The sequence below is a fragment of the Loxodonta africana genome, chromosome 9, assembly GCF_030014295.1.
Source record: "Loxodonta africana isolate mLoxAfr1 chromosome 9, mLoxAfr1.hap2, whole genome shotgun sequence".
Lineage (NCBI taxonomy): Eukaryota > Metazoa > Chordata > Mammalia > Proboscidea > Elephantidae > Loxodonta > Loxodonta africana.
The window spans coordinates 6,198,513-6,259,460 of NC_087350.1; the positions used below are offsets into that span (position 1 = coordinate 6,198,513).

General features: G+C 41.5%; 1 protein-coding gene across 5 annotated transcripts; it reads right to left on the reverse strand.

Annotated features, from left to right (window-relative positions):
• Nucleotides 1-16,922: 16,922 nt before the first annotated feature.
• Nucleotides 16,923-59,143, reverse strand: LOC111747786 (zinc finger protein 699-like). 5 transcript variants are annotated; one of them, XM_064291017.1, is made up of 7 exons: nt 59,085-59,143; nt 43,138-43,387; nt 38,311-38,432; nt 35,855-35,973; nt 28,158-28,284; nt 26,997-27,147; nt 16,923-25,236 (listed from the first exon to the last, which is right to left on the reverse strand). In XM_064291017.1, the coding sequence occupies exons 4-7, from the start codon at nt 35,855-35,857 to the stop codon at nt 24,174-24,176; spliced, it is 1,344 nt and encodes a 447-aa protein (XP_064147087.1). In that variant the 5' UTR covers nt 35,858-35,973; nt 38,311-38,432; nt 43,138-43,387; nt 59,085-59,143; the 3' UTR covers nt 16,923-24,173. The 5 variants fall into 5 exon arrangements, with proteins under 5 accessions (XP_064147087.1, XP_064147088.1, XP_064147090.1 ...); XM_064291018.1 differs by lacking the exon at nt 59,085-59,143 and adding an exon at nt 44,699-47,146; XM_064291020.1 differs by lacking the exon at nt 35,855-35,973.
• Nucleotides 59,144-60,948: the final 1,805 nt, after the last annotated feature.

Genomic DNA, 60,948 nt, shown 5'->3' on the forward strand with positions numbered 1-60,948 from the left:
GTCTATGTGCCTGTTGTTGTACCAATACCAGGCTGTTTTGACTACTGTGGCTGTAAAATAGGTTCTGAAATCAGGTGGAGTGAGGCCTCCCACTTTCTTCTTCTTTTTCAGTAATGCTTTGCTTATCCGAGGCTTCTTTCCCTTCCATATGAAGTTGGTGATTTGTTTCTCTATCACCTTAAAAAATGACATTGGAATTTGGATCGGAAGTACATCGTATGTATAGATGGCTTTTGGTAGAATAGGCATTTTTAGTATGTTAAGTCTTCCTATCCATGAGCAAGGTATGTTTTTCCACTTAAGTATGTCCTTGGTAATTTCTTGTAGTAGAGCTTTGTAGTTTTCTTTGTATAGGTCTTTTACATCCTTGGTAAGATTTATTCCTAAGTATTTTATCTTCTTGGGGGCTACTGTGAATGGAATTGATTTGGTTATTTCCTCTTCGATGTTCTTTTTGTTGATGTAGAGGAATCCAAGTGATTTTTGTATGTTTATCTTATAACCTGAGACTCTGCCAAACTCTTCTATTAGTTTCAGTAGTTTTCTGGAGGATTCCTTAGGGTTTTCTGTGTATAAGATCATGTCATCTGCAAATAGAGATAATTTTACTTCTTCCTTGCCAATCCGGATGCCCTTTATTTCTTTGTCTAGCCTAATTGCCCTGGCTAGGACTTCTAAGCACGATGTTGAATAAGAGCGGTGATAAAGAGCATCCTTGTCTGGTTCCCGTTCTCAAAGGAAATGCTTTCAGGTTCTCTCCATTTAGAGTGATATTGGCTGTTGGCTTTGCATAGATGCCCTTTATTATGTTGAGGAATTTTCCTTCAATTCCTATTTTGGTGAGAGTTTTTATCATAAAAGGGTGTTGGACTTTGTCAAATGCCTTTTCTGCATCAATTGATAAGATCATGTGGTTTTTGTCTTTTGTTTTATTTATGTGGTGGATTACATTCATGGTTTTTCTGATATTAAACCAGCCTTGCATGCGTGGTATAAATCCCACTTGGTCGTGGTGGATTATATTTTTGATATGTTGTTGAATTCTATTGGCTAGAATTTTGTGGAGGATTTTTGAGTCTATGTTCATGAGGGATATAGGTCTGTAATTTTCTTTTTTTGTAATGTCTTTACCTGGTTTTGGTATCAGGGAGATGGTGGCTTCATAGAATGAGTTGGGTAGTATTCTGTCATTTTCTATGCTTTGAAATACCTTTAGTAGTAGTGGTGTTAACTCTTCTCTGAAAGTTTGGTAGAACTCTGCAGTGAAGCCGTTTGGGCCAGGGCTTTTTTTTGTTGGGAGTTTTTTTATTACCGTTTCAATCTCTTTTTTTGTTATGGGTCTATTTAGTTGTTCTACTTCTGAATGTGTTAGTTTAGGTAGGTAGTGTTTTTCGAGCTATTCATCCATTTCTTCTAGGTTTGCAAATTTGTTAGAGTACAATTTTTTGTAATAATCTGATATGATTCTTTTAATTTCAGTTGGGTCTGTTGTGATGTGGCCCATCTCGTTTCTTATTCGGGTTATCTTTTTCCTTTCCTGTATTTTTTTTAGTCAGTCTGGCCAATGGTTTATCAATTTTGTTAATTTTTTCAAAGAACCAGCTTTTGGCTTTGTTAATTCTTTCAATTGTTTTTCTGTTCTCTAATTCATTTAGTTCAGCTCTAATTTTTATTATTTGTTTTCTTCTGGTGCCTGATGGATTCTTTTGTTGCTCACTTTCTATTTGTTCAAGTTGTAGGGACAGTTGTCTGATTTTGGCTCTTTCTTCTTTTTGTATGTGTGAATTTATCGATATAAATTGGCCTCTGAGCACTGCTTTTGCTGTGTCCCAGAGGTTTTGATAGGAAGTATTTTCATTCTCGTTGCATTCTATGAATTTCCTTATTCCCTCCTTGATGTCTTCTATAACCCAGTCTTTTTTCAGGAGGGTATTGTTCATTTTCCAAGTATTTGATTTCTTTTCCCTAGTTTTTCTGTTATTGATTTCTAGTTTTATTGTCTTGTGGTCTGAGAAGATGCTTTGTAATATTTCGATGTTTTGGACTCTGCAAAGGTTTGTTTTATGACCTAATATGTGGTCTATTCTAGAGAATGTTCCATGTGCGCTAGAAAAAAAAGTATACTTTGCAGCAGTTGGGTTGAGAGTTCTGTATAAGTCTATGAGGTCAAGTTGGTTGATTGTTGTAATTAGGTCTTCCGTGTCTCTATTGAGCTTCTTACTGGATGTCCTGTCCTTCTCCGAAAGTGGTGTGTTGAAGTCTCCTACTATAATTGTGGAGGTGTCTATCTCACTTTTCAGTTCTGTTAAAATGTGATTTATGTATCTTGCAGCCCTGTCTTTGGGTGCATAAATATTTAATATGGTTATGTCTTCCTGATCAATTGTCCCTTTTATCATTATGCAGTGTCCTTCTTTATCCTTTGTGGTGGATTTAAGTCTAAAGTCTATTTTGTCAGAAATTAATATTGCTATTCCTTTTTTGCTTATTGTTTGCTTGATATATTTTTTTCCATCCTTTGAGTTTTAGTTTGTTTGTGTCTCTAAGTCTACGGTGTGTCTCTTGTAGGCAGCATATAGACAGATCGTGCTTCTTTATCCAGTCCAAGACTCTCTGTCTCTTTATTGGTGCATTTAGTCCATTTATATTCAGCGTAATTATAGATAAATAAGTGTTTAGTGTTGTCATTTTGACGCCTTTTTATGTGTGTTGTTGGCCATTTCATTTTTCCACATACTTTTTTGTGCTGAGACGTTTTTCTTAGTAAATTGTGAGATCCTCTTTTTCGTAGTGTTTGACTTTATGTTCGTTGAGTCGTTACATTTTTCTTGGCTTTTATCTTGAGTTATGGAGTTGTTATACCTCTTTGTGGTTACCTTAATATTAACCCCTATTTTTCTAAGTAAAAACCTAACTTGTATTGTTCTATATCGCCTTGTATCACTCTCCATATGGCAGTTCTATGCCACCTGTATTTAGTCCCTCTTTTTGATTGTTGTGATCTTTTACATATTGACTTCAGTGATTCCGTTATGAGCATTTTTTTTTAATTAATCTTAATTTGTTTTTGTGATTTCCCTATTTGAGGTGATATCAGGATGTTCTGTTTTGTGACCTTGTGTTGTGCTGGCATCTGATATTATTGGTTTTCTGACCAAAGAATATCCTTTAGTATTTCTTGTAGCTTTGGTTTGGTTTTTGCAAATTCTCTTAACTTGTGTTTATCTGTAAATACCTTAATTTCGCCTTCATATTTCAGAGAGAGTTTTGCTGGATATATGATCCTTGGCTGGCAGTTTTTCTCCTTCAGTGCTCTGTATATGTCGTCCCATTCCCTTCTTGCTTGCATGGTTTTTGCTGAGTGGTCTGAACTTATTCTTATTGATTCTCCCTTGAAGGAAACCTTTCTTTTCTCCCTGGCTGCTTTTAAAATTTTCTTTTTATCTTTGGTTTTGGTGAGTTTGATGATAATATGTCTCAGTGTTTTTCTTTTTGGATCAATCTTAAATGGGGTTCGATGAGCATCTTGGATAGATATCCTTTCGTCTTTCATGATGTCAGGGAAGTTTTCTGTCAGGAGTTCTTCAACTATTTTCTCTGTGTTTTCTGTCCTCCCTCCCTGTTCTGGGACTCCAATCACACGCAAGTTATCCTTCTTGATAAAGTCCCACATGATTCTTAGGGTTTCTTCATTTTTTTTAATTCTTTTATCTGATTTTTTTTCAGCTATGTTGGTGTTGATTCCCTGGTCCTCCAGATGTCCCAGTCTGCATTCTAATTGCTTGAGTCTGCTCCTCTGACTTCCTATTGCGTTGTCTAATTCTGTAATTTTATTGTTAATCTTTTGGATTTCTACATGCTGTCTCTCTATGGATTCTTGCAACTTATTAATTTTTCCACTATGTTTCTGAATAATCTTTTTGAGTTCTTCAACTGTTTTATCAGTGTGTTCCTTGGCTTTTTCTGCAGTTTGCCTTATTTCGTTTCTGATGTCTTTAAGCATTCTGTAAATTAGTTTTTTATATTCTGTATCTGATAATTCCAGGATTGTATCTTCATTTGGGAAAGATTTTGATTCTTTTGTTTGGGGGGTTGGAGAAGCTGTCATGGTCTGCTTCTTTATGTGGTTTGATATCAACTGCTGTCTCCGAGCCATCACTGGGAAACTTGTTTTTCCACAAAATCCGCTAAAAAAAAAAATGCAGTCAGATCCCTATCAGAACTGCCTTTGGATTATAACCGCCTCCCTGTTCCCTATAAGGATTAAAGTCTGAGATTTGGATCATATATGCTTGGGTGTAGCTGGTTCTGTGTTTTTAGTCCAATTAGGGATGGATTTATGGTCCCTGGGTTTTTTGTGGTTCCTTCTCTCAGGCCGGAAGAGTGGGTTAGGAAAAGACCAAAAGAAAAAAAAAGGGGGGGGGGAAGCAAAGCTGTCGCGGAGCCGGAGCCGTTCTCCCTCTGGCTCAGGAAATTTCAATGTTAATGAAGCCGCCTGGGGAGGGTGGGGGAGGGATCAGAGAGATAGGAGAGTAGCACCTCGGAATATAGCCAGAGTTGCTTGTCTTGCTTGGAATGACTATTTTATCTGAGATTCCCGAGGGGCGTGTCACCTATGTGTGCTGGCTGTGTGGAGATTGCCCCCGGGGATCTGGCCCACTGAAGCCGTGGTCAGATCCTCCACTGTCAGTCCAAAGCCCAGCATCAAGATTCCCCTGCTGGGACGCTGCACTCCCGGCTCCAAAATCAGTCGCTGCCTCCCGGGGACTTCTCGTCCCACCAGCCGCGTTGCTGCACCACCATCGCGGACCAGCTGGGCCCCCTCCCGGAGTTAGTTCAGGGTAGTAGAGCTGCGCCCCGTCCTTGCGCCATGACAGTGCCCAGTCAAAAGCCCGGCGCCAAGGTTCCCCAGCTGGGACGCTGCACTCCCGGCTCCAAAACCAGTCACTGCCTCCCGGGGACTTCTCCCACCAGCCCCGTCGCCACACTGCCCGGGCAGACTGGCTGGGCCCCCTCCTGGGTTCAGTTCAGGGGGGTAGGGCTGCGCCCCTTGTTTGTGCCGTCACAAGATTTATGAGTTCAGCTCCCCTGGGCCCAGAAGCCTGGCGCCAAGGTTACCTGACTGGGACGCTGGCTCCAGGCTCCGAAAACAGTCTCTGCTTCCCCGTATTTGTTCGTTTTCTGTCTCTAAATCTGTGTTTGTTGTTCAGGGTTCGTAGATTGTTATGTATGTGATCGATTCACTTGTTTTTCCGAGTCTTTGTTGCAAGAGGGATCCGAGGTAGCATCTACCTAGTCCGCCATCTTGGCCCCGCCTCCCTCAAGCGTTTTTAAAATAGTGGTCTCATACAGTATTTTTGTGATTGACTTATTTCACTCAGCATAATGTCCTCCAGATTCATTCATGTTGTGAGATGTTTTGCAGATTCATCATCGTTCTTTTTCTTTGCATAGCATTCATTTGCGTGTATGTATCATAGTTCATTTATCCATTAATCTGCTGATGGGCACTTAGGTAGTTCCCATCTTTTTGCTATTGTGAATAATGAAGCAATGAATATGGGTATGCATATGTCTATTCGTGTGATGACTCATTTCTCTTGGATATATTCATACAGTATTTTAAGGCAGTGCCATGTTGTTTTCCAAAACAGTTGAATGATTTTGCATTCCCACTAACAGTGCATGAATTCCAATATCACTGCAACCTCTCCAACGTTCATTATTTTCTGTGTTTATGATTCATGTCAGTAATGCTGGGGTAAGATGGTGTCTCGTTGTAGTTTTGTTTGCATCGCTCTAATGGTTAGTGATCATGAACATTCCCTCATGTGTCTGTTAGCTGCCTGAATGTCTTTGGTGAAGTGTCAGTTCATATCCTTTGCCCATCTTTTAAACCGGATTGTGTTTTTATTGTAGAGGTGTTGGTGGTGTATATTTCAAAGACAAGAACTTTGTCCAATATGTCACAGCCAAAAAATGTTTCCCAGTCCGTAGGTTCTCTTTTACTCTTTTGGTGGTTTTCGATGAGCCTAAGTATTTAGTTTTTAGGAGATCCCATTTATCGATCTTATCTTCTGGTGTTTGTGTATTGTTAATTATGGTTTGTATGCTGTTTATGCCGTATATTAGGGTCCCTAGTGTTGGCCTGGAACGCTAGGGTCAACACTAGGGTTGCATAGTGGTTAAGTGCTATGGCTGCTAACCAAGAGGTTGGCAGTTCAAATCCACCAGGTGCTCCTTGGAAACTCTATGGGGCAGTTCTACTCTGTCCTATAGGGTCACTATGAGTCAGATTCGACTTGACGGCAGTGGGTTTGGTTAGTGTTGACCCTATTGTTTCTTCCATGATCTTTATAGTTTTGGGCTTTATATTTGGGTCTCTGATCCATTTTGAATTAGTTTTTGTGTATGATGTGAGATATGGGTCCTGTTTCATTTTTTTTACAGATGAACATCCAATTTTGCCAAGCATTTGTTAAAAAGAGTCTTTTCCCCATTTATTGGACTTTGGGCCTTTGTCAAAGATAAGGTGGCCACAGGTAGATAGATTTACATCTGAGTTCTCAATTCTGTTCCATTGGTCAATGTGTCTTTTGTTGTACCAGTACTAGGCTCTTTTGACTACCGAAACTGTATAGCGGGTTCTGCAGTCGGGTAGTGTGAGGTCTCTTACTTTGTTCTTTTTCTTCGATAATATTTTATTTATTTAAGACCTCTTTCCTTTCCATATAAGGATTAGTTTTTCCATCTCTTTAAAGAATGCTGTTTGTAGATTGCTTTGGGTAGAAATGACATTATTTGCAATGTTGTGTCTTCCCATCTGTGAGCATAGTATACTTTTCCATTTATGTAGGTCTCTTTTGGTTTTTTGCAGTAGTGTTTTGTAGTTTTCTTTGAATAGGTCTTTTACATCCCTGGTTAGATTTATCCCTAAGTATTTTATTGCTTTAGGGGCTATTATAAATTGTATTGCTTTCCTGATTTCTTTTTCATTGTTCTCTTTATTGGTGTATAGGAATCCAACTGATTTTTGAATTTTGGTCATGTGTCCTGCTGCTCTGCTGAATCTTTCTATTAGTTCCAGTAGTTTCCTTGTGGAGTCTTTAGGGCTCTCTACATATAGTATCATATCATTCGTGAATAGGGATAATTTTACTACTTCCTTACCAATTTGGATGCCCTTTATTTCTTTTACTTGCCTTATTGCTCTAGCTAGGACTTCCAGCATTATGTTAAATAGGAGTGGTGATAAACGGCATCCTTGTTCCCGTTCTCAAGGGGAATGTTTTTAGCCTCTCTCCATTGAGAATGATGTTGGCTGTTGGTTTTGTAGAGATGCCCTTTATTTATGTTGAGGAATTTCCCTTCTATTCTGATCTTATTGAAAATTTTTTATCAGGAATGAGTGTTGGACTTTATCAAATGCCTTTTCTGCACCGAGATGATCATGTGATTCTTTTATTTTACTTCTGTGGATTACATTGATTGATTTTCTAATGTTGAACCACCCTTGCATACCTGGTATGAATTCCACTTGGTCATGGTGTATTTTTTTTTATATATATATATGGTGCTGAATTCTATTTGCTAGAATTTTGTTGAGAATTTTTGCATCTATACCAATATCATGAGATATTGGTCTGTAATTTTTCTTGGTGTCTCTGCCTGGTTTTGGTATGTGTTATTCTGGCTTCATAGAATGAATTCAGAAGTATTGTTTCTTTTTCTGTGTTCTGAAATATTTTGAGTAGCACTGGTGCAAGCTCTTTTCTGAATGTTTGGCAGAATTCTCTAGTGAAGCCACCTGGGTCTCATTTTTTTCCTGGGAGTTTTGTTTTTTTTTTTAATTACCTTTCCAATCTCTTGTTATGGGTTTGCTCAGATTTTCTACCTCAGTTTGTGTTAGTTTCTAGTGTGTTTCTAGAAATTTGTCCATTTCCTCTAGGCTCTCAAATCTGTTGGAGTACAATTATTCATAGTGCTCTGTTATGCTCCTTTTTATTTCATGTGGGTCTTTTTTAATGTTCCCCACGTCATTTCTTATGTGGGTTATTCGCTTCCTCTCCTGCTTTTCTTTTGTCAAGTTGGCCACTAGTTTCTCAATTTTCAAAGAACCAACTTTTGGTTTCATTAATTCTATTGCTCTTCTAGTCTCTATTTCATTTATTTCTGCTCTAGTCTTTATTATTCCCTTTCTTCTGGTGGCTCTAGTCTTCTTTTGCTCTTCTCTATTTGAATTGTAGGGCTAACGTTTTGATTTTGTCTTTTACTTATTTTTTGATGTGTGTGCCTACTGCTATAAATTGACCTCTGAACACTGCTTTAGCTGTGTTCCATAGGTTTTGGTATGATGTATTTTCATTTTCATTTGTTTCTAGAAATTTTTTTTATTCCATCTTTGATTTCTTCTATTACCCAGTGGTTTTTAAGCAAGGTGTTATTCAGTTGCCAAGTATTTGATTTTTCTTCCTGGCTCTTCCTGTTGTTAATTTCTACTTTAATGGTGTTGAGATCAGAAAAGATGCTTTGTCTTATCTTAATGTTTTAGATTTTGTTGAGGATTGCTTTGTGGTCTAAGATGTGTTTTTTTCTGGAGAATGTTTCACGTGCACTGGAAAGAATGTATACTTTGCTGCTGTTGGGTGGAGTGCTCTATATATGTCTATGAGGTCAAGATGGTAGATTGTGGCCTTAAGATCTTCTGTATCTTTGCTGAATTTCTTTCTAGATGTTCTGTCCTTTACCGAGAGTGGTCTATTGAAGACTCCTACTATTATTGTGGAACTGTCAATTTCTTTTTTCAATATTGTTAGTTTATGTATTTTGGAGCCTTTTCATTGGGCACATAGGTATTTATTATGGTTATGTCATCATGGTGGGCTATCCCTTTAATCATAATGTCCTTTCTTGTCTTCTATGGTGGCTTTTTCCTTAAAGTTTATTTTATCTGAGATTAGTATTGCCACTCCTGCTCTTTTTAGGTTGCTATTTGCTTGATATTTTTCCATCCTTTGATTTTTAATATAGCTATGTCTTTGTGTACAAGTTGTCTAACCCTACACCCTAAACCCTAACTCCAATCCTTAGTCACTAACCCTGAAACTCAACCCAAAACCACCACAGCCTAACACCAACTGTAATTCTAAACCTAATCCTAACCCTAAAGCTAAAATTAACCCTAACCCTAACTCAACCAAAAACACTAATTCTAAGACTAACCCAAACCTCTTACCCTAAATTAATACTACATATAATCTTTTCACTAGCCCCTATAACTTGAACCAAACCCTAAACCTAACCCTAACCATAACTCTAAAACTATCACTGAGCCTGACACTAAAGCTAACCTCAAAACCTAATCCTAAAATTAACCCTAACACTAACATTATCCCTAACTTCTAAACTTAACCCTAAAACTAAGCCTTACCCTAACCTCACATAATTGTAAACTTGAACCTACAGATCATAAACCTTACCCTAACCACAACCCTAAACTTAAACCTACACCTAACCCTAAATCTACCTGTAAATCTAAACTTACACCTAAACTTAACCATAACCCTACATCTAACCCTAAACTCTAAACCTAAATTTAATCCTAACTGTAATCCTATCCCTAGAGTAACACCATGAACTTAAACTTAAAAACCAACCCTAACCACTGACCTTAAGCCTAATGTTAGCCTTAAAACCAAGCCCTAACCCTAATATAACGCTAACACTAAACCCAGTTCTAACTCAAAACACTTAACGCTTATCTAGCCTTAACCCTACCCCTAGCACTAATAACCCAAACCCTAACCCTAACATAAAACCCTGTATTGTAAATCCTAACCCTAAAATTAAACACAACCCCAACTCCTAACCCCTAATTCCAACCCAAAACCAAACCATAAAATCTAAACCTTAACCAGAAACCCTAAACCCTAACTCTAACCCAAGCCCGAACCTAACACTTAACCTAAACCTTACACTAAACACAAACTTTACCTTAACCACTAAACCTAAACCCAAATGCCAAATCTAACCCTAACTTTAAGCCTAAAACTAGGCCTAATCCTATTCCTAAAACTAAACCCTAACCCTAAACCTAGGAACCCTGATAGCACTATGGTTGTGTTCCACTGCTAACCAAAAGTTCGGCAGTTCAAATCCACTAGCTGCTCTTCAGAAACACTATGGGCAGTTCTACTCTATCCTATAGGGCCACTATGAGTCATAATTGATTTGATGGCAATGGGGAGTGGGAACTCTAAACCTAAAACTAAAAATATCTAAACCATACTCTAACCTTAAATCTAAACCTAAGCCTAAGCCTAAATCTAAACCATAACCTAAATCTAACCATGACCCTATCCCTAAGCCTAAATCTAACAAAACCATAAATCTAAAACTAACACTAAGCCTAATCCTACCCTAACCCTCTTAATTCTAACCATAAACTTGACACTAACCTAAAACTAATATTAACACTAAACCTAACTTGAATATCCAGTTTTAAACCTAAACATAAACCTAATCTTAAACCATAACTGAACCCTAAATGGAAACTTAAGCACAATCCTAAACCTAACTGAAACTCTAAACCTAACCCTAAATGTAACCAAAATCTAACCTAATAACACAAGATGTCCTTTAAAAAACCTGGAAAGCTTTTACAACTTACCGTACTTGAATGAGAAAAAAGTATATAGTGTATTTTAATTAAAAATGTGTTGACAACTTTCTCCTCCGTGTTATACACAATATAGATTGAAACTAGGATAACTCTCTTGACTATGTCCTTGCATGAAAGAACCTTTGTACTGTTCCTTCATTCAAAGTTTGTACTGGGAACCTTCCCAACCTTGTAATAGAAGTATACTTTGAAAACCTGGAAAAATTATTTAGACACATGTACTTGAGTGTGAGACTCCATATTGTATTTTCATTCAAACGATATGTATGGAAATATTCTCTTGTTATACACGATGTTCCCTGAAAACCTGGAACACCCTCTTGACTTCAGGGACTTAAATGAGAGAATAAGTGTAGTGTTTCTACAAAGAATGTATTAGGAAGTTTGCTGTCCTTATAATACATGACATAGTTTGGAAACCAGGATAACTCCCTTGACTTCATGAACTTGGATGGGAGAATCTGTGTAGTGTTTTATCAGTCAAATAATGTATTGGGAACTTTTCCATTCTTGTAACACAAGCTGCACTTTGAAAACCTAAGAGATCATTATGTCTTTGTACTGCCTTGTCTTCCTCTCAATATAAAAGATCTATGACTACATTTCTTAGTCCCTCTTTGTTGTTTTAACGTTATCTTTTACATAATAACATCACTGTTTCCCTTTTTTGAGTGTTCTTTTTATCTTTATTTATTTTTGTGATTTCCCCGTCTGGGTTGACTTCTGATTGCTCTACCCAGTGTTCTAGTCTTGGGTTGATACCTTATATTACTGATTTTCTAACCAAAGAACTCCCTTTAGTATTTCTTGTAGTTTTGGTTTTTACAAAGTCCCTAAACTTCTGTTTATCTGGAGATGTCCAATTTTCATCGTCATATTTGAGAGACAGTTTTGCTGGATATATGGTTCTTGGCGGGCATTTTTTTCCTTCATTGCTTTATATAAGTCATCCCACTGCCTTCTTGCCTGCATGGTTTCTGCCGAGTAGTCCGAGCTTATTCTTATCAACTCTCCTCTTAAAATTCACTCTTTATCTTTGGTTTTGGCAAGTTTGATTATGATATGTCTTGGTGACTTTCTTTTAAAATCTACCTTATGCAGAGTTCGATCGGCATCTTGGATAGATATCTTCTCATCTTTCACGATATCTGGGAAGTTTTCTGCCAACAAATCTTCAACAACTCTCTCTGTATTTTCAGGTATCCCTCCCTGTTCTGGTATTCCAATCACTCGTAGGTTATTTCTCTTGATAGAGTGCCACATGATTCTTAAGGTTTCTTCATTTTTTTTTAATTCTTTTATCTGATTTTTCTTCAAATATATTGGTGCCAAGTGCTTTATCTTCAAGTTCACCAATTCTGCCTTCCAGTTACTCAAGTCTGCTCTTCTATTGAGTTGTCCAGTCCTGTAATTTTATTGTTAATTTTCTGAATTTCTGATTGCTGTGTATGGATTTTTCCAGCTTATTAAATTTTTTGCTTCAACTGCTTTATCTGTGTGTTCCTTGGCTTGTTCTGCGTATTGCCTGATTTACTTCCTGATGTCTTGAAGGGTTCTGTATATTAATCTTTTGTATTCTGCCTCCAGTAATTCCAGGAAGGCACTTTCATTTAGAAGATCCCTTGAGTCTTTGTTCTGAGAGCCTGTTGAGGTGACCATGGTCTGTTTATGTGACTTGATATTGACTGTTGTCTCCAAGCCATATATTGTATTTGTTTGCTCACTGTGTCGTAGCTTCTTGCTTTGTTTCTTGATATGCCCAAATGGGTTGCTTGAGTGAGCTAGCTTATTTTCACCTTTGGAGCTCTGACATCCTGTCCCTAGATGGCTAGAGCTCTTATCAGGTATATCAGTCTAGGAGTTCATTCACTTTTCTTGTGTGGATTCAGCTCAGGTGTCCAGGTGGCTGATCATCAAATGTGTGGTGCAGGCTCTGTCCTACAGTCTTAGAGAAGCAGGGGTGATTGGTGTAGGTACCAGTATCTGGTTGCAGCAGGGTGTCACGCTCTAAACAAGGCAGGGGGCTGAGAATCATCCCCCAAGTGTCTCTGAGGAAAGCGTGTCCCTGTTTCCTAAAGCATACAGGTGGGTGGGTTCTGCAGATGGACCATGGGCACCCAATGTTTTTGGTTGTAAGGACTGGGAAGTACCAGTTATCCTTGGTCCCCATTGCAGGTGGCTGGGTGACCTGAGTGGAGCCACCAGTCCTCAGGCCCCTGATGTGGATAGGTGAGGACCCTGTTTAATAAGTAAAGCAATGTCAAACATGAAACACCCACCTCTCTACCGCACAGCTGAAACGGTTGGAGTCTCCCAACAAGGGCCTATTCTCTTCAAATAGGCCCACACAGGTGCATGCACAGAGGAAAGGTACTCAAAGTCCACAGACCATTTATGCCTGGACAGCAGCTGCTTCTGTCCTGAGCTCCCCCAGTTAGTGGAGCTGGCAAATTCTTTTCCCCCAACTGCAAATTTATACCTTCTCCAGGGCCTGGAGGATGGCTCTAGGCACTCAACAGTCCGTATCTAAGGCCCAGGGAATTCAGCCGCTGAAGCCGACTTGGGAGCGGGGGAGGGTGTGAGGTCAAATATACAGAAGTACTTAGCTTTTGCCAAGAGCACCGTTCTCCTCTGGTTCCAGAGGTGTGAGTAGGCTGTGTGGCTGGCTGCTTCTCCCTGAGGAAATTGCAGCTGAACGCTAGTACCGGCCTGCCACAGCTGCTCCCGGGAATGGTTCCGAGGGTTCCGGGCGATTCAGGTGCGGTAACTCCTCTCTGCTTCTGAACTGTCTCTCCCTCCCCCTGCCCCTCAGTTCGTTCATTTTCTAACCTTGCCTTTCATGTTCAGGGCTCCTAGCTTGTCATAAAATACTCATTTCACTTGTTTTTTTCAGGTCTTTGTTGTAAGAGGGCTTGCCAGAAACTTCTATTCCACCATCTTGGCCCCACCTCCAGATCATTGTCTTAATGTATCCGAATGAGATAAACTCTATATGGTATTTTCTTTCAAAGAATGTGTTGGCAATGTTCTGGTCCTTGTTATAGACAGTGCAGGTTGAAAACCAGGGTAACTCTCTTGATTTCTTATACTTGCATTGGAGAATCTGTGTAGTGCTTTCTCAGTCTAAGAATTTATTAGGAACTTTCCCATTCTGGTAAAACAAGACGTACTTTGAAAACCCAGAAAACTAGTTTGACTTCATTTACTTGAACAGGAGAATCCGTGTAGTGTTTTCTCAAAGAACATTTGGTGGAATGTCATGTCCTTGATACAGACGGCATACTTTGAAAACCAGGATGATTTCTTGACTTCACATACATGAATGGAAAAATCTTTGCAAAGAGTTCTTACAGTCAAAGAATGGGTTGAGAACTTTCCTGTTCCTGTTAGACATGATTATTTATAAAATTAGAATTAACCTTTGATTTCATATAATTGAAAGGAGAAACCTGTTTATCAAGTTCTGAAGAATGTACTGAAAACTTCCTCATCCTTGAAATATATGATGAATTATGAAAATCCGGAAAATTATTGAGTTAAAGTTCAATAGGAGAAACTATATTTTCAAAGAACCAACTCGAGATGTTGTTTTTGTTATACAAAATGTACACTGAAAACCAGAATAACCTTCATGTACTTGAATGGGAAAATCTGTGCAAACAGTATTCTCAATGTTGTGAACTTCCCATCCTTGAAATACAAGATGTATTTTTTTATACCTGGAAAACTATTACAACTTCATGTTCCTCAATGGGAGAAACTCTAAATTGTATTTTCATTCAAATAAATGTGTTGGAAATGTTCTTGTCCCTGTTATGCACGATGTACATTAAAACCATGATCTCTCCCTTGATATCATGTACTTGAATTGGAAAATCTGTGCAGAGTTTTCTCAAAGAATAGGTTGGGAACTTTCTGGTTTCTGTTGCCCACAATGTATATTACTCTCGAGGTCATGTACTTGAAAGGGAGAAATTGTGTTTTCTGTCAAAAAATGTTACTAGACTCTTTCCATTTTTTGTTACACCCATATACTTTGAAAACCTAAAAAAAAAAAAAAAAAAAACTGACCTCATGTGCTCAAATGAAAAAAATTTTGTGTAGAGTTTCCTTAGTTAAAAAACATATTGGGAACTTCCCTGTCCTTGTAACACGCAATGTATTTTGAAAACCAAGATAACACTCTTGACTTCATGTACTTGCATAGGAGAATCTGTAGTGTCATCTCAAAGAATGCATTGGTAACTTTACTGTCTTTGTAATACCTGGAAATCTGTTCCGACTTAATACGTTTGAATGAGAGAATGTATTGTTTTTTTCAAAGAATGTATGGGATAATTTCAAGTCCTTGTTAACATGATGTACTTTGAAAACCTGGAAAACTCTGTTGAATTCATTGTTTCAGTTGAAGAAAACTTGCAGTGTTTTCTCATTCAAAGGATACATTACTTTCACATTTTTGTTATAATATACTCTGAAAATCAGGATAACTCTCTTGATTTTATGTATTTCAATGGGAAAATCTGTGCAGTGTTTCCTAAAAGAATGTGTTGTGAACTTTCCAGTCCTTGTAACACATGATGTATTTTGAAAACCTGGAAAACTATTATGACTGAATGTTCCTCAGTGGGACAAACTCCATAATGTCTTTTCATTCACAGAATTTGATGTGGATGGTATGTCCTTGCCGCACACATTATACAATGAAAACTAGGATAACACTCTTGACTTCATGTACTTGAATGGGAGAATACGTGCAGTGTTTCTCTGTCAAAGAATGTATGAGGGACATTTACGAGTGGTGCCACTCATCTCCACTTGATTCCTGGAACCATGAATCTTGGCTATGGGAGAAAGAGCACCACATATTGGATGCTGGTTTAGAGCATATACAGCCTCCTGGAGAACATTGCCCAACCCTGGAAAGTGTTGTCACCTAGCTGGCACATTCATTGTATCTTTATAAGGCCATGCCATGGTTCTATCGAGCCAGCTGCTTCAGGATGATGGGGGACATGGTAAGACCAGTGAATTCCATGAGCATGGGCCCACTACCATACTTCATTTGCTGTCAAGTGAGTCACTTATCTGAGGCAATGCTGTGTGGGATGCCATGACAGTAGATAAGGCATTCTGTGAGTACATGGATGGTACTTTTGGCAGAAACACTGGATGCCAGGAAGGCAAATCCTTATCCGGAATGTCTATCCCTGTAAGAATGAAACGCTACCCTTTCCATGATGCAAGCTATCCAATGTAGTCAACTTGCCACCAGGAATGGTGCCATATTGGGGACTCACTGTTGGTCTCTGCTGCTGGCAGGCTGGGCACTCAGCAGTGGCTGTAGCCAAACTGGCCTTGGTGAGTGAAAGTCCATGCTGCTGAGCCCATGCATAAGCTCCATCCCTGCTACCATGGCCTCTTTGTTCATGAGCTCACTGGGCAAAACGACAGGAGTGACAAAGGAAAGAAAATGACTGGTTTCAACAGAACACATCATCCTACTCATTGGATTGTTAAAATCCTCTTCTGCAGAGGTCACCCTTTATTGAGCAGTCACATGGGACACAAATATCTTCACTTCTTTGGCCCATTCAGAGGTATCCACATACCTCTCCTCATACCTCCTTGTGATCAATTTTCCAGTCATGTTCCTTCCAAGTCCCTGACCATCCAGCCACACGATTGAGCGTAGTCCATGGATCGGTATACAATCACACATCTGGCCTTTTCTCCTTCCAAGAAAAATGAACAAGTAGGTGCACTGCTCAAAGTTCTGCCCACTGGGAAGACTTTCCTTCACCACTGTCATTCACGGAGGTATTAGAAAGAGGCTGAAGTTCTGCCATTGTCCCCTAACTAGTGGTGTCTACATACCATGCAGAACCACGTGTAAAGGCACAGTGACTTTTCCTCAGTTAGTTGATCATAAGGAACTCCTCATGAGGCCATAGATGCACATTAGGACAGGGCACTTATGTGACAAAAGTGGAGACCATGTACATTTGGGCCACTTCCTCATGGAATTTACTTGTGCCTTCAGGTCCTGCTCTATATTGCATATACCACTTACATTTAATGATGGAGTGATGCTGTGCACGTCTGAATTCACAACTCTGTGAGTCAGACAACACCCAGTTCATAACAGGTAGCTCAGCCCATATAGTGACTTTGTGGCCCATGGTTAAACACGGTGTCTCTACTAAAGCCCTGTAAAAAGCCAAAAGCTGTTTCTCAAAGGGAGAGTAGTTATCTGCAGAGGGTGGCAGGACTTTACTCCAAAATTCTAAGGGTTTTCACTGTGTTTCAACAATAGGGACTTGCCAAAGACTCCAAACAGCATCTTTGACACTTCAAACACCACTGATCAGCCAGATCATATGGCCAAAGTGGCAGAGAAGCTTCCAAGGCTGCAGAGCCTTCTGTTGTTTGGGGCCCCATTCAAAGCTAGGAGCTTTTGGGTCACCTGATAAATAGGCTGGAGTAGTACACCCAAACGAGTGATATGTTGCTTCCAAAATCCAAAAAGGCCCACCAGGTGTTGTGCCTTTTTAGTTGTAGGAAGAGACAGATGTAACAATTTATCTTTCACTTTAGAAGGATTATCTCAAAATGCCCCACATCAATGGACCGCTAGAAATTTCACTGAAGTGGAAGGCACCTGTATTTTTGTGGGATTAATTTCTCACCCTCTAGGAGCCCTGGTAGTGCAATGGTGAAGAACTCAGCTGCTAACCAAAAGGTCGACAGTTCGAATCCACCAGCTGGTCTTGGAAACCCTATGGGACAGTTCTACTTTGACCTATAGGGTCACCATGAGTTGGAACTGGCTCAACAGCAACAGGTTTGATTTTTATTTTTGGTAGCATACAAATGTTTTACCAGGAAGTCCAGAGTCACTGAAACTTCTTCCTTACTAGGTCCAATCAGCATAATATCATCAATGCAATGCACCAGCATGACATCCTGTGGAAGGGAAAGGCAATCAAGGTCTCAGGACTAAATTATGACTCAGAGCTGACGAGCTGACGTAGCCCCAAGGAAGGCAACTGAAGGTGTATTTCTTGCCTTTTCACCTGAAGGCAAACTGCTTCTGATGGTCTTTTGAAATGGGTATTGGAGAAAAGGGCATTAGCCAGATAAATGGCTGCATACCAGGTACCAGGAGATCTATTAATGTACTCAAGCAATGAAACTACATCTGGAACAGCAGCTGCAATTGGAGTCACTGTCTGGTTAAATTTTCGATAATCCACTGTCATTCTCCACATCTGTTTTTTGCACAGGCCAGACAGGCAAGGTGAATGGGGATGTGGTGGGAATCACCATCCCTGCATCCTTCAGATACTTGATGGTGGCACTAAACTCTGCAATTCCTCCAAGGATGCCGTATTGCTCTGGTTTACTATTTTCCTAGGTAGGAGCCATTCTAATGGCTTCCACTTGCGTTTCCTACCGTAATAGCCCCTATTCCATTTGTCAGGGATCCAATGTGGGGGTTCTGCCAGTTGCTGAGTATGTCTATTCCAATTATGCATTCTGAAACTGGGAAAATCACTATAGGATGGGTTCAAGGACCCACTGGACCAGTAGTACAGATGTGGGCTAAGACTCCATTGATAACCTGACCTCCATATGCCCCCACTCTGACTGGTGGGACACAGTGACATTTCGGGTCTCCTGGACTTAATGTCAGTTCAGAGACAGTATCCAGTAATCCCTGAAAAGTCTCATTTCCTTTTCCCCAATGAACACTCACTCTTAGAAAGGGCCATAGATCCCTTTGGGCAAAGCCAGGAAAAAGATTAACAGTACAAGTTTTTGGCGCTGTATAGGAGTCCTTCCTCAAGGTGACCTGGCCTCCCCTTCAATCCAGGGTTGTGGGTCTTTAAACTTGCTCAAGTCTGGGAATTTATTGAGGGACCATGACTCTCTGTTCCGGTGATTCAAGTTAGGCTGCTGTTCACTTGACCTAGAATTCACCCGCTTATACAGATCAAGTAAATGTTTAGTAGATTTTCTATCTCTTTCACTCCTAGGAACACCATAACTAAGTAGTCAATGCAATAAGTTCATACAAGTCAGACTATTACAATTACTGCTTTGACTCCACTGTCTGTTACAGTAAACAGGCTGTCTTAGTCATCCAGTGTTGCTATAACATAAATACCACAAGTGGACGGCTTTAACAAAGGAAAGTTTATTCTCTCACACAGTCCACTAGGCTAGGAGTCCAAATTCAGGGCGCTGGCTCCAGGTGAGGGCTTTCTCTGTCAGCTCTGGAGGATGTTCCTTGTCATCAGCCTTCCCTTGGTCTGGGAGCATCTCAGCACAGGAACCTCAGGTTCAAAGGACACATTCTGCTCCCGGCACTGCTTTCTTGGTGGCATGAGGTCCCCAGGTCACTCTGCTCACCTCTTTCTTTTGTATCTCAAAAGAGATTGGCTTAAGACACTAATCTTTTAGACCTCATCAGTATAACAGCCATTAATCCATCTTATTACATCACAGTGATAGGATTTACAACATTTAGGGAAATCACATCAGAAGACAAAATGGTAGACAATCATACAATGGAATCATGACCTAGCCAAGTGGACAGATACTTTTAGGGGACGCAATTCAATCCATGACACATGCCCACCTTATCTTTGTCAATTGGGTGCCACCACTTGGCCCCTACCACCACAGGGTCCAATCAGCCCCACTGTAGTTAGTGTCTTAATCCAGTTAGGGCAGTTCCCACTGTCAAATCTGATTTACAAAAACAGCAATCACAGCAGTCTTCAAGGATGCTGGGGCTCCTTGTTCCTCACTGTTGTGGTAAAAGGTGTGTCCTCTGGGAACTTTATGTACAGGTCTGTGGGTCTAACCTGATAAATCCACTCTAGCATGCCAATTTCCCTAAGCCTTTGGATGCCCTCTTCTACAGTACACCAAGGCAGGTCTGGTACTTGATTTAGTGTAGGTCGCTGCATAATCCATGCTTCAGCAACCCAACCAAGTAAACTATTAGATCCTTCCCTAACTTCTCAAGCTGAAACACTGAATAAAAATCTGTGCTTAGTTGGCCTATATCAATCAATTCAGACTGATCCATCTTTATGCTCCTTGCACCATTATCCCACACCGTTCATAGCGATTCCCACACATATTCCCCAGGTTTCTGTTTGTACATACTAGAAAAGTAGTTCTTTTGGAGTGTAGCATACCTCCTTGGGTCGCACGTTGTACTTCACCCTTTGGAGCTCGCTGGGACTTAAATCTAGTTATAAGTCTAGAAGCCAAAATCAGTAGTGGGCAAGTGTTTTGAGAGCATTCAACAATGTCCTTAAAGCACCTGCCTCAGTGGATGCCCCAGACAATGACTCAGACGAGGGATCTTTAGAAGCAGCTGGGCTAATCTCATTAGATGGGAATGGAGGGGCTGTTTTACTGGGCAGGGCGGTTTAACAGACAAACATGGAGTACTCTTCAGATGGGACTGACAGGGCTGGTTCTGTTAGCGGGAGTGATTCAATGGAATGCAGGGGCTCAATGTCTCCAGCTTCCTGATTATCTGCCCGTATATCCCTATCCCATGTTTCAGGATTCCATTCCTTTCCAATCAATGCCCTTACTTTAACTTCAGACACTTCTCAAGGTTGACAGTTGAGCTGGGGTTCTAATTCTGACACACTTACAATAAGACTCTGGGTTTGGTCTTCAGCAATATCAGCTCTGTTACTACAAGAAATAAGGCTTTCTTTCAAAGCACAAGTGGAAACTTTGAGGTTGCTTTGGCTTTGACTCTGAAGCCCTGAGCACGTCTCTTTCTTTCACCAGTCTGTCTAGAGAAAGTAGGGCCAAACAACCAGCTTCCTTATATTTCTCATTATGACAAAACTGTAGAAAGGTATCACACATACAATCACCCAGAGCCTTACCTTCCGCCAATACCTGATCTATTGGTGGTGATATTTTGCATATTTGTATTGCCATCTCACACCATGGATTAGCAGTGCCCTCTTTACTGCTGCAAGCAGAGTCATCAACATCTTTAAAAGTAACCAGACTTCAGAACCAATTTAGAAAACTCATCCTAACAATTTTGTTTCCCTAGAACCACTCCTGGTTCCAAAGTCTTAGGTTGGGTTCTCCAGAGAAGAAAAACCAGTAAAGCATATAAACATACATATATTTATATCATGACAGAGGCTTCTCTGGATTCACGTAGCCACAGGGACTGGTGAACCCAAGATTGGTAGGTCAGAAAGCAGAGTTCTTGCTCACAGTCTGTGAAGATGGAAGAATCTCAAGGTTGGCAAGCTAGGGTGCAGGTACGCTGCTAGCTCAGTCCCAAGAACTGGAGGTCAGACGAACAGAAGCCAGCTGCAGGATCCAAAATAGGCAAAAGCCAGAATGTCCACTTATATTTGGGTGCAGGCCACACACCCAAGGAAAATCCCTTTCAACTGATTGGCTACTCACAGCAGATCCCATCACGGGGGTGATCACATATCAAATCTCAACAGGAAAGTGATCGCAACACTATACAACTGCCAAAACACAGAGTGTCATGGCCTAGCCAAGTTCACACACAATCTTAACCATCACAGCATATACAAATATATACATAGATTCATCTCAAAGTGTTAATATCAATTGGTAGTAATCTTAACAGAGCACAGGCGGTATAGGAGGAAGTTGGCCTTCTGAACACACCTTTTCATACAGCTTTTAGTTTTGAACCAGGTGAAAGTTTTACATGTTAAAGGAATAATTCAAGATTAAAGCAAACTTTAAAATTAGATGTAAACAGAAACAAGTGAACATAATAACATATCAAACTGTCACCACCTGTCTGTGTTTGCTGTGCTGTGGTGGCTGGCATGCTGCTGATGCCGGAAGCTATGCCACCAGTATTTCAAATACCAGCAGAGTCACCCATGATGGACAGGTTATCAGAGGAGCTTACAGACTACAGCAGCCTAGGAAGAAAGGCCTGGCAATCTACTTTAGAAAATCAGTCAATGAAAACCTTATGCATCAACAGAACAGTGTCTGATATAGTGCTGAAAGATGAGCCCTCTGGGTTGGATGGCACTACTCAGACATACCAATGATCATGAAGATGGTGCATGACTGGAAAACATTTTGTTCTGTTATGCAGAAGGCCCCGCTGGCACAATGGTTGAGCAATTGGCTACTAACTGAAAGGTTGATAGTTCAAAGCCACTCAGCAGTTCCACAGCAGAAAGTCCTGGCAATCTGCTTCTGTAAAGATTATAGCCAAGAAAACCCTATGGGGCAATTCTACTGTCACATGGGGTCGCTATGAACTGGAATCGACTCCACAGCACACAACAACATAAATAATGTCACCATGAGCTGAAGCCAACTCAACAGCAGCAAACAATAACAAACTAATCACATAACCATACAGAAAAGAGCTGTGCTCAGTAATTTTGTGTTAATATCCTTAACATAAAGTACAAAAAGAAAGGTGAAAAACACTCAGTACTTTATGGAGTAAGTTTTTAGTTAGTAGTACTATTAGTATTATGATATTGGAACTATTTGAATGTTACTAGGAACCAATGAATCAAGGTTTTTATTAAAACAGATAAGAGATATAAACACAAAATAACAGAAAGTGACAAGATTTACCCATTTAGAACATTTACCCATGAATGTTCCTTGCATCAGCCTAATAAACCTGCCTTGAGCAAATACTTCTGAAAACCATTAGAATTCTTGTCTAAAACTCATCCTCCTGCCCTATTTTTGCTTGCCAACTTCCTCTTAGTAAGTTTTAAGTATCTCACGTCAACCAAGCTCATAAAAAACCCCTCGCATCGACTCACTCTTTGGAGTTGAACTCTGACTTATGTTAAGGTCTCTCTCCTAATGCAATAGCCTGAATAAAGTCTAGTTTGCCTATTTAACATTGTCTGCATCATTTCCGTTACATTAAAAAAAAAAAAAAAAACTTATAATTTTAAATTTGTATTGGGAATATGAGTATGAATTTATGATGTAAGAAATTACATATTTTACATGCTCACTGAAAGACCAAGACAAAATTGACTCACTGGTAAAAGGTTTTGGTTTATCACTGAGCCCATGTATTTCACAGACCTTGATTTTCAAAAGGAACCTGAAGTTTGTGGAGAAACGGTTGATTCCAGATCTAGAACAGGAAAGTACAAAGTGATCCAGGGATTTCTTTTGCATTCAAACACTAATAGGGTTCTGTCAACAACCTATGTGGCTAGTGCAACTCAGAAACTAATTAACTCTAATATTAATTAATTTATATACAACAATAAATGATTCAATTATTGGGAAAGCATATTGGGAGTAGCCTAGGATTGGGAATCTACTTTTTCAACAGTAAAATTTATGAGATGCACTGCTTCTGGATTCTGGAAGACTGAGTACAAAAGAAGTAAATGTAAAAAAATGTCCCATAAATAAGTGTACACTGATTAGTTGTTAATTTCATTTACAATTTTTGACAATTGACAATAACGATATATTGGGTTAAAAAAAGATTTTTCATTAAAAATTTCACATTACCTTTTTAATTTTCTAACATGGCTACTAAAATATTTTAAATTACACCTTTGACTTGCATTACAGTTGTATTAGACAGAACTGTGTTGTACTCAACATCTACCTTACAAAAAATACAGAAGACAAACTATCAAAATCATGATAAAGCAAATACAGTGAAACCTGGAAGAGACGGAATTTGATGGGATTGCCTTATTTTACCAGGTCTTGCATGTTTTCCACCTTTGATGGGGTACTTACCACTTTTCTCTTGCTTTCTATTAAGAATCCTACTTCATAAACATCCACTGAGTTTTCTTTCTCTGATAGGTTTATGACTTTCACAGGTTCCAGCTGTCACAGGTTTGACTGTATCAGAATGCTGAACATTTTAACATTTTACTAGACAAGCAGGAGAATGTTCTGTGTAAGATAAACTAAACAGATCTAAAAATAAAAAGGCAATGTACAAATCTCATTTGGATCCTGGCTTCAAAAAACCCAACAACTATAATAGATATTTTATGGACAACCGGATAAAATTTCATTTGTTGTGTGAGACAATGAAGACCTGGGTTTTCTGGGTAGGAAATTGGCCTTTTTTGTAGGAGATGCATGCTTAGATAAAAGGGTGAAGTGAGTGCCTGCAATTAACTATTGGTTGTTTCATCGTAATAACTTATATAATAGGGACAAATTCCTTGCATTTATAAAGCCTTTTTCCACTGTGGGTTTTTATGCAATGAGTGAGGTTTGAGAATTCACAAAAGAATGTCACATGCTTCATATATTCAAAATGTTTCTCTCCAGGGTGGCTTCTTATGTATTCAGTGAGGGATGAAGAAAAACCAAATGCTTTCCCACATTCCTTACATTCATAAAGTCTCTGCTAGTGTGAGGTTATTTATGTTCAGTAAGCAATGGAGACTGACTAAAAGGTTTCCCACTTCCTTACTTAAGGCCTTGCTCCACTGTGAGTTCTTATATGTTCACTGAGGTTTGAGGAGTGACTAAAGGTTTTGCCACATTCCTTACATTCATAAGGCCTCTCACCACTGTGAGTTCTTATATGTGTAGTGAGGTGTGAAGACCGACTAAAGGCTTTCCCACATTCCTTACATTCATAAGGCCTCTCTCCACTGTGAATTCTCATATGTGTAGTGAGGTCTGAGGAGTGGCTAAAGGCTTTCCCACACTCCTTACATTCATAAGGCCGCTCTCCACTGTGAGTTCTCATATGTTCAGTGAGGTGGGAGGATTGACTAAAGGCTTTCCCACATTCCTTACATTCATAAGGCCTCTCTCCACTGTGAGTTCTCATATGTTCAGTGAGGTTTGATGAGTGACTAAAGGCTTTCCCACATTGCTTACACTCATAAGGCCTCTCACCGCTGTGAGTTCTTATATGTGTAGTGAGGTGTGAGGACCGACTAAAGGCTTTCCCACATTCCTTACATTCATAAGGCCTCTCTCCACTGTGAATTCTCATATGTATAGTGAGGTTTGAGGACCAACGAAAGGCTTTTCCACATTCCTTACATTCGTAAAGCCTCTCTCCACTGTGAATTCTTATATGTGCAGTAAGGTCTGAGGATTGACTAAAGGCTTTCCCACATTCCTTACATTCATAAGACCTCACGCCACAGTGAGTTCTCACAGGTCTAGTAAGGTCTGAGGAATGACAAAAGGCCTTGCCACATTTCTTACACTCAAAGGGTTTGTCTCCAGTAAGAGTTCTTACAGGAGTGCTGAGGTAAGAGGGACAATTGCAGGCTTCTCCACATTCACTACACTGAGAGGCACTGCATCCAGAGTGAGATCCGATATGATGCTTAAGTGATGAATGATCCATCAAGGATTTTCCACACTCAAGGCATTCAGAAGGATATGTTTCCACAGAAGTTCTTTTGAGCACAGAAAGATTTGGAATCCGGTTGAAGGTCTGTTCATACTGATTGTCTTCATTACTTTCACAGAGGTTCTCTACCATATGCCTTCTGTTAAAAATGGGCAGCACGCTGTTGGAGACAATTTTTTTTTTTTTTTACTATTTCACCATTACCATACACAGTAAACATGTATTTTTTTGCCCTGAATTGTCTCATGTTTCATAAATTAAATCATTTAGCAGAGATGCTACCACTATTTTCACTGTGTTTCTAAAATACAGGACTTTGTGATAACTGTATTTAAGTGAATATGTTCCAAATACTCACCGAGTCATTTATGAAAATATTATACTATGAAAACACAACATTAGAGCTGGTTTTATATGCATATGTAAGATACCTCGATGACATAAAAGGTTTGCACTCGACTAGAATCTAAAGGTTGGTGATCTGAACCCACCCAGTGGAACCACGAGTCGGAATAGATTCAACAGAAATGCATCTGAAATACAAATATACACACATGTATATATGTATGTATGTATACACACTATTCCTCACTTATCAACTATCTTGTTATCTGACAGTTCACATTTCAGACAATAGTAAAAACTCTACTAATCAACTATTCTGCACATTAACGAGGTGGGTCTTCAGGCACTCTCCTCTGTTGCCACAGCCTCTTAGCAGACGCACAAACATCACTGAGCCAGGAGGCAACACTTCTGGGCTCCTGTCTCCTATGTGACCTGACCCTATGACGCAAAATTGCAGTGGAGTAAAAAGGATGAAAGAAAGAGGCATCAAAGGGGGTGTCTGGAAGAAATGTGTGCAAGTTTTAATGACATCTCAAAGTGAACTGAACTGGGCTTGAAGCCTCTGCCTTGGTGGTGCTGGGTGCATGGCCAAGCTCTCAGCACCACTGCAGGAAGCCCTGAACCTGTGACTTGCCAGGACCAGAAGGCAGAGAAGACTCCAGGATCACTCCAGAATCACGAACATAGGGCTTGCAAGGGTGGGAGTGGAGCTCTGGAGGTGGCTCCCTAAAGGAAGCTCTGATCCAACACAAGAGGAAGGTGAAGCGCTTAAGCTGTGGGCCCTCCAGTCACAAAGCCTGGCTTTATCCAGCTTTGCATCCTCCAAGCCTCCTTCTCCACTGAGAAACACTCAACATTAACCTTAGCTGTTGTTTCTGTGATTATATTTAATAAACATAGAGAAACGAACAAATGGATAGTCTGAAAAACAGGAAAAGAGAAACCCTCCGTTTTCGCGTAACGACTTAGTCTTTGGAATCTAATCATGTTGATGAGTGAGGAGTGGGCGTATACACATATATATGGTGTAGTGGTTAAGCAGTCAGCTATTAACCAAAAGGTTGGCAGTTTGAATCCACCAGCGGCTCCACAGGAAAAAGATGTGGCAGTCTGCTTCCATAAAGATATAGCCTTGGAAAACCTATGGGGCAGCTCTACTCTGTCCTATTGGGTTGCTATGAGTAGGAATAGACTTGATGGCAATAAGTTTATGTATGTGTGTGTGTAAATATATATATAAATACATATATATGTGCGTGTATATGTGTATACATACAGTTGTTGCTGTTGCTGTCAGATGATGTCAAATCGATTCCAGCTCATAGTGACCTCATGACCTCAGAACTGCCCCATAGGGTTTTCTTGGCTGTAAATATTATGGAAGCAGATTACCAGGTATTTCTCCTGCAGAGCCACCGGGTAGGTTTGAATTGCCAATCTTTTGGTTAGCAGTCAAGTGCTTAACCACTGTACTACCTCGGCTCCTTGGATATATAAATATTTTAATGTCATTATACCTTCTTAAAGACTCTCTTCTGAAGCACTGCTTTCTCTCCCGTAAATGAAACTCACCTCACACGTGTTTTCTGGTTGTTATTCTGATCTTCAATGCCATGAAATTCATGGATTTCTCCTACCACCAAGGACCAGGTGTCATTTTTCATGAATCGTACTATTATATTTTCACTGGACAGCTTTTCTCCATCATTAAGGTTTCGAGAAACTGGCCCAATGATTTAAGGTGAGGTTCACAATATGAAACAAAAAGGAGAGAAATTACTCAGAGAAAAGGTAGCTGTGAACAACAAACGAATTTGACACATTTTGCTGTTTCGGTACTTTGACAATGGTCAAAAAGCCATATACTAGGAAATACTTCCATGAAGATTGAGGGTGATGGTGACATAAACAGCATGTAATTAGAAGAACAAAGTAGAATGCACATGGAACACTGAAAGAGGAAAAGGGGAAAGTCTTTCTCCATGAACACAGGTATGTTAGGATTGATGAAAGTCAGAAAAGCAAGCTCAGGTACCTGGGAAGCACATACTTCTCAACCCAAAAGAGACTTTTTTCCAACTGAGTTTTTCAAATTTCATTGCCTCCGTATACCCTGGTCCTTTCAAAGAACTTTTTTCTCCCAGTGTCCCCCTGTCCACCCGCCACACACGCACACACTGGTCCTGGATGACTGCTATCTGCACCCTCCTCAGGTCTTCCTTTTGCTACTCTGGGAGAACAAATGGGTATAGATGACATGGCGCCCATGGAGAAAGGTATATCATGAGGGAAGACAGGGATAAGCAATGAGCACTTCCCTGACACTGAGCCAATACTTTGCTCTTCAGGGTCTTTGGAAATTGGCAGGTGTGAATTTATTCATAACAAAATAATCATGTCAAACTAGCAGTAAAGACAGTAAAATTCTTTACAAGGACCCAAACCACAAATATTCTCTCTGCGCACCAAAGAAACCCCTGAAGTCAATGCTCACATTTATAACATTTAAAGAGCCTTAGGGCTTTTAACCACAATTGAAACGAGAAGTCATTTTAATACATAGGGCTTTGTATTCATGAGAAAACCAGGGCATGCATGTTCCAGAGAGCAAATGCCCATAATTGTCTTATTTAACCATATATTCCCACTCCTTGGCACGCATACTCGAGTAACATCAATGAGTACGACTAAACTCACTAAAAAATAAATTTAAGAATATGAAGCCATTCATACCCACTGAGGCCAGGTTTCTGAAGGTTTCCATCATCACGTCTCTGTAGAGCTTCCTCTGAGAAAGATCCAGTAATGCCCACTCTTCCTGAGTAAAGTCCACAGCCACATCCTCAACAGCCACTGAGTCCTAAAACATCCCACATACTCTGGTTCAGGAAGGTACCACGTACTCCAGTGTGTGAAAGGAAGGGTGAGGCTGACTGTCCTGGGGAACTGAGATTTCACAGGAATTTGACACAGGGTTCTGTGTTCTACTAAGGCCTACTCTGGGGTTTAGCCATCAGCCTCATCCCCTCACTGTCTGCATCCACTTCCTCACGGATTGCATCCTGTCTTATAGACTTAACGATACTTCTAACATAATGAACTTATCTTTCCACAGTCTGACTGTGACCAATTCCAGTCTCATTCCTCTCTCTATTTATGGTCTAGAACAGTCAGTACACATAGCATCAATAGGAGAAATTCTCTACAGTAAAAGCCCTATTTCCACATTGAGATCATCTCTTCCTTGTGACGAAAAATTAAAATATTTTTTAAAATTTCATCTCCTTGCACAGGACCCACCAGAATATTTAACAAAACATGAAGCAGAGGGTGAAAGCAGGATGTGATATTAACAACTGGCAAACACTGCAGGATTGGCAGTTTTTCCTTTTGCCCCTCACCAGCCATGGGAGGCCCAGTGGTCTGCATAAAGTGACAACCCAAGGCCCTGAGCTTCTTGTATTTTCTTAAGGACCTCCAGCTGGTTAAGAGCTGACAGCATCACCTGCTGGAAAGAGAATTATTATTTTGGAGAATTACGAATTTTTCATGTCTGTCACCTACTTTTCAATAATGCTACAGTTGCACTGTCAGGCAAGAGTATTGAAAAGGTAAATGCAGGTTAGCTGAGAATCAGGAAACAAGAATCCAGACATCATTATAATCTTCAAACTCTGAGACCCAAAGCTACCATACAGCAATTATTAGTGACTGCTACCCTCAAAAACACACACCCAGACAACCACACAAACACGTGCTAATGTTACAAGACGACAAAGAGGTCAATCTCCAGAGTCAGAATAGCATGCCCTTGTGTCTGCTGACTGTGAACAAGTGGTTAAGATTGACATATTCTAGTAAATTCATTGAACTGCAGGGGGTGTAGCTGCTAAATTGCTCAGGCATCTTAGGAAAGAGACGCACACACCAGCCCCGTGGACGCGCCACTCCAAAATGTCCTCCCATTTGTAGCCTTTGGAAGGCATACAAGCACAAGCACCTGAGCCCTGACCACTGGCATCGTCTGGGCTGTAGGACGGCCCTCTGTGATACAGCATCAGTCCTTTGGCCCCCACAGTAATGAGGACACAAAAGCTGCTACACTGCACTTCTGATGCTAAAACTTTACTGAACAGCCAGGCAGCTGTAGAACAGATGGGCTACCGGGTGAAGTGAGCTGTAAAGGTTATTCCTAATCAATCCTGGTACGATATTGTCACAGCAAACGATGATCCAGTGCCACATTCAAACGTCTTCACTGCAATGCAGCAGGTTACATACTTAAAAATCCTAACTTCCATTCTGAAATGTATTCGTCATAAAATGTTGCATTTATTGAGTGAGTACAATATATGAAGGTATTTGCAAACAGCTGTCCCCAGACTAGCTCATTTATTCCTCATGTCTCTCATGAGCACATATTGCTTCAAATGGGTTATAGTTGAGGAATGTTACAATCACATGCTCAATATTGCCCAAATGGTATGTTGCTGAGGCAGGATCGGAATGCATTTCAATGTGCCTAAGAGACTAACTTTTTGACAAGTACATTTCTGGTTAAGAGAGACTAGGAAGAAGGAACTGACAGTCTCCTACTGAAAAAACTGACCAGGGGGCAAGGAGGAAGTAAAATTATCTCTCTTTGCAGATGACATGATCTTATACACAGAAAACCCTAAGGAATCCTCCAGAAAACTACTGAAACTAATAGAAGACTTTGGCAGAGTCTCAGGTTATAAGATAAACATACAAAAATCACTTGATTCCTCTACATCAACAAAAAGAACATCGAAGAGGAAACAACCAAATCAATTCCATTCACAGTAGCCCCCAAGAAGATAAAATACTTAGGAATAAATCTTACCAAGGATATAAAAGACCTATACAAAGAAAACTACAAAGCTCTACTACAAGAAATTAAAAAGCACATACTTAAGTGGAAAAACATACCTTGCTCATGGATAGGAAGACTTAACATACTAAAAATGTCTATTCTACCAAAAGCCATCCATACATACGATGCACTTCCAATCCAAATTCCAATGTCATTTTTTAAGGTGATAGAGAAACAAATCACCAACTTCATATGGAAGGGAAAGAAGCCTCGGATAAGCAAAGCATTACTGAAAAAGAAGAAAGTGGGAGGCCTCACCCTACCTGATTTCAGAACCTATTATACACCCACAGTAGTCAAAACAGCCTGGTATTGGTACAACAACAGGCACATAGACCAGTGGAACAGAATTGAGAACCCAGATATAAATCCATCTACATATAAGCAGCTGATATTTGACAAAGGCCCAGTGTCAGTTAATTGAGGAAAAGATAGACTTTTTAACAAATGGTGCTGGCATAACTGGATATCCATTTGTAAAAAAATCAAACAGGACCCATACCTCACACCATGCACAAAAACTAACTCCAAGTGGATCAAAGACGTAAACATAAAGACTAAAACGATAAAGATCATGGAAGAAAAAAATAGGGACAACCTTAGGAGCCCTAATACAAGGCATAAACGGAATAAAAAACATTACCAAAAATGACGAACAGAAACCAGATAACTGGGAGCTCCTAAAACTCAAACACCTATGCTCATCTAAAGACTTCACCAAAAGAGTAAAAAGACCACCTACAGACTGGGAAAGAATTTTCAGCTATGACATCTCCGACCAGCGCCTGATCTCTAAAATCTATATGATTCTGTCAAAACTCAACCACAAAAAGACAAACAACCCAATCAAAAAGTGGGCAAAGGATATGAACACACACTTCACTAAAGAAGATATTCAGGCAGCTAACAGATACATGAGAAAATGCTCTCGATCATTAGCCACTAGAGAAATGCAAATTAAAACCACGATGAGATTCCATCTCACTCCAACAAGGCTGGCATGAATCCAAAAGCACAAAACAATAAATGTTGGAGAGGCTGCGGAGAGATAGGAACTCTCATACACTGCTGGTGGGAATGTAAAATGGTACAACCACTTTGGAAATCTATCTGGCGTTATCTTAAACAGTTAGAAATAGAACTACCATACAACCCAGAAATCCCACTCCTCGGAATATACCCTAGAGAAATAAGAGCCTTCACACAAACAGATATATGCACACCAGTGTTTATTGCAGCTCTGTTTACGATAGCAAAAAGCTGGGAGCAACCAAGGTGACCATCAACGGATGAATGGGTAAATAAATTGTAGTATATTCACACAATGGAATACTACGCATCGATAAAGAACAGTGACGAATCTGTGAAACATTTCATAACATGGAGGAACCTGGAAGGCATTATGCTGAGCGAAATTAGAGGCTAAAGGACAAATATTGTATAAGACCACTGTTATAAGATCTTGAGAAATAGTATAAACTGAGAAGAACACATACTTTTGTGGTTACGAGGCGGGGAGGGAGGGAGGGAGGGAGAGGGTTTTTTACTGATTAATTAGTAGATAAGAACTGCTTTAGGTGAAGGGAAGGACAACACTTAATACATGGAAGGTCAGCTCAATTGGATTGGACCAAAAGCAAAGAAGTTTCCGGGATAAAATGAATGCTTCAAAGGTCAGCGGAGCAAAGGCGGGGGTTTGGGGACTATGGCTTAAATCAATTGGCAAAATAATTCTATTATGAAAACATTCTGCATCCCACTTTGAAATGTGGCGTCTGGGGTCTTAAATGCTAACAAGTGGCCATCTAAGATGCATCAATTGGTCTCAACCCACCTGGAGCAAAGGAGAAGGAAGAACACCAAGGTCACACGATAACTAAGAGCCCAAGAGACAGAAAGGGCCACATGAACCAGAGACCTACATCATCCTGAGACCAGAAGAACTAGTTGGTGCCCGGCCACAATCGATGACTGCCCTGACAGGGAGCACAACAGAGAACCCCTGAGGGAGCAGGAGATCAGTGGGATGCAGACCCCAAATTCTCATAAAAAGACCAGACTTAATGGCCTGACTGAGACTAGAGGAATCCCGGTGGTCATGGTCCCCAAACCTTCTGTTGGCACAGGACAGGAACCATCCCCGAAGACAACACATCAGACATGAAAGGGACTGGACAGTGGGTGGGAGAGAGATGCTGATGAAGAGTGAGCTAATTATATCAGGTGGACACTTGAGACTGTGTTAGCATCTCCTGTCTGGAGGGGGGATGGGAGGATAGAGAGGGATGGAAGCTGGCAAAATTGTCACCAAAGGAGAGACTGGAAGGGCTGACTCATTAGGGCGAGAACAAGTGGGAGTACGGAGTAAGATGTATATAAACTTATATGTGACAGTCTGACTTGATTTGTAAACGTTCACTTGAAGCTGAATAAAAGTTAATTAAAAAAAAAAAAAACTGACCAGGGAAAATCTCATGAATACCAGCAGAACATTATCTGGTATAGTGCTCAAAGATGAGCCCCCCTCATGTTGGAAGACAATCAAAAGACAACTGGCAAGAGCTGCCTCCTCAAAGTAGTTGTTGGTATGTGCTGTTGAGTCAGAACCGACTTACAGCAACCGTACAGAACACAGCAGAACCACCCCACAGGGTTTCTAAGGAGTGGCTGGATTTGAACTGTTGACGTTTTGGTTGGCTGGCAGTCCAGCTCATAAGCACTGCGCCACCAGGACTTCCCTCAAAGTAGAGTCCACCTTGATGACATGGATGGAGTAAAACTTCATTTGCTGAGGTGCCACAACTCAAAATAAGAAGAGCTGCAACATCCATTAAAAATTGGAACATGGAATGTACAAAGTATCAATCTAGGAAAATCAGAAGTTGTCAAAAAATGACATGGAACATGTACAGATGAACAGCCTAGGCATTAGTGAGCTGAAATGGACTGGTATTGGCCATTTTGAATCAGACAATCATATGGTCTACTATGCCAGGAAAGGCACATTGAAGAGGAATGGCGTCAAATTCATTGTCAAAAAGTTCTATACTGAAGTACAATGCTGTCAGTGTCAGGATAATATCCATATGCATACGAGGAAAACCAGTTAACACGACTATTATTCAAATTCATCCACCAACCACTAATGCCAAAGATGAGGAAATTCAAGATTTTTACCAACTTCTGCCATCTGAAATTGATCACTCGATCAAGACATATTGATAATTACTAGTGATTTGAACACAAAAAGTTAGAAATTAAGAAGAATTGGTAGTTGGGAAATATGGCCTTGGTGACAGAAATGACACCAGAGACTGCATGATAGAATTTTGCAAGACCAACAGCTTCTTCACTGCAAACAATTTTTTTCAACAACATAAATGGCAACTATACGCACGGACCTTACCAGGTGGAATACGTGGCTGGCTGTGGGACAGACCATCAATTGCTCTCATATGCGTGCTGTCTCATTAGGGGGAGAGCAACTAGAAGTATATATCAAGGTGTGCATAAGATTTTGTATGAGAGATTGACTTGATTTGTAAACTTTCACTTAAAGCACAATAAGAATGAAAAAAGTTAAAAAAAAATGCTCTCATATGCAAGTTCAAGTTGAAGCTTAAGAAAATTAGAGCAAGTCCACAAGAGCCAAAATACAAACTTGAGTATATCCCACCTGAATTCAGAGACCATCTCAAGAATAGATTTAATGCATTGAACACTAAGGACCAAAGACCAGACGAGCTGTGGAATGACACAGAGGACAAATACATGAAGAAAGCAAAAGGTCATTTAAAAGACAAGAAAGAAAGAAAAGACCAAAATGGATGTCAGGAGAGACTCTAAAACTTGCTCTTGAACGTAGAGTAGCTAAAGTGAATGGAAGAAATGATGAAAAGCTGAATGAAAGATTTCAAAGGGCGGCTCAAGAAGACAAAGTATCATAATGAAACGTGCGAAGACTTAGAAAACCAAAAGTGAAGAACATGTTCAGCACTTCTCAAGCTGAAAGAACTGAAGAGAAAATTCAAGCCTCGAGCTACAATGTGGAAGGATCCTATAGGGAAATTACTGAACGCTGCAGGAAACATCAAGAGGAAATGGAAGGAATACACAGAGTCACTGTACCAAAATGAAGTGGTAGATGTTCAACCATTTCTGGAGGTAGAATATCATCAAGAGCTGATGGTATTGAAGGAAAAAGTCCAAATTGCACTGAAGGGAGTGGTAAAAAAATAAGCCTTCAGGAATTGACAGAATACCAATTGAAATGTTTCAGCAAATGGATGCAGCCCTGGAGGTGCTCACTAATCTGTCACGAAATTTGGAAAACAGCTTCCAGGCCAACCTACTGGAAAAGATCCATATTTGTGCCTTCCAAAGAAAGGTGACCAAAAAGAATGCAGAAATTATCAAACAGCATCATTAATATCATGCACAATTAAAATGTTGCTGAAGATCATGCCAAGAGCAGTTGCAGCAGTATATCAATAGGGAACTACGAGAGTTTAAACTGGTTTCAGAAGAGGGTGCAGAATGAGGGATATCACTGCTGAAGTCAGATGGATCTTGGCTCAAAGCAGAGAATATCAGAAAGAGGTTTACTTGTGTTATATTGACTACACAAAGGCATTTGACCGTGTGAATTGTAACAGATTATGGATAACATTTCAAAGAATGGGAATTCCACAATACTTAACTGTGCTCATGCAGAACCTATACATATACCAAGAGGCAACAGTTCAAACGGAACAAGGGAATACTGAGTGGTTTAAAGTCAGGAAAGGTGTGCATTAGGGTTGTATCCTTTCACCATATTTATTCAATTTGTATGCTGCTCAAATACTATGAGAAGCTGGACTGTATACAGAAGAATGTGGCATCAGTAGAGGAATACTCACAACAACCTGGGATATGCAGTAGACACAACCTTGCTTGCTGAAAGTGAAGAGGACTTGTAGTACTTATTGATGAAGACCAAAGACTACAGCCTTCAGTACAGATTACACCTCAACATAAAGAAAACAAAAATCCTCACAGCTGGACCAATAAGCGATATTATGATAAACAAAGAAAAGGCTGATGTTGTCAAGGATTTCGTTTTACTTGGCTCCATAATCAACACCCACGGAAGCAACAGTCAAGAAATGGAACAACGTATTGCATTGGGCAAATCTGTTACAAAAGACCTCTTTAAAGTGCTAAAAAGCAAAGATGTCACTTTGAGGACTAAGGTGAATATGACCCCGAAAAAACTAACCAAACCCACTGCTGTCGAGTCGATTCCAACTCATAACAACCCTATAAGATGGAGTAGAACTGCCCCATAAGGGTTCCAAGGAGCGGCTGGTAGATTCAAACTGCTGACCTTTTGGTTAGTAGCCTGAGCTCTTACCCACTATGCCACCAGGCCTGACCCAAGTCACGGTATTTTCAATTGCCTCATATACATGCAAAAGGTAGACAACGAATAAAGAAGATTGAAGAAGAACTGACGCCTCTGAATTGTGGTATTGTTGAAGAATGTTGACTATACCATGGAATGCCAGAAGAATGAACAAGTCTGTCTTCAAAGAAGTACAGCCAGAACGCTCCTTGGAGGCAATGACAGCAGACTTCATCTCCTGTACTTTGGTCATCAGGAGGGACTTGTCCCTGGAGAAGGACATCATTCTTAGTTAAGTAGAGAAAACCCAGTCACCCAGTGCCACGTTAAATAGAGGGACAGTGAAAAAGAGAAAGACTCTCAGCGAAATGGATCGATGAGGTGGCTGCAACAGTGGGCTCAAGCATAACAACGATTTGTGGGACCAGGCAGTGTTTTACTCTGTTGTACACAGGGTTGCTATTAGCCATATCAACTCGAGGGCACCTAACAACAACAACAACCCATTTCTCTTCATATGCCTACAGTATGCGTGTTTATATGCCTGTTAATCTTCAATGACGTGGATGATCTAAGAGCCTGCTGGGCAGTAGGGAGAGGGGACAAAGGAAACATTCTGTTCAATTCAGACAACCTGGAGTCCCTCTCTTTGCAAAGGTCTGTGTCTCAGGGACTTCCCTACAGGCCCTTACATCTGGCTCTTTCATTTATTAAAATTGATTTAGGTAATATTGATGCAAAGCCTACTTTTATGGACAAAGCAGATACAGCACTGAACAAAACAGAAATATCTGGATACACATGGATCATGACTACATTGGGTATGGGCAGTAAATAAATGAAATATAATGTCAGGTACCCTGGGTGGCACATGCAGTTAAGCACTTGACTGAAGGTGAAAGCCTGGTGGTTCAAAGCCACCCTGACACTCCTCGACAGACAGGCCCGGAAATCTGCTCTGAGAGGTAACGGCCTTAAAAACCCAACGGAGCAGTTCTCTGCACACATGGGATCACTATGAGTCAGACTGACTCCACAGCAACTAAACACAACAACAACAACATAGTGTCACATGGTGGTAAGATCGATGGAAACTGCGCCTCAGCCAGGGGATAAGCAGTAACACAAGCATATTTATCTTCACAGGGTTAATGCAGGGAAAAGCGAAACAATCATGTTAGGAAATACTAGCTAGTGAATCTGGCTTGGTAAGGAAAAAAATTGCATTTTCAATTCTAAAAACTTAGAAGTGCTCTGTGGTGACTTTGCAAAACACTCATACAGATTTCGATGCTCATCAACTTTGGCAATTCCCAATGGAGAGGCACAGAAGTCAAAGAGCACTGCCAACCTTCATGGCTGGGAAAGGGAAGGTGCCTCAGTTACTCGCAAAATGAAAAGGCCATTAGCAAAGGGTAAACATGTAATTTGGGACACTGGAAACATAAAAGCGAATGAATAAATACTATCAAAAAAGAAGCCAGACAATAGTACTGATACAAAACACAAATGAAGACTTTCAGGTTTCGCTTCAATATGTAAAGAGCTTGAAAGTCACCACTCTCATCCTCAAGAATAAAGCTGAACATAATGATCTCAAAGTATTGAGGCCACAGGGCAAAAGCCTGCCACTAAAACTGAAGGGACACACAGGCAAATACAGAGAATCATTCCAGAGCAGGAGCCCAGGAAGAGAGTATGTGTTCCTCCAGTGTGGGGGGCAGTCGTTTGCCCCGTAACCTCAACAGCCTAATTAATTAAATGCACTGAAAAAAATGATCAGAGCTGAGACTTGAAAGATGTGAAGGAACTGCTGAAGGGATAGCTGAGAACAGGCGGTTCCAGGAGTAGGAAACACCAGCGCACAGGCCAGCAGGCGGGAGTGTGTCTGGCATGTCTTAGGGAGACCCAAACCCCAGCATGACCAGAGCAGAGTGAGATGCTGGAGAGTAACGGCAGAGGGATTTGGAGAGGCGATGGGAGCCTGTGGGCTTATCATGTTCTGGGGAAGGTGCTCGCTTCTGAAAAGACTTCAGCTCCTCATCTGAGTGAAATGCAGAACAATTTTACGTCTTTGATCACATAGCTCATAAACAATTTAAAAAACCTGTGTGGGGGGGGAAATGTAAAAGCTGTGAGGTATGTTAGAAGGTTTTCACCATAATCAGATAACCAATGATGAAAAAGGGCATGTACAAAATCTGTACCGCAATGCACATATGTGCTGAAAACGTCAACACTTTTCTAGTAAAAGCAGGTAAAAAAACAGGGATAGCCATTATTCCAGATTATGGATTAAGACTCAGGTATCACATTTATGGATACTTCTTAGATATAATAAAACACCCCATGAGATAGGTTTCCTGGGTTGGAAGGATTAGGGCCATAGTGTTGTGGGACATCTCAGTCAACTGGCGTAATATTTATGTTCAACATCCTAGTTTGGTAAGTAGTGTTTGGGGTCTTAAACACTTAAGAGCCGCCATCTAAGATACAATTATTGGGCTCTACTCTTCTGGAGCAAAAGAGAAAGAAGGAAACCAAAGACTCAAAGAAGAAACTAGTGTACAGGACGAACAGTCTACATGAACCATGACCTCACCTACCCTGAGACCAGAAGAACTAGGTGAGATGGTGCCCGACTACCGCTACCAGCCATTCTGATCAGGGCCACAATAGATGGACTCTGACGGAATGGGAGAAGAATGTGGAACAGGATCTCAAATTCCTAAAAAACAAAACATAGAAACAAAAACACTTACTGGACTGGTTGAGATTGGAGGACTCCCAGAGGCTGTAGCCCTGAGATACCCTTTAAACCCTGAACTGAAACTAGCCCGAGGTCTCCTTTTAGCTAAATAACAGATTGGCTCACAAAATAAATAATACCATCTGTCAATACTGTGCTCCCTTCAAGAATCATCTATATGAGACCAAACCATCAACAAAGATTTAAAGACAAAGATGAGTGTAACGGGGCAGAGACACTAGGTTAATGGGAAGGGGACAACCAGAACATAAATATTGAGCATGTTCATGAACTGTGAAAAATGTACCCAATGTCATGGAACAAGCTATAGAGAAAGTACTGAATGGGAACCTGAACAGCTGTGTAAACCTTCGCTGAAAGAACAATAAAATGTTACTACATTAAAAAAAAAATGACTTGGGTGTCAAAGCTATAAGACCAATAATTATAATAATAAACTTCTCAAATGCAGATAGCAATAATCTCCAGGCAGGAAGTAAATGAGATCAGGGTGGGACACACTGGGAGGCCATAAAAACTGACAAGGTCTATTTACTACCAAGGATTTAGATTCCTGTTACTTAAACTATACGTAAACAGTTAATACACTCCTTGTTATAATATAGTTGACAATAAAAGCTTAAAGCATTGGCTTAAAACATGAAAGAGACATAATTTGCATACAATAATTTTACAAAGTCATATGAAAACCCCTTTATTTTAACTTGTCGTAGTTCAGAAGGGCTTGTACGTCTAAACATTTGATACCTGGGTCTTAGAAATTTACATTTATATTCACTAGAGTAAGTTTTGTAAGAGCAAAATACTAGACACAATCAAGGGTCCATTCAAGGCAATATGGTCAAAACAATAAGCAAAGATCAACCATATACAGTACTATGGAGTTTTATAAGAAATTAAATCTGATAAATAAAGCATTACTGAACAAGAAGAACAAAGTAGGAGGCCTTACACTACCTGACCTCAGAACCTGCCATACAGGTGGGGCAGTCAAAACAGCCCGGTACTGGTACAACGGCAGACACGCCGACCAATAGAACAGAACTGAGAACTCAAAAGATGTAAATCTATTCACCCGTGGTCACCTGATCTTTAACAAAGGCCCAAAGTCCATTAACTGAGGGAAAGACAATCTTTTTTTATTTTCCCATTGTGCTTTAAGTGAAAGTTTACAAATCAAGTCAGTCTCTCATACAAAAACTTACACCTTGCTATGTCACCCTAGCCGCTCTCCCTAACGTAACAGCACACTCCTCCTCTCCACCCTGTATTCCCCGTGTCCATTCAAGCAGCTCCTGTCGCCCTCTGCTTTCTCATCTTGCCTCCAGACAGGAGCTGCCTGCGTGGTCTCAGGGGAAGAGACAGTCTTTTTTAAATGGTGCTCGTGAAACTGGATGTCTACCTGTAAAAAATGAAATAGGACCTGCACCTCAGACCACACACAAAAACTAACCCAAAATGGATCAAAGACCTAAATATAAAACCAAAAACTATAAAGATCACAGAAAAAAAAATAGGGTCAAGGACAGAGGCCCTAATACACGGCATAAGTAGCATACAAGCCATAATTAACTATACACAAACACCAGAAGATAAACCAGGCAACTCAAGAGTAAAAAGAGTACCAACAGACCGGGAAAAATTTTGGGCTATGACATATTCAACACAGGTTTAATCTGTAAAATCTGTAAGAAAAGCCAACGCCTCTGCAACAAAAAGACAACCCAATTAAAAAACAGGCAAAGAATATGAACAGACACTTCACCAGAGAAGACATTCAGGCGGCTGACACATGAGGAAATGCTCCCGATCACTAGCTATTAGAGAAATGCAAAACAAGGCTACAATGACATACCATCTCACCCCAACATTACTGGCACAAATCAAAAAAACAGAAAATAACAAATGTTGGAGAGGCTGCAGAGAGATTGAAACTCTTATCCACTGCTGGTAGGAATGAAAAATGGTGCGACCACTTTGGAAAATGATATGGTGCCTCCTTAAAAAACTAGAAATAGAAATACCTCCAGCAATCCCACTCCTAGTAATATATCCTAGAGAAATAACAGCCATCACATGGATAGACATATGCACACCCATGTTCACTGCAGCATTATTCACAATAGCAAAAAGATGGAAAACAACCTAAGTGACCATCAACAGATGAATGGATAAACGAACTATGACACATACACACAATGAAACACTGCAATGATAAAGAACAATGATGAATCTGCAAAACTTCTCACAACATGGATGAATCTAGAGGGCATTAAGCTGAGGGCAATAAGTCAGTCACAAAAGGACAAATACTATATGAGACCCCTATTACAAAAACTCAAGAAAAGGTTTACACACGAAAAGAAACAATCTTTGATGGTTACCAGGGAGGGGAGGGGGATGAGAAGGGAAAAACACTAACTAGATAGTAGACTGGAGCCCTGGTGGCCCAATGTTTATGAGCTCAGCTGCCAATCAAAAGGCCAGCAGTTCGAATCCACCAGCTGCTCCTTGGAAACCCTATGGAACGGTTCTAGCCTGTCCTACAGGGTTGCTATGGGTTGCAATCGACTTGACGGCAACGGTTTGGTTTCTGGTTTAGACGGTAGATAAGTGGTAACTTTGGTGAAGTGTAAGAGTAAGACAGTACACAATACTGGGGAAGTCAGCACAACTTGACCAAGGGGAAGTCATAGAAGCGTCATAGACACATCCAAACTCCCTGAGGAACCAAGTTACTGGGCTAAGGGCTGGGGGCCATGATCTCAGGGGATACCTAGCTCTATTGGCATAAAAGAGTTTATAAAGAAAATGTTCTATATTTGACTGTGATAAGTAGCATCTGGGGTATTAAAAGCTTACAAGTGGCCATCTAAGATGCATCTACTGGTTCCACCCCACCTGGAGCAAAGGAGAATGAAGAAAACCAAACACACAAGGGACAGATCAGTCCAAAGAATTAATGGACCACAACTACCACAGCCTCCACGAGACTGAGCCCAGAGCAATTAGTTGGTGCCCAGCCATCACCACCAACTGTTCTGACAGGGATCACAACAGAGGGTCCAGGACAGAGCTGGATAAAAATGCAGAACAAAATTCAAATTCACAAAAAAAAAAGACCAGACTTACTGGTCTGACAGAGACTGAAGGAACCCTGAGAGTATGGCCCCTGGATACCTTTCAAACTCAGTACTGAAGTTTACCGTTCAGCCTAAGATTAGACAGGTCTATAAAACAGACAACAACACATGTGAGGAACATGCTTCGTAGCTCAATCACGTATATGAGATTAAATGGGCACACCAGCCTAAAAGCAAAAACAAAAGGGCAGGGACGGGAAAACTGGACAAATGGAAATGGGGAAACCAGAGTGGAGAAGGGGAGAGTGTTGATGCATCGCGGAGGTGGCAACCAATGTCACTGAACAATTTGTGTATTAATTGTCCGATGAGAAACTAATTTGCTCTGTAAACTTTTACCTAAAGCACAATTATAGGGTTGCTATGAGTCAGAATCAACTCAACGGCAGTAGGATTGGCTTCTGGTTTTAAAGCATAATTAAAAAAAAGGAAATCAGATTTAAGCTCTTTTTTATATATATTATTAAAACTCCAAGAAAATTTGTTAATTAAAAAGCAAGGATAAGTTCCAAGCTACATTTTGTGGAACAATGTAGGAGAAAACGTTTTACTTTTCAATTTTTACTCTCATCAGTTAAAAAGAGGCATTCCTCTGTGTTTGAGAAGTTTATGCCCATTCAATTGAAAAATTCTCAGTAGAAACACAAACTAGAAATTTTCTACAAATTTTTTTCCAATGGAAACGGTAAACCCAAGAAGTTAAATATACCATGTCATATGTTGAGCATGTCTAGCAAAAAAAGAACACTTTTATTTTAGATTCCCATTGAAGACTGTGGAGAGCAAGCAAAAATTACAGGGACTTACAACCAGCTTTAGACAGAGATGGGTGGGAAGACAAAAACTTATGCTGAGGAAACATGCTTCCCACACACCGGAAAGCCTCAAAGAAAGAGCATTCCTCCCGAAAGGATGGATCTGAAGACCCCACACATGATCCAGATGGACTCACTATCCTCTGTCTCATTTCATTGGTGAATTCATAAGAGGACCAATCCCCACCCAGGACCCCATTAACAGTCAGGGCCTTTCGCTACCAACTTTCTACCCAGTTTTCTACTACATCACACAGTGCAAGAGGTGGAGCTCTGCACAGAAAAGGCTCCAGTGCCTGGGGGAAGCCAAGAAAATTGCAGGGATGGAACAAGAGTGGTTCTGGAGGACCTGGGGTTTGGTCTCCTCAGCCGGAGCTGCTCCATAATCAGACTCTGATCAGGAGGTTCTGTCATTCAACACAAACAACCAAGGCCCAGGATGAGGATGACAACACCCAATGATGCCAACCCTGAGAGTCACATAAGGCGACCCCAGGCATTCAAGGCTTGAAAATCCACATATGTGTAAAGGAAGGGCCCAGTGACAGTGGAGCAGGGCCTCAGGATGCCTCGTAGGGCTCAGTCCCTTGGCCTCATCTGCCACCTTTTTATCTCACTGAGGAACCTCAAGGCCCAGAGCACATGGTGCCCATATCCAGCCTCACCCCTTTTAGTAACAATACCCCAGTTCTCTGTAGTACTCACCATCTCCTGGCTCCAGCTTCAGAAAGTCAAAGTGAATGGGCTCTCTAAGCCCAAGAAGCCACTTCAGGAAGAGGGATGACAGTGGAAGCAGGGCCACTAGGTAGTTAGAGGCAGATGAATGATGTTTTGTCCACACAGCCACTCAGAGCAGTTAAAATCCTTACTTGTGATTGCATGGATGTGCAAGATGGTTGCCCTCAGTCCCCAGCTGGCTAGGCTGGACTAACTCGCCCCATGCCACACTTGGCACCTGAAACGGGAGAAGAAGACAGTGTTGAGTAAGGAAGGAGTGAGAGGTTCTCGGCCTCCAGCTCTTTCCCTGGGAAGGGCTTCCCCCAAGGCTCAAGGTCATGCTTCACTCTGATCACATGTGCACTTTAGGCAGGTCCTGCTCCAGCCATCCAGAGCACACACTTGCATTCCTCATGCAACTCCACAGGCCTCTTCCTCTGGCAACAAAGTCCCAGAAGGAGGGGCTTCTTCATCCCAAACCATGAGAGGCATCCAGGCCTGCCCAAGTTAGAAAACGTGAACCTGGCTTCCTCCAGGGCGTCAGGGGTCCAAGGCATAGGTTGAGGCTTCACCTATGAGGTTAAGGGTTCACCTTTGTAGAACAATTACACATTTTTATTTGATATCAACACAAGTAAATTTTCAGGGAGAAGAGATTTTTCAGGTTTAAGTCAATCAGCTCATCACGTCACTGATTTTTAATTACGTGCAGTTGAAACTCTTCTGTTGTGCTTTCTTTTTTATAACTTTTATTCCATTTATGTTGTTGTTAGGTGCCATCGAGTCGGTTCCAACTCATAGTGACCCTGTATACAACAGAATGAAACACTGCAATACAGTCCTGCACCATCCTCACAATCCTTGTTATGCTTGAGCCTGTTGTTCCAGCCGCTGTGTCAATCCATCTCATTGAGGGTCTTCCTCTTTTTCACTGACCCTCTACTTTACCAAGCATGATGTCCTTCTCCAGGGACTGATCCCTCCTGACAACATGTCCAAAGTATGTGAGATGTAGTCTCACCATCCTTGCTTATAAGGAGCATTCTGGGTGAACTTCTGCCAAGACAGAGTTGTTTGTTCTTTTGGCAGTCCATGGTATATTCAATATTCTTTGCCAACACTACAATTCAAAGGGGTCAATCACCTAAAGTAGATGCCATCCCAGTGACCCCACACCCCCATGGCTAGAGCACGCTGGCCAGCATGTGCGGAGAAAGGTCAGGGGGACTACACACGTGCACCCACAGCCATCTCCAAAACAGAGTGCAGGTTACCAGCGAAACTTGTCATAAAGGTGGACACTTGGACACCAGAGAGAGCGAGCAAGAATCCCTGGGGGGGGCCTGGGCCAGGACAGAGCCATCCAATAACTGGGACACAGGCCCTGAGGGCTGACTCCTTCCCGCCCTCCCCAGCCTGAGTCTGAGGGTTTCCAGTATCTCAGCCTTCCTGGGAAGACAGGGAGCTGCTACCTGCAGCCCAGGGATGGCCAGGGCTAGGTGGAGAGGGAATGCCAAAGGCCAAGGAGAGGGCAGAGGCTGTGAGGTACCTGGGAAAGATCCAGGAAAGAGGGGCCGAATCAGCAGCTACCCCACCTCGGCCAGAGCCAGGGATTAATGTCTGTGAAGAGAAGCTGACAGGTGGCAGATGGCACATGCTGGGGGAAGGGAGACGAGGATGTGGGCTCCAGGGTGCTCCAGTTGTGGCCTCCCTCTCCTAGGCAGAGGGGAGGAGATCAGTGCCCAGCTCTCACGCCCAGGCTGGAAACTGTGGATCATGCCCCGCCAAGACCCTGGATAGAGGCAGGCAGACAACAGGAGTGTGGTGGGGAAAGGCTGTGCTGGAAGACAGGAAGGGGTACAGCACTGGGTTTTTTGGAAACCCTGGTGGCGTAGTGGTTAAGTGCTACCGCTGCTAACCAAAGGGTCGGCAGTTTAAGTCTGCCAGGTGCTCCTTGGAAACTCTATGGGGCAGTTCTACTCTGTTCTATAGCGTCGCTATGAGTCAGAATTGACTCGATGGCACTGGGTTTGGTTTTGGGTTTTTTGGCCCTCTTCCCACCCCCTCAGGGAGATGGGGAAGGCTAGGAAGCCAGAGTATGGGGATGTGGGGCGGGTTAGGGCCCATCACAAACTAGCCTGCAGAGGCCAAGCTACTAGAGAAGCACACCACCTGTTTTAGACCCCTTCCCTGGCATCGCCAACATGTCTGTTCACCTTGTGAAGCTCACAGCACCCCATTCCCAAGGCCAGGCTTCAGTCCCAGGGCTCTGACCATGCAGGGTGAAGAAGGAGCTTGACCTCCAGGTCCCACCTTGGCAGGCTCTTTCTCTGAAACTTGATTCATTTTTAACTCCTTCCAGAAAAGTGCTGTCTTAAAGAAAATTCCCAAACAACAACAAACTGTCATGGCTGTGGAAGCCACCTGTCATTACCCAAGACATGTACAAAAGGTGAGTGTGTCAATGATATTTACAGAAATGATCCTCAGGCTATCAAATGGCAAACCCCTTCACTGACATCTTCTAGAACTTAAGCACAGTTTTTTTTAAAAAAATGACTTTCTCTTGTTCATAAACTTGGAAAAAGTGACTTGAACAGCACCCAAGGATTCCAGCACCTCGTGAACTTCTACAGCTCTCTTGGAGGGGAGGTGGAGGCGTAAGAAACTCTGCAAGGCACACCCAGCATTCAATCTCGCAGACCCTCTGCTACTGTTGTGCCCTAGTCTGAGGGCAGTGTCTCAGTGTGGGACTGAAAGACCCTCTGTCTTATGGGGGACAGCAGATAGTGCAGGGCTCTAGTCTGACAGGGACAGCCATCCAATCTCCATGACCCAGCCTGGGCAGGGGGGGCCAGGAGCTGGGTGGGTTGCAGGCTCCTCAGACAACTAATAGTATCAAAGTTAGACTACATGCGGGACTTCCAGCCAAACTATAAGACTGCATACAGCTGAAGATTCTGGCACCTGGAGGTCAGAGAATCCAGGAGGTAGACAAGTACATTTTTGTAGGCTCAAAATAGCAATGATTGTGAGGGAACACTTACACTTTCTATAAGGCCAGCAATACCCTGGTATGAAGGCCAGATAAAGATACCACAAGAAAAGAAGGCTGCAGACTAATGTCCCTTATGAATCTAGATGCAAACATCCTCAACAAAATACTAAAAACCCAGTGCAAAATACTAGCAAACCGTAAAAGGACTATATACCATGATTAAGTGGGATTTATCCCAGGGGTGGGTCAACATAGGAAAATTAAACAATGTAATACATCATGATGGCAGTGGGTTAACACATCACGTTAATGAAACAAAGAGGAAAAATCATATTATATCGATCAAAACAGAAAAGGCATTTGACAAAATCCAAGGCCCTTTCAAGATGAAAACATTCAACACACTAGACATAGAAGGGAAATTCCTCAATATGCTAACAGACATTCGTGAAAAGCTAACTTCATACTCCATGAAGAAAGACTGAAATCATTCCCCCAAGAACAGGACCAAGCAGTGTCTTCACTTCCACCACTGCTATTCAATGCTGTACGGGAAGTTCTAGCCAGAGCAATTGTTAAGAAAAGGAAATAAAAGATATCCAAATAGGAAAGGAAGAAGTAAAACTATGTATGTTCATATGATCCTATACAGAAGATTCCAAAAGAACCCATAAGTGAATTCAGCAATGTTGTAGGATACAGTTCACACACAAAAATCCACTGCAGTTCTATAAACCAGCAAAGAACAACTTAAAAAGGAAATTAAAAGGAATAAATTTAACCAAGAAGGTGAAAGACTTGTACACAGAAAACTAGGAAACATTACGGAAACAAATTAAAAAGACCTAATTAAATGGGAGTTGCCTTAAAAGAAAGGCCCGGAGACCTCCTTCCAAAAAGTCCCAGCTAATGAAACCCCACAGATTGCAGTTCTACTCTGAAACATATGGGGTCACCATGAGTCAGAATCAACTGACTCAGAATCAACTCAGGGTCACCAGGAGTCAGAATCATCTCAAAGGCAACCGGTTTTTTTTTTTTTTTTTTTTTTTTTTAAGTTTAAAGAAATTTGAAGACATCCTGTGTTCACTGACTGAAAGACTTAATATTGTTAACATACCAATAGTACCCAAAATGATCTACTGATTCATTGCAATCCCTATCAAAATTCTAACAGCCATTTTTGGAGAAATGGAAAAGCAAACCCTCAAATTCATAAGGAATTGCACGAAGACACAAATATCCAAGGCAATCTTAAAGAGAGAAACAAAGTAGGACAACTGACACATGACTATTAAAAAATGTACCACAACACTACAATGATACAAACAGTCTGATTCTGGTATAACGGTAGACATATCGGCTAATGGAATCGAATTGAGAGTCCAGAATAAACCTACACATTTACAGTAAATTGATTTCTCATGAAGGTGAAAAATCCATTCACTGTGAAAACAAAAACAGTCTCTTCAACAAATGGCGTACAAATACTGGGTCTCCAAATACAAAAGAATGAAGTTGGACCCATATGTGAAAATTAACTCAGGATGGATTAATGACCATAAATAAACTAAAGCTATAAAATTTTTAGGGTAAAAATGTACGGGTAGTGCTTCAAGACCTAGTTTTTGATAACAGATTCTTAGATGTGACATCAAAATCATGAGCAACAAAAGACAAAATAGATACACTGGGCTTCATCAAAATTAAAAACTTTTGTGTATCAAAGGGTTTATCAAAAAAAATGAAGATACAACCCAAAGATCAGGGAAAATATTTAGGAATCATATATAAGAGTTTAATATCCAGAATATAGAAATAATTCCTACAACTCAACAACAAAAAGACAAACAGCCCAATAAAAAATGGGCAAAGGACCTGAACAGACATCTCTCCAAAGATACACAAATGTCCAGTAAGCACATGAGATGATGTTCAAAGTCACCAGTGATTAGGGAAATGCAAATCAAAACAAAAATGAGATACCATTTCACATCAGCTCTGATGGCTCTTATTAATCGTAGCAATTTAAACTGGTGCTGCCTCTGTGGAAAACATTCCAGCGGTTACTCAAAAAGTTAGGTGGCTCTGGTGGCTCAGTGGTGGAATTCTCACCCTCATGTGGAAGACCTGGCTTTGACTTCCAGCCAACAGACTTCGTACGTAGCCAACACGTGTCTGTCAGTGGAGGCTTGCGTGTATGACGCTGAATAGGTTTCAGCAGAGCTTTCAGACTAAGAGGAGCTGGTGATCTACTTCCGAAAATCAACCAATGAAAATCCTATGGATCACAAAGGTAAAAACATTCCATAGCACACAGGGTAACCATAAGCCACAGCCAACTCAAAAGCAGCTAACAACCACCACATAATATACAAAGGGAAGCACACTATGTCTATTTGTGTATTAAATACACTGAAGGATTAATGTTCATTATGTTAACAGTGATAATTACACCTACTTATACGATACATTCTTATATACACAAAGCGAACAGTGGTCAACACTATCACAGCATTGACAGTAACAGTAATATAGGCCTTAGGTGTGAGTCTTGAGCTTAAACACCAGGACGTTACTGTCTCAGCCAAGTAGTGTAGGTAAAAACCAGAGGGACTGAGGAAATAGAAAGATGAAAGGTAGAAGACGAATTCAAAATTTAGTTATTGTCTTAGGCTCAGTTCTCTAGAGAAGCAGATTTATATCAAGGAAATGGCTCACACGGTTGTAGGGGCTGGAAAGTCCCAAGGCCACGGGCAAGGCTGGAGGCTTCTCTTGACTCACGTAGCTGTAAGGGCTGGCAGATTCATGATCAGAAGGTCACAGAGCAGGCCTCTGGCTCACAGGCTGTAGAGGCCAAGGAATCTGAAGATTGGAAGGTAAGATGGCAGGTAAGCTACTAGCTCAAGTCCCAAGAGTTGGAGATCTGATGAACAGGAGCCGGCTGCAGGATCCAGAGTGAGTAAAAGACTATGAGCCTTGCCAGAAAGTCCACCTACATTGGATTCAGGCCACACTCCCAAGAAAACTCCTTTTCAACTGAATGGCTACTCACAACAGATCCTGTCATGCAGGTGATTACATTATATCGGATCTCATCATGAAAGTGGTTATATCATTATACAACTGCATATGACATCATAACTGCCAAGCCACTGAGAATCATGGCCCAGCCAAGGTGACACACAACCTTAACGATCACAGTTATGAACGGAAATTTAATTGCAGTAGCTGTCTCTCTCTCATCAGCAACAGAAGCAGGTTTCCATGACATTTTCCTAAGGCCCCAAATTACAATCAACCTCCAGAATCTCTTCACAAAAATAACAATCTCATTGATCAGGTAGGAATGTTTTTCTTTGTGAGTGACAAAACACCTGGAAAACTGAACCAAGTATGACTTTTATCATTTTTTTCTCCTCAGTTAACAAGAAGTTAAGGAACCAATGGTAGTGAAGGAAGAAGTCCAAGCTGCTCTGAAGGCACTGGCAAAAAACAAGGCTCCAGGAATTGATGGAATATCAATTGAGATGTTTCAACAATCGGATGCAGTGCTGGAAGTGCTCACTTGTCTATGCCAAGAAATCTGGAAGACAGCTACCTGGTCAAACGACTGGAAGAGATCCATATTTATGCCTATTCCCAAGAAAGGTGATCCAACCGAACGCAGAAATTATCGAACAATATCATTAACATCATGCGCAAGCAAAATTTTGCTGAAGATCATTCAAAAGCGGCTGCAGCAGTATATCAACAGGTAACTGCCAGAAATTCAGGCCGGATTCAGAAGAGGATGTGGAACCAGGGATATCATTGCTGATGTCAGATAGATCCTGGCTGAAAGCAGAGAATACCAGAAGGATGTTTACTTGTGTTTTATTGACAATTCAAAGGCATTCGACTGTGTGGATCATAACAAATTATGGACAACATTGCAAAGAACAGGAATTCCAGAACACTTAATTGTACTCTTGAGAAACCTGTACATAGATCAAGAGGCAGTTGTTTGGACAGAAAAAGGGGATACTGATTGGTTTAAAGTCGGGAAACGTGTGTGTCAGGGGTGTATCCTTTCACCGTGTCTATTCAATGTGTATGCTGATCAAATAATCTGAGAAGCTGGACTATATGAAGAACGAAGCATCAGGATTGGAAGAAGACTCATTAACAACCTGCATTATGCAGATGACACAACCTTGCTTGCTGAAAGTGAAGAGGACTTGAAGCACCTACTAATGAAGATCAAAGACCATAGCCTTCAGTTTGGACTGCACCTCAACATAAAACAAAAACCCTCACAACTGGACCAATAAGCAACATCATGATAAATGGAGAAAAGATTGAAGTTGTCAAGGATTTCATTTTATTGGGATCCACAATCAACACCCATGGAAGCAGCAGTCAAGAAATCAAAAGACGCATTGCATTGGGCAAATCTGCTGCAAAGGACCTCTTTAAAGTGTCGAAAAGCAAAGATGTCACCTTGGAGACTAAGGTGTGCCTGACCCAAGCCTTTCAGTCACATATTATGCATATGAAAGCCAGACAATGAATAAGGAAGACTGAAGAAGAATTGACGCCTTTGAATTGTGGTATTGGTGAAAAAAAAAATGACGCCTTTGAATTGTGGTATTGGCGAAGAATATTGAATATACCACGGACTGCCAAAAGAATGAACAAATCTATCTCAGAAGAAGTATAACCAGAATGCTCCTTAGAAGCAAGGATAGCGAGACTGCATCTTACATACCTTGGACATGTTGTTAGGAGGGATCGGTCCCTGGAGAAGGACATCATGCTTGGTAAAGTACAAGGTCAGAGGAAAAGAGGACCCTCAATGAGATGGATTGTCACAGTGGCTGCAACAATGGGCTTGAGCATAACGATTGTGCGGATGGCGCAGGACTGGGCAGTGTTTCATTCTGTGGCACACAGGGTTGCTAGGAGACAGAACCGACTCAACAGCACCTAACAACAACAAGTCCAGAGGTTACAACGCAGGATGTGCCCGGTGCTCTGTGATCAGTGACCCAGGCTCCTTCTTCCTGCCTACTCTACCTCCATTTCCACATATCCGCTAGGATGGCTATTATCAGAAAAACGAAAAAGTACAAGTGTTGGTGAGGATATAAAGAAATTGGAACCCTCAGGTACTGTGGGTGAGAATGCAAAATAGTACGTCTACTGTGGAAAACCGTTTGGCAATTTCTTCAAAAAGTTAAACATTGAAGCAAAAAGATGGAAACAACCTAGATGCCCATCAACAGATGAACGGATAAACTATGGTACATAAACACAACGGAGCATTATGCAACGATAAAGAACTATGATGAATCTGCAAAACATCTCATAACATGGATGAATCTGGAGGGCATTATGCTGAGTGAAATAAGGCAATCACAAAAGGACAAATATTGTAAGACCACTAGTGTAAAAACTCATGAAAAGGTTTACATACAAAATGAAACAATCTTTGATAGTTACAAGGGGGGGGTGGGCGTGGAATAACACTAAATAGACAATAGATAAGTGGTAACTCTTGTGAAGCGTAAGAAAGTACACAATACTGGGGAAGCCTGCATAATTTGTACAAGGCAAGGTCATAGAAGCTCCATAGACACATCCAAACTCCCTGAGGAACAGAACTGTGCTGAGGGCTGTGGGGACCATATCCAGCTCAACTGGCATAACATAGTTTATAAAGATGTTCTACGTTCTACTTTGGTGAGTAGCGTCTGGGATCTTAAAAGCCTGTAAGCGGTCTCACCTCTTCAAGAACAGGGAGAATGAAGAAAACTAAACATACAAGGGAAAGGTTAGTCCAAAGGACTAATGGACCACATCTACCACAGCCTTCACCAGAGGCCAGTACAGCTAGATGGTGCCCGGCTCCCACCACTGACTGCTCTGACAGAGATCACGATGGAGGGTTCCGGAGGAAAAAATACAACAAAATTCTAACTCACCAAAAAAGACCAGACTTAACCAGCCTGATAGACTGGAGAAACCCCGGAGGTTCACCCCTCAGCCAAAGATCAGAAGGCCCATAAAACAAAACAAGACTAAAAGGGCACAACAGCCCAGGGCCAAGGACTAGGACGAAGGACAGGACAGGAAAGCTGCTGACAGGGAACCAAGGTTCAGACGGAGAGTGTTGACGTGTTGTGGGGTTATTAACCAACGTCATAAAACAATATGCATACTGTTTAATGAGAAGCTGGTTTGTTCTGTAAATCTTCATCCAAAGCACAATTTAAAAAAAAACAAAAGTTAAACATTGAATTGCCATGTGACCCAGACATTCCACTCCTAAGTTGGCAGTTTGAACTCAACCAAAAGACTTGAAAGCACGGATTGGAAAAGATACTTGTATACCAACGCTCGCTCCAACATTATTCACAATAGCGAAAAGGTGGAAACAACTCAAGTGTCCATCAACAGATGAATGGATAAAAAAGACAATACTATGAAACAGTATTTGTTCATAAAAGAGAAATTTTGTTCACACTTTCAGCATGGATGAGTCTTGAAAACATTATGCTAAGTGAAATCAGTGAGACACAATAGGACAAATACAAGATGTAACTTACATGAAGTAAGTAGAAAAGGCAAAAGCAGAGACTGAAGTTTGTTAGTGGCTACCAGGGATTCAGGGAGGAGGGAGCTGGGAGTTACTGCTTAAGGGGTACTCAGTTTCTCTTTGGAATGATGAAAAAGTTTTGGAATTAGCTGGTGGAGATGGTTGCACAACACTGTTAATTATTTAATGTCACTGAACTGTACACTTAAAAATACTGAAAATTACAACATTTTAGATATATATGTTTTATCATAATAATTTTTTTTTTTAAAGGAACCACTGCCCTCTTAATTATAAATGCTTAGGGGTCATTTTCAAGGTGCAGACCTCTAAGCACTCTTCTATGAACTACTAAATCAAAAACACAGAGGAGTGACCAGGACACTGGATGTCTGAAATGCTGGCCAAAGGTTTTATGCACACTCAAGTTTTGGAACCACCATCAACTCAAGGCAGATCACTTGAAGAAAGGGGAAGATAAAAGTCCAGATGCCACATTATAAAGCTCTTCAGCTCTGAGTCAACAAAGCCTCAATCATTCCCACAAAGAAGGGAACAGGAACGCAGTCAAGAAAGGCAGGGGCTCTCAAGAGACTCACAATGCAAAATGCACAGACATCTATCTAAGTGCAGATCCTGACTTCTACCCCACCCAGGTAGAGCAGGTTCCTATAGTTCTCCAACATTATGCCCCTTTACAAAGCCCTCTGAGCAGGATACAACATACTCACTCCTTCTAGGGACAAATCCTTGTATGTCAATGGTAGCTAAGATGAAACACACGTTTCTCCAGCAGTCCACACTGTGGTGGTGGGGGGTTCTAATTTTCACACAATATAAGGGGAGGCAAGGGGTATATGAATCAGTTTTGACTGAGGTAAGTGCATGGCTGGGTCCGTATAATTTGGAGCAAGTTATACATCCCTGATTTTAACCTATAATTAAAGCACAGAGGCCAAAGTTTATTAGTTGCTACCAGGGACTCAGGGGAGGGCAGAACGGGGAGTTATTGCTTAAGGGGTGCTGAGGCTATGCGATCCAGTGCGGATTTTATATTTGTGAGATGGTAAAAGAAACATACAAATGAAAAACTAATTCAACAAGTGGTTTTCTTTAACCAAATGACAATGTTCTATCCACCAATGACATAATTTCTCAGATGAACCACCGAAACAATCCATCCAATTACAGATGACAAAGTCAATAAGAGGCTTTAAAGAAAGGATCCAACCTTGTGATCAGAACAGAAAGGATCTGTTCTCACTTTAGAGAGAAACAAAACTATATCACAGACTCTAACTTGCCTTGTGTCAAACATCTTAATAAATGGCAGAATGCAGGTGTTTGGGTTCTAGAACTGATCCCAAAGAATCAAAAAGGCAAGTAAAGTATACACCACCAAAGGACACTGGCAGTGGGTTTCCTGAGAAAACTTGAAACAAGTTAAAAGACTTAGTTAAAAGGTCAGTATACATATGTATATATAACCAAAAACCAAACCCAGTGCCGTTGAGTTGATTCCGACTCATAGCGACCCTATATACATACAATCGGTTAATGTTTTTACTACTATTAACATCATGATGATGTTGTTGTTAGGTGTGATCAAATCACTTCCGACTCCTAGTGACCCCATGTGACAGGGTAGAACAGTCAAACGGAGTGTTCTAGGCTGTAATCTTTATGGAAGCCGATTGCCATGTCTTTCTCCCACAGAGCAGCTAGGCAGGTTAAACCGCCAATCTCAGTTAGCAGCTGTGCGCTTAACCATTCTACAGCCAGGGCTTCTCCTTAACATTATACTGTAAGAATATTTAAGGCCATGGAAAATATACGTAAAACTTAGTTACGAAATGATAAAACGTCTTTTATCGAAACCTCAGGTGCAAGTACACCAGCAGTGCAATTAACCAAAATACGAGCAGTTGTCTTTTGGAAGGATGGATTTTCTGACTGGATTGTCATCATTATTTTCTGTTCACGTTTTTCAGTATTTTAGTACAATGGACATATTTAAATTCTACTTCTGTAGTAAAGGAATCTCACATAAAGAGAGTTCTATGGCTGTAGGGTGGCACAAACAGTTAAGTGCTCAACTACTAGCCAAAACGCTGGAGGTTCAGATCCTCCCAGAGGCACCTCTGAGGACAGTGGTTAGCGATCTGCTTATGAAGGTCACAGCCTTAAAGACCCTATGGAGCAGTTTCTGCACACATGGGGTCACCATGAGTCAGAATGGACTCAATCCAACTAATAGCAAAGAGAATTCTGTTCTTCGTGTGGCTCCTGGGAGGCAACCCTCTAAATCCCTGGAATTCCTAGAGTGACAGGACTGCCTTTGTGATTCCTGGTCAGTCCCCTGGTCCACACCTGATCCTTTATACTAAAGAGGTGACACACAGTGGAAGCTGGTCATGCCAGAAAGACCCACCATGTGATAAGAGAGCTGGGGTTTGTGTTAACATTAGGCAAATATGAAGAGGTAAATGACAGCCCACTGCAGGAAGAAACACACAGCCACCCAGAAGGAGTAAGCTGGTGAAATCACCTGTGTGGAAATTCGGTGGGGATTTCCTTGGTTACACAAAGCTGCACTTTAACATTCAACACCCAAAATGAAGAAATGACTGTTTATTAATCCCAGGGAAGAGCACGCTCCAGCCCTGCACACTGAGTTCACAGGAGCGCCAGGGAAGGGAAGAATCAAAGAGCACAAACAGACCTGGGCTCAGCCTGTAATAGGGCACATGGGGGAGAGTATACTTTATTTCATGAGCTTAAGGACTACTGGCTGATTTAAAACAAGCGGCAAGAAACTGAGGGTTTGTGGGCATGAAATTTAGCAGAGAGAGCATGGAGTCCTTACCTGGATTTCCAGATGTGATGTGTAGGTAGGGAAAGAAAGAGCCAACAAGGAGAGGAACTGCCTCTGGATCATTTTCTGGGATTTGGCAAGCACGTGGGAGGATGAGTTGATTAGGGAAATGAGCAGGCCTGCACTTTTGAAGTAAGTAATGTTCAAGCACAGGCTGAAAGAAAAGGCATTTAGAAAGTGGAGTTTGGGTTTCTTATGACAGGGCTTTGGAGCCCATGATACCAGCCAGGCTTGGGGGATGGGGAGGTAAGTGGAGGGCTGGAGTTCAGCCACATGTGCAGTAATTCAATCAATTACACCTATGTGATGAAGTCTCAAAAAAACAAAACCAAAGCCTAGCTCATGTGAGCATCCCGGGCTGGCAATAACCCATGGGTACTGTCACCATGGATGCAACCAATCATATCCTGAGGATGTGGATAACTGGCATCTGGAACCCTCCCACACTTTGTCCTATGTCTCTTCTTTGGCTGGTTCTAATTTCTTATATTTTCCCTGTAAAAATGTAATCATGAATATAACAGCTTCCACTGAGTTCTGCGTCTTTCTGTGTGGAACCTGGGGTGGTTTTGGTAAACTCCCTAACTTGCACACAGATTTGGCACTCTGGAGGACAGTGCCCTTAAACTCGAGTTTAGCTAACTATGGCAGTATTTTAATTCTGGTTGTAAAAATGGTATGAGGGCAGCATCTGACCTCCTCCAACTTTACAAGGGGAAAAGAGAAGCAAGATCAACAGCCCAAGGCTGATTTCAATGAGGCAGTGGTCTCACACGCCTCCTCCCTCCATCATCTTTACCAGTTCTGACACCAATCATCCCTCCCACAGCACTCTGCTTCTCTACTGGGTTTGATAATTGCTGGGTTCTATAATTGATTGCAATGGCCAGATAGAGCTCACAAACAACACAACTATGGGGCTTATTAGGAAAGTAAATGGTTACAATTCAGGCTCAGGAACATTCAGGATACAGTTCTTCCATCAGGACAGCCTCTTTTCTGCCGTGCCCACAGGCACACATCTTTCTGGCCCCTTGGCCTCTGCCCGTTTCCGGCAAGTGTTACAAAGCATTTTTAGCTCTGCTGTTAAGTGCCCAAAGGTATCCCAGTCTGCTAGGAAGTGTCTGCCTCAAGGCACTCATCTCTAGCTCCCATGGGTCAACAAAACTAGCTCCACCAAGTACCTGGAGGTACCCTACTCCTCTCGCAAGCCTCTGCTCAAAGGCACTCAGCTTTCTCATTCCCTGTGCCAGGTGGCCCACCATGCCATCTCCTGCCAGTCTGTCCTGCTGCCATTTCTGACCATCTTCAGGTTATGGTGCTCTCTCCCTCCCCCCCCTCCCCGGTCTCCTGGTTCCAGGATGTTCCGGTGCAAGGATCCTGGGCCCAAAGGACATGCTCTTTTTTTGGCTTGTCTTCCTTGGTAGTGGTGAGATCCTCTTTCCCACCTCTGGGATGGCTCATTTTGAGCCTAGTGGGATGGCAAAACTGAGCAATCTATTTGATGGGCCACAATCACCTTACTGTACAGTCCTGCCCAATCACTTCGGTGGGGTTACAAAACCATGGCAAGAAAGGCCACACGAAAGCAATCTATCACACTGTACAGGTAATACTTATTTCAATCCCCTCCCCCTGCCGCCCCCCGCCAAAAAAAAAGAAATGAAGATCACTCCTGGGGCATCCGTGTGTGGTTACAGTGGAAACCAACATGAGTGCCCCTTAGATCATCTCTGTTGCAATAAGAACCTACAGTAAACAAACACTGCCTTCATTCCCCCTTAAGCCTGCAGCCAAGAAAATCCTATGGGACAGTTTTACTCCGTAATATAAACAGGGTCACCATGATACGGAATCAACTCAATGGCAACTAACAAAAGGGAAGATCAAACATGAAGCATGTCAGTGTATGCATATAAAAATGTATGTTGCAAACATGACTAAATACAATCTCAAAGAACTGATTAATCATTAAGCGTGAAGGGAAAAAATCAAAAACAATCCTCATCGAAATCACCATGTTTATAATGCCATACAATGTAAGCATATTGAGGATTTACTGTATCTAAATTAGTGAATATGGAACCCTGGTGACACAGTGGTTAAACGCTCGGCTGCTAAACAAAACCTTAGTGTTTCGAACCCAAGACCTGGTGATCTGCTCCCATAAAGATTACAGCCTAGAAAACACAGGGGGCAGTTCTACTCTGTCCCAGGGTGTAATTCTCTGCCAGAGTCAAGTTAGGACACCTAACAACAACTTAAAAAACACTTAGTGAATATAAATTAAACTCTTATCAAAGACATTTGGATACACTTAACATTCACCAAATATGATCATACAGTGACAAAGAAAATGTCAGCTAATTTTAAATAAGACAACGCCTCACCATATTTAACAATTCTCCTATTACTAGATATTGTGTTGCCTTCAATTAGAAATAAAGCTTTGAAACAATCTCACACAAAAAAAGGAGACATTATGCAGGCCACAGTTCTTGCACAGTGAAATCAAAATGAACATAAACAATCAGACAGTGGAAGCAAAAATAAGCAAACCAAATAGCAAAAGATAGTTTATATACTTAGAATCTGATTACAAGAAACAATTACTGCGACAAGTGGTAAATAACCAATTTAGAGTCACTGTGACCATGTAGTACTCAAAACCAGAGAATGTGTCAAAGCAGTGATCTTAAACAAATCTTTAAAAACATATTAAAAAACGAAAAGAAAAAAAAAAAAAAAAAGCATTGCCCTGATGTCATTCTGACTCACAGCAACCCCAAGTGTTAGAGCACAGAACTGCTCCACAGGGTTTTCTTGGCTGTAATCTTTACAAAATCACAGGCCTCTCTTTCGCGATGCCACTGAGTGGATTAAAACCGCCAACCTTTTCTCAGGTTAGTACACCTGTGCAAACCCTTTGGACAACCCAGGGACCTGCAAAAAAAAAAAGGGCAGAGTAGTGATTTGAAAAGAAAGAAACCGAGTATTCAAATCTGCAAACCAAGAAAGGAATAAAAGAAAACCCAGATTTCACATTAAAATTAACACCAATAGAACGTTAAAGGAATGACAGCTTCAGGAATGAAAGGCAGAAAGAGATTTCCTGACTGAAAATGACAGAATGAACACAGCTTTCTGGCTCCGTCCAGGGGCCACGGGGCGCGGTCGGGGCCGCCCGACGAGCCCAGGGGACCGGGCGAGGGGCGCAGGCGACCAGCCCCCGCGGGGCCTTGCTGGGCGCGAGGAGGGAAGGGGTCGGCGGAGGGCTCCGACAGGAAAGGGGGCGGGCGGGTCCACTGGCCCGAGGCGGGAAGGCCGGACAGAGCCGCTCGGAGCTGCTTTAACCGGGACGGCAGCCGGGCGGGTGTGGAGCCCTGACCGTCCGCAGCGACCCCCAGGCCCCGAGCGGGGAGAACGCGGCGCTGTGGGGGGACACGATCGCGCCTTTGAACAGAAAGACGACGCGAACGCACCTTCGTGAGATTGTCGCTCCGAGCGAGCCTCTCCGCGTCGACAGGAAATGACGCAACAGGCGAGGGTGCGTAAGGGGCGGGGCGGGACTGTGCAGGGGGCGGGGCAGGCTGTGAAGGGGGCGGGGTGGGCCCAGGAAGACGAGGGTGGGGCGGGGGTTCGGAAGGTGAGGGGCGGAGCAAGGAGTGGGGCAGGCTCTGACTGAGCTTCCCGCCCTCCAATCCCCCATCTGGGCTCTCAGATTCTGTCTTTCAACAGAACTTGATTCTCCCGTATTTGAACCATTTCAAAGTCTTTGGGGTCGTGAGGACAAGAGCTACTTTCGATAACTTTGCAAACAATTTAAGTAAAAGCGGAGAGTGTATAGGTCACACATTTTGGAAGGTGAGATGTTTTCCTCCTACCATGTGGTGGTTATTTTTGTGGACCCTGGAGTCCATTGTGACTCAAAGCGAACCTATAGGAAATTAAAAAAAAAAAAAAAAAAAAAAAGCCACACACACACACTTTGCTGTGGAGTTCATTCCGACTCATAGTGACCCTATAGGACAGAGTAGAACGGCCCCATAGGATTTCCAAGAAGCAGCTGATGGATTCAAACTGGCGATCTTTTGGTTAACAGCCGAGCTCTTGGGGTTTCCTAGACTGTAAGCCAAGATGTCACTTAGAGGATTAAAGAGCGCCTCACCTAAGCCATGATATTTTCAACCTCCTCGTCGTATACATGTAAAAGCTGCACGGTGAATAAGGAAGACCAAAGAATTGTTGCCTTTGAATTACGGTGTTGGTGAAGAATATTAAGACACCATGGACTGCCAAAAGGAAGAACAAATCTGTCTCCGAAGCACAGCCAGAATGCTCCTTAGAAGCAAGGGAGACTTTGTTTCAGGAACTTTGCACATGCTATCAAGAGGAAACTGTCCCTGGAGAAGGACATCATGCTTGGTAAAGTAGGTCAGCGAATAAGAGGAAGACGCTCAAAAGGTGAATTCACACAGTGGCTGCAACAACAGGCTTAAAGAGCAGCGATCACGAGATTCACACAGTACTGGGCAGTGTTCCATTCCATTATACGTGGGGTTGCCATGACAGCACCTAACAACAACAATCTTTATGGGAGCAGATTACCAGGTCTTCCCCCACACTAGCCTCTGGGCAGAACCAAACCACCAACCTTTCAGTTAGCAGCCTAGCAATTAACAGTGTGCTCCACCGGGGGTCCTTAAAGTTTAGAGTAGCCTTTATCCCATCTATTAGGCTTGCTGCCCCTTTGGGACAAGGCAGCTCTGTGTTAGTGTTATTTAATACCATCTATATATTTTTTTTTTTTTTTATGATGGTTCAGGACAAACCCTGGTGGTGTAGTGGTTAAGTGCTATAGCTGCTAACCAAAAGGTTGGCAGCTCAAACCCACCGGGCTCTCCTTGGAATTTCTACGGGGCACTTCTACTCTGTTCTATAGGGTCGCTATTAGTAGGAATCGACTCGACAGAAACAGGCTTGGTTTTGGGTTTTTTTTTTTTTTTTTTTTGGTATGATTGTTCAGGAGCCCTGGTGGTACAGTGGTTAAGAGCTCAGCTGCTAACCAAAAGGTTGGCAGTATAAATCCACTATGGGACAGTCTACCCTGTCCTATAGGGTTGCTATGAGTTGAAATCAACTTGACCCAAAGAGTTTGGTTTTGGTGGGTTTTTATGATTGTTCAAGGGAGCCTTGGTGGTGCAGTGGTTAAGAGCTCAGCTGCTAATCAAAAGGTCTGCAGTTTGAATCCACCAGCCACTCCTTGGAAACTTTATGGGGCACTTATACTCTGTCCTATAGGGTCACTGTGAGTCGGAATCAACTCGAAACTTTTGAGTTTGGGAT

Excerpts from the sequence above, each read along its gene's own strand:
- LOC111747786 (XM_064291019.1), bottom strand. Across the intron at positions 27,148-28,157 it reads CAGAAACCTGGCCTCAGTGG|TTTCTCGAAACCTTAATGAT; the intron begins GTATGAATGGCT and ends TCATTGGGCCAG. Across the intron at positions 25,237-26,996 it reads AACCAGAAAACACGTGTGAG|CGTGCTGCCCATTTTTAACA; the intron begins GTGAGTTTCATT and ends TGTCTCCAACAG.